This window comes from Quercus lobata, chromosome 4, assembly GCF_001633185.2.
Source record: "Quercus lobata isolate SW786 chromosome 4, ValleyOak3.0 Primary Assembly, whole genome shotgun sequence".
NCBI lineage: Eukaryota > Viridiplantae > Streptophyta > Magnoliopsida > Fagales > Fagaceae > Quercus > Quercus lobata.
Window position 1 is genome coordinate 47,677,505 of NC_044907.1, and position 62,419 is coordinate 47,739,923.

Here is a 62,419-nt window from a genome sequence, read left to right on the forward strand (position 1 = left end):
GTATTGGGTTCATAGGGCTGGTTTTGGGCTTAGCTAAATAATGACAATAAAATTGGATAAAATATGAGTTTTTGGGCTTTTTGTGATATTTTATATCATGACCCAATTTAGATAATGAGATATGAAATATTTGGGAAAACCCAATAACTTATTTGTGGTATAAATAGGTGGTACTAAAATAAAATTAGGTGTAAAAAAAAAAAAAGTACCCTAACACTTGTATTGTAAAAGGCCCACTGTTGGAGCCATTATCTATAGCCCTTGATCTGGGGGCATGGTAAAAAGTCAAACTTTGTAAAAGCATTACTTTTCCATGTAATTAATAGAGAAGGGTCCATCCCGCAATTTCAAGCATGATATGAAAGTTCTGGTTACTTGCCAAGCTTGTGCACTAATTCCACATCACTATAGAAACTCACCATGATAAAAACCCGCTCAAGGGTCCAAGCCAAAATTTTTGAAAATGATAGGAGCATGTCCTTAAGCATTTCATTTGCAGGGGAAGAATTCTCAAATGAAGGTATGATCTTTGCCTGCTTGCATAACATTGAGAAACCCTATGAGGGACGGTCCCAGAACCGCTCGTTCATTAGTGTCCACCTAAGCCCTAAGGGTCCCTGACCCTACAAGGGCATGCATGCATTTGTTGATTGCTTGCTAACTCCCAGGTGTAGGAGATTGTAGCAATATAATTCTCGGAGTACCGAGGTGGAACCACAAAGAGCAAGGTAAATTCAAAGACAATATAATTAAACAACAATTTGGGTGAAGAAGAAAAGTACTTTGGCTTGGTGATTGTTAACAAGAATAATAATAAAAACTAATTTAAATCAATAATGTAAATACCAGGGCATCGGGATGTTTCCCCATATCAATATGAAATTCATTGTGATCTAAGAAAATATATATTTCATAATTGATTGTTCTTATACAATTAAAAACTTATGATTTGGTTGAATTAAGACAATTCAAGAACACATGCTAACCTAGATTAATAATGCGGTTAGAATAGTTTTCAGAAAAACCCATTCACTTTAAAACGTGATTTCTATTTCAAACTATTATAAATTCATCTAAACAATAAGAAAAAACATGATTGAACTTATTGAAAGCATGGAAGAACTAATACATCAAAAGAAATCTAATTGAACAATCAAATATGTTATTGTCTAAAATCTTAGAAAGGATCACTTTGAATATTCATACCATAGAGAAAACATAACCCCTATCCCTAGCAAAGAGTTTAGGCTGCCATTAGAGAAAAGAAAAATACAATTTTTTTCTCTGCCAAATTCGTTTGACATAGCCTCCCTTCCAAACCCTAACGTATAAGTGTCCAAAGAAAATAAAACTTTTACTATTTTAATTTTCGTCCGAATTTATAGCAGTAACTTTTGAGTTAATTTCGGCCTTCAAAAATTATGAATTTCAAAAAATTTAAAACTAGAAAGTTATACATATTTAAGTCATGGTTCCAACCCATCTAGCCTTGTGTCAATTGGATTTTTGAGGAGAGAGATACTACCAAAATACTGATCAGTTCTCAAATCCAATTTTTCCTTTTTAGATTTTGCCTATTTGATTTCTTTCCTTATTTGAAGCTTCCAAACATGGTAGATGACCCAAGCACTCTAGCTGCACCTCCTTAGACATTTAAGCATGGTCCTTTAGCTCCTCTTTAATTCTAGTTTAGCCTCCATTCTCTCACAAACTCTTGTAAACTTATCTTTTTCACATGACTTCCTGAAAGTAGAAAATTACATGCAATGAATGACATCTTATTCAAGAAATTATGTAAAGATAAATAATAGGGACTAATGCAAATCATGGATTAATTATACAAATTGTTAGTTTTTAGACCCCTTAAAACAATTGATTTAACCTAGGTAATTAGCCAAGTTGTTACTTAGTCCAATTTAACAAGTCTAGGTTATCAAAATAACAAAGATCAAATCATGCAAAGCAGCAGAAAATAAATAACATAAGATATGATCACCTAGGAAACCAAACCGGTAAAAACCTGGGGAGGATTTGACCTAGCTATCCTCAAGGTAAACTTGAATCCACTATCCTGAAAGAATCGAAGTTCATACAATAAGACTTACAAGCCCCCACGCTCGACTTCTTATTGCTACCCACCAGTAGAACTTACTGACACGACCACGTGCAAGCTCCGAATCCACGGACTCCTTCTTTCTTGGATTCACCACCAGATACAAGCACACCCGCTTGTGTTTTCTTTAAGCTTCAATGGTAGCAACTGAGTTGATCATCAAGGTGTAGATAAATCTTCTCCTTGAAAACCCTAAGTTTGTGTAAAGGAAAGCTCCTTTAGATCTCACAAGAGATTTACACAAACCGCAATATGAGCAACACTAAAATGTGGCTAGGGTTTGCCTTTTATACTTAGGACAAATTAGAAACCCTAAAAACGTTTTAAAATAACTAGGGCTGAGTAGGAAAATTCTGCAGAAAAACATTCTGCTCGAGCTTCGATCGATCGAGCCTAAGCTTCGATCGATCGAGCCAGGCCGAAATGCATTAATCTTTTCTGCATTAAGCTCGATTCCAAATTTACATAAATGCACAACTTTGAGCAAGACTAAAACACTTCTAAACACATTGTTTTGATCATGGTTTGCCAACAATACAAATTAGAGTTCTAAATACATAAAATCCTAAGTCTTTAGAACCTAACACAAATTAAGCATAGTAATAAGGAGATAAAGCCCACATGTATATATATATATATAACAAGTATACATTTTAAGGTGTTATCATTGATATCATTTGCTTAATTGCACAAATAAAAATGGGTGACAAGCAACCGAGTCTTTCCATAGAGACAGGCAAGAGGCCCAGCTTTTCTTCAAAAATTTCCAAAGGGATCAAACTTTGTATCAAGCATGCCTTTGTATCAAAATTGATTTCTTCATCCAAGGATCATTGTGAATATTGTATCAGAAAAAGAGTTTTGTATTTGCTTTGATCATTGCAAAAAACTTTGCTATGCAAATTGTGTCAAATTTTCCCTAAAAAGGACAAGGTGTTGTGCCTTAGAATTTTCAATGTGAATAAGGGATTCGTCCCAAGATTTTTCAAAACCTATGCAAATGTTCAGTCGCTTGCCACAAAGAGGTTATGTTAAGATTTGCATCACTTTAGAAACCCATTCAATGACAAGAAGTCCAAATCATGGAACTTCTCCCCCTTAATTGTAAAATGAAACAAGGGCATGCTTAAAGCATTTGGACATAAAATTAACATGGGCTTTGGTTTTTTTGTTTCCACCATGAAAATATCTCAATTGTAATCCCAAACTCCTTGCTATCCCATTCTTTCTCGAGGTGTGAGACAAAATGTAGGAAGTTCATGATCCTTGCATCTCCATGCTTGTACAAAAGGATATACGGCAAGAATGAAGAGAGAGTCGAATACTGAATAGAAGCAATGGACCATTTCAGTTGAAAGCCAAAATTCTTCAGGGAATTGCAAAATGGGAACCAGTTTCCATCATCTAGTTACAAACCGAGGTCTCGGTTTATATATGGGCTCTTCAAGACGATTTGGTCAGACTTGCTACCACATGGCAGTTGAAACTATAAAGGAATGAGCATGAATTGTTATTAAATACCCGTACCACCATTGTCTTGACATTATGGTAGCTCCTTGACATTCCAGTTGAGAGAAAATGGAAGAAGAGGATGGGGAAACTTTCTGAAGGAAGTACTCAAAGATGAAAAGAGAAAGGGGCACTCGAGTGCGTTCTCTGAAACTAGAAAATGAGATGATCAAGACATTCCTAGAAATGTCTAAAGCTCCGATCTACAAGAAGATCAGCAGGACCTAGGTCCATGGCTTTTGTTAGTCTCATAATCCCAAGGGAATGAACCGAAGATGGTCTAAAGAACAAGGAGCTTCTAGAGATGTTCTCCTTTGTGTCACACTTAAGATGATAGACTGAAATGGCTAATGCTACTAAGAAGACCCTTGATTTGTCTTTCGTAATCCAAGTAGTTGATCCATACCATCAAGATTGATGTTACCAAAATCTTTGGAGTTAATTCTTCTGAAATGGCCATCAATGGCATAAACTCCTCAGGGTGCCCAACCCTCCCTCCACTTGTCAAGATGATTTCATGTTTAGTCGGGATTTGAATATTCTCGGCATTGAAGAAAGAACTTTTAGAATTAGCCCTTTGGGCGCGCACACCATCACTCACAAAGTCTCAACCAAGAGGTCACTTTGAACCTAAGGTAGTAGAAGATAGATGAGTTAGTACTGTTTCAAGAAAAACTGTGAAATTTCTCTAACACTACTTCCAAGTGTGGAAATTAAGACCCGATGGTGGGCTCCTGAGATCAAGCCGATATGTAGCCAATCTTTGCTTATAGTGCTTCTTAAGGTACCCCGATTTCATTCCCAAGATCTAGTTGATGTTATTAACCATTTGCATGAAATTTTCAAGAAAACCCTGAGAATAGGGAGGATGTTTAAGGTCAACCCAATCCAAAAAAAATTTTGGGATCAAGATCTCCTTTAAAGGGAATGTATTGCCAGTGCTAGGCTTAGAAAGACCAAGTAGTCATGATTCATCTTAGCATAGGAATCTTTAAGAGGCCCTTTAGATGGCTAAAGAATCGAAAAAATGCCATATAGGGGCAGAATTTTTCTCAATTCTTCTCCCGTGTAAAAAAAAAAGGGATGAAGCCAATGGCCACAAAAGCATCATGAGTTCCTGTGCAAATCTCACATAGGGTTGCCTCTATGAGACCGATGGGTCATCCATGTTCTTCAAAATCACCTCAGTTGAGGCCATGACAGAAACCTGTGGAACCATTTCTAAATACACGAGCCATGAATAGCTCATTCAAGAACTCATTCCAAGAAGTTGAAGATTGCAATAAACCTACTTTGGGTTACCTTGTGGATGCAACATCCCAATCAATCAGCATGAGACACCTATATTGAACATGAGAATGGAAAATTAAAAGGATGCATAAGGCCACTCTATTAGAGGAGGGCCTAGGTATTTCCAACTTTTTCAGATCCTTTCAAGGCCAAGATTCCCTACTAACCTCAGTTCTTTTAAATTCCCCATTCAGGAACTGGCTTTGGTTCATCATATATCAAGCAAGAGAAGTACAACCTGAGTTCTCTACTCCAGTAATGTTGACTGATTTCCTTCAAGGAAGCCACCAAGGGTCCCAGATTCCCTATCTCAAACATGAGCAGTAGCTAATTCTATTAAGGCATTAAAAGAGCCATTGGTGAGATCAGTGATCCATAAGACGTCCATATGGACTGGAAGAAGGCCAAGCCTTTCAGTGCGCTCAAGCCAAAGTTGCAATTTCTTTTCAAGACCATCAAAAGATCTTGTAGCTTGCTTGAAGCATTCCTTGGTAGCCTGACTTCCGCATTGATAATAGAAAAAGGCAAACCAAGCCTTCATTCAGGGAGAAATGCGAAATGTCTTCAATTTTATCGAATCTTGCCATGACCCAAGTCTTTTTCTAACTTTGTCCATTTCCTTTTCAGGAACATTCCCAATGATATTGGGACCACCTCAGCCATGGTGATTCACTTGACAATTCTCGGATGCATGAGAAATTAACTTCAACTACTTCAGTGATACAATGAATGTGCTTTAATCAAGCCAATGGGACGTCACTCGCATTGCATTCTTCAATGAATAGCACCAACAAAAAATATGAATATTTGTGATGATACAATCAGAAAGCCATTCACTTGCTCAATATCTGGGCAACAATGCCCCATCAAAATATTAGGGAATTGCATTAAAATCCCTTCTTGTCATTCTCATATTGCCTTTCTTAGGTCCCTAATGTGGCATGTTGCCTTGACAGGTCATCTCAACGATTCACATGAAAATGAAGCTTGCTACTTGTGCTTCACAAGAATCTTCACCCCATATTAGAAAATCTTCATCTCCAAGATGTATGCCAAGCATGGAGTCAATCATCTAAGGCATCTTTGCAAGGAGGATACCCTTATCCCCTGAGTGGATCTATCTAAGCACTTCTGGATATTGGGAATGTCATCCATCGGAAACATTGGAACCCAAGTTTGGCCTTGCCACCTTGTCCTAGACACTATCCCAACAAAACCTTCTCTCATCTTGGTTGGCTTAGGTTTGTTGCAATCTTGTCTATATTTTTCAAAAAATGATTTTCCAAAATAAAATCAAAGCGTAAAGGTTCGAATTAAGAGATCAAATCATGAAAATCTGTGTTTTGAAATGCATGCATCTTCTAAGAGTGGCAAGTCAATGCCAAAACTCCTTTTGAGGGGAAAGAGTTGTTTGAGTGAAGTGGCTATCCCTTACTAGGAATGAGGGACATGTGATCCCCAAACACTCACATCATGATATCCTATCTCAACAACCTTGCATTCACAAAATATTCACCTTTTACAAAGTGTCATATTCAATTCTCATATTGACAATCACCCTTTGGGGGTGTCTTACCCAAAATTGGTGTCGACCTCAAATCAGTGAATGACCATATGTTCAAATATTATTGACCAACTGGTTGGATTTGAAATGATGGAGGCATTTGTTCCAGCTATCCAAACAATTATATCACTTGATAGCCCCTTTTCAAAAATTACCCAAATTTATAATTTGGCACTTAAGCTCCTTAGGCTAAAAAGTAAGTGTAGACACTCAATTTTGCACTCATAATTTAATCAAGGAGAATGACTTGAATGACCAATCCATGTACCCCAAAAATCATAATTGCATTACATGCATCAATTTGTTCTTGCATTACATGCATCATTTTGTCTTTGCATTACATGTATTAATTCATTCATTGCATATCATAAAAATGATCTTGAGATTCTAACAGTTGCAATGGTGTTTCTGGTTATCAAATTGGACTATCGAATCGAAAGATATCGCATGCTCAAGTTTGCACGGTTAACATGCATTGTGTCTAGGTAGAATCGACCACACATGATCAATTTAAATTAATTATGATTGGTTAAACGATTAAAATTAATTAAATAATCTTGTGATTGGTTGATAATTTTTGTTTAAAATAGGGATGCATGCATAGGAATAAAAGGGATGATTGGATAACACTAAAACTGTGGATAATCTGAACTTTATCAAGATTTATTTTATGGTATTTATCTACAAGATAATTGTCCTTAAATATCCTGAATTATCCAAAAAAGAGATGAAAAATCATAGGCGGAGGATGAAAACGCGTCTAGGTACAAGGATCGGCCAACAAATCCTAGAAGAGGAGTCCAAACGGCACCAGAACACGAAAGTGCATTTGGAGCCTTAGGGCCAATTCAGCATTTTTGGAGTGCTGAACGGCACTCTAAAAGGGCTGAATTTCCCTTATGTGGGCTTTGGCCCAACGGCCTTCAGGTGAAGATTATGCATACCCTTTTCGATCTTTTCACAAAAGGATGCATCCAGATTCAAACCCTAATTGTCCATACCTATTTTTTAGAGTCTTCTGGCCTCTATAAATAGAGACTGAACCTCATAATTCAGCATCTTTTTTTCTACGCTCTAAGAGGCATACGTTTTTTACTCTTAAACCACCCATATTTTCTAATCCCCTCTTTGAGTGTTGCTGCTTAAATTAGGATTTTTAGGTTTCAAAGAGAATTGAACAAATTTCTTTGAACCCTAAAACATCCTCTCAAGAATAAAGAGTGCTCATGCAATAGTTGTTTCCTTCACCCTTTTTCTTGTGATGTGATGATGCATATTATATCTCTTTCTTTTTCAAATATCCATAACATGAATTGTAAATTGTTGTTTTGTTAAAACATGATTGTTTTTTATGTGATTGTTATAATCATTTTCTTGAATGTCAATAAATCTGCATGTGAACAATTATTTTTCTTAAAACAAAACAGATCTGCATTTTTATAAGATGTAGATCTGAATTTTTCTCAATACAAAAACAGATCTGCATCTTAATAAGATGTAGGTCTGAGTTTTTCTCAATATAAAAATAGATCTACATCTTCCTTAGATGTAGATCTGAGTTTTCTTAAACAAAAAGAGATCTGCATCTTTATGAGATGCAGATATAATTTTTTCTCAAATCAAAACTGATTTGCATCTTTCTTAAGATGCAAATCTGATTTTCTTAATACATGCAAATTGTTGAAATAAAGAAAGAGATTATGTATTACTGTGTTTGTGTTTATTTTAATTCATGATTGCATAAATTTAGATTATGAGTGGAACTCTCTTCTTTAAAAATCTTTTTTAAAATACTTAGCAAAACAGATCTGAATTTTTGTCATCGAAAAATCATTCTTTTAAATATAACAAAACAGATTTGAATTTTTATCATCAAAAAACAATTTTTTTTAATACTACAAAACAGATCTGATATTTTGACAAGTCAAAATCATTTTTTTAATCAATAAAAACAGATTTGATTTTTTTAAAAAAAACAAAAGAAGAGAATTCATTCATAAATAAATTTGTGTGATTTAATTTTTCATTCCCATGACATGCATAAGAAAGTACTTTGGTCACAAGAGTCTAGAAGACCAAACTTTGTCTAGGTGGAATGGGTGCCTAACACCTTTCCATTCCGTAACCTAACCTCCGGATTTAGGCTTTTGGTTAAGTAGATCTAGCCTTGTCTTTGTTTGTTTTGGGTAGAATGTAACTAAGACAACAAGCCATGTATTTTTGGTAGAATGTAACTAGGACCCAAAGCTATGTAACTTTTTAATTTTCTTTCAGATATGTAATTTTATTCAATCAATGAATGGAACTATTCAGTCATGTATTTTGTAATTAGTATTTTTTCTTATTTTTTTGTATAAAGAAAAATAAGTGGCGACTCCACACCACTTACCCAAAAAGAGAAGTGCCCTAAAAGGTACCCGAATCTCTTTTTTGAGAGACGCTTTTCGTCGAGGTCTCTCACAGTAAGCACTTAGGATAATAGAGAAAGACATTCATTTCACTACCATCCCGCTTGCAAAGAAATATCCCTTGCTAGCCCAGTTGAGCCTGTTGAATTCTTTTCTTGTTTAACCCAGTCAAGGAGTACCCCCCACACTAGGGTGGGTTAGATGGTTACAAGAATCTCAAGCTAGGTGACCTCCAATATTTGAGTCCATCAAATGAGTCCCTATTGGAAAAGAATAAAAGCAAAGAGCCCAAATCAATCAAATGACAAAGTCATATGCCAATCAAGTTAAATGAAGCCCTAAGCAAAGAGAGGGAAAAAGAAAAAAAATTCAGCCCGAAATAGTCAAGAGACATTGGCTAAAGAAAATCAAACGAAAGCCCCAAAAAGATGAAAATGGGCAAAGTTCAAAAGATGGACTCAAATTGAGAATATAGCCAAGCATGGCAACCAAAATGGTTCTCGATAAAGTGTAATCCTTGACTTTAGGAAACATTTCAAAGAATTTCATAGCCAAAAATATCCTCCTGTAAGCCTAGGAAAACCATATCCTTACATTACAGTCCTAAAAAAGTCCTTCCTGATTAATTGCGACTACTTAGTCTATGGAGCTTGTGCCAAATAATCACCCACATGTGAAATTTTTTAGCCTGATATCCTTCATTTCAAGCACCCATTTAATCCCAAGGCCAAGTTATAACCTAACGAAAGACCTCACTGATCACTAAGGATCGGTTGGTAGTGGGACATTGAACATTTGGTCAATCATTGATGACGAAAATCATCCGCATATGCCAAGGCGCCATGCCTTAAAAAGGGTAGAGTTCTCTCCCAACCCCTGCTTCAAACCCGAAGAGTACAAAAAGCCAAACTAATCATTCAAGTTCTCCCTTCATGAGATTAAAAAGAGGGGACACCCATGCATTAGATAAGCACAAACACTTCGCTAAAAGTCCTTGTTGCAAACATGTTCCTTATTTAGGGTAAATGGTAGCCATCGAGCACATACACTCATAAACCACATAAGAAACATGGCCTTGTTAAGCCTCTCTTGTGGTACATGCATTCAACCAAATTTTCATGATCATGAATGAATTTCCAAAATTTTTGAACCTGGTTTTCAGAACCAACTAAAATACAAGGGAAAAATGATGACCCTTAAAGATTTCAAATGACAAGAATTCCAAATCCTCCAAACTTTTCAAGTTCAGTATATCCTTGAGGGTTATTCACTTCTTCCTAAGGAATTTCCAAAAAAATGGGTTTTAAGATTGCAACAGCTTATGCAAGCCTCTCTCAATCACTACTAGGCATCTTCAAAAAAACAAAACCTGAACCCAAAAGATTCAATTGCTCAACCCTAGGTTTTAAATACCATTCTAGCATCATTGCATTAAACACTTTTCGAGCCTCTCGAACTCATCCCAGCAGAGGATGCCCAAGTCATTACTCCAAACATGATCTTCAATGCCCAAAGGTTGGCCCCAATCTTGATCTTGATATTGAGGCAGTTTTATTTCTGATATTTTCAAACCATGGACCGCATTCCCTTTTATCTAGTGCAATTAGAGATATCCACTAGGAGAAGAAGAAATCTCTTCTCATGAGAGCTAGAATAGGTACCAAGCATGCATAATTCTTCAAAACCACACAGAACTCAACATCCAGGCGGTTCTTGTGTAGCTATGACCAATAGTGTCAACATTTCAAAGAGGGGATCTTTCCCAAAGCATTGAATCTAGAATTCAACGAATCAAGGAACATAAAAAGCCGGCAATTGGGCAATCCTTCAGTCCTTTCAACCCTCCTGCATCAAAGCCCAAATCTCTGGCAACCTCACTAAGTCTACTGTATACATGTCGAAGCCGGACAAGCTCCCTCTCTCAGAGGATGCCGAACTCATTACTCAAAACATGACCTTCAATGCCCAAAGGTTGGCCCAGTCTTGGTCTAAATACTGGGATAGCTTTATTTATTATATTTTCTAACCATGGACCGTATTCCCTTTTATCTAGTGCAATTCGAGATGTCCACTAGGAGAAGAAGAAATATCTCCTCATAAGAGCCAGAATAGGTGCCAAGCATGCACAATTCATCAAGACCACAAAGAACTCAACATCGAGGCAGTTCTTGTGTAGCTATGACCAATAGTGTCAACATTTCAAAGAGGGGATCATTCCCAAAGCATTGATTCTAGAATTCAACGAATCAAGGAACCCAAAAAGCCGGCAATGGGGCATTCCTTAAGTCCTTTCAACCCTGTTGCATCAAAGCCCAAATCTCTGGCAACCTCACTAAGTTTGCTTTATGCATGTCGAAGCCGGACAAGCTCCCTCTCTCAATGGATGCCCAAGTCATTACTCCGAACATGACCTTTAATGCCCAAAGGTTAGCCTGAGTCTTGATCTTGATACTGTGGCAGTTTTATTTTTGATATTTCAAACCATGGACTGTATTCCCTTTTATCTAGTGCAATTCGAGATATCCACTAGGAGAAGATGAAATCTCTCCTCGTGAGAGCCAGAATAGGTGCCAAGCATGCATAATTCATCAAGATCACATAGAACTCAACATCCAGGCAGTTCTTGTGTAGCTATGACCAAGAGTGTCACCATTTCAAAGAGGGGATCTTTCCCAAAGAATTCAATCTAGAATTCAACAAATCAAGGAACCCAAAAAGCCGGCAATGGGGCAATCCTTCAGTCCTTTCAACCCTGCTGCATCAAAGCCTAAATCTCCTGCAACCTCACTAAGTCTGCTGTATGCATGTCGAAGCCGGACAAGCTCCCTCTCTAAAGTGGGACTTAAGGTAGAGCTCTGTCTCTTTGTGTCAAGTAAAGCCTGTAAGGTGCCAACCTCAACAGTAGAAACCCTCAATGCCTCCTCCTTCTAGGCTATTTCAGCCTGGAGACGATGAAACGCCAACTGTGGCTCACTAGGCTCGTCAGTCGGCCCATACTCCAAGCTCAAAGAGGAATGGATGGAGGATCTATCCTCCACTACCCTCAATGCTAAATCATCAGCTTTGCTGCACACCTCGACACGACTAATCTCCATTATGGCTCTGTCCTTATCCCTCATTTGGCCCTAACAGTGGTGCACGGTCGGTTTAGCCGCAAATTGGTCCATCAAGAGATTTTTCACACAACCGAGACTGCACAAAACCTACCCTGGGTAGTTTATTTTTACATATCGCATCCGTCATCTTAGAATATCTTGAACCTCATTTTCAAACCCTGATTCGCCTAGTTCAAGGATCGATTTAGCCCCTGTTACAAAGATGTATAGCAAGATAGTGCCAAGGCTGTTCTCGATCGTTGATAACAATCCATCCAGCATGGTATGAAAGTAGTGGAAGTCATTTCCCGCATGTAATTCCTCGAAGGAACCTTTCTCGAAGCACTGGTTGGTTTAGTCAATAGTTGGGTTAATCTGTGCATTCCGCCATACAGCAAGTCCAAAATTCCATTGGGGAAATTGATGATCATCATTAGGGTTGTCAAGAAACCCTCGTCCAGTACGAGCTTAAACCCGTGTCAAGCTAGTTCGCCGATCCATAACCACACAAAATCCTACGCTGGGGCAGTTTATTTTGAGTGATTTAGTCCACTTTCTATTAGTTAATATGCTCAAGAATGGGTCCACCCCGCTAGAAACCTTTCCTCTCATGTCAAGAATCGCATAAAACCTATACTAGGGCATTTTCATTTCATGCAGTCTCTCCTTTTTCCATATCCCTCAGCGAGTTAATCAATATAAGATTTTATTAGTAAACCTATGAAAATTAGGTGCAATGCAAATGAAACAATTCCAGGATAACAACAGTGGTGCCATAGGCTCATCAACGCTAAGTGCTACTAAAGTCGTACATCTAAGGCCTACCAAGAGGCGATGCTCATACATACATCTAAGGCCTACCAAGAGGCAATGTTCATACATACATCAAGAGCCTACCGAGAGACAATATCAAGAATCATACATTAGGAACGTACTAAGAGGCGATATCTAGAATCATACATCCGGGTCTACCAAGAGTGTCAACATTTCAAAGAGAGGATCTTTCCTAAAGCATTGAATCAAGAATTCAACAAATCAAGGAACCTGAAAAGCCCACAATGGGGCAATCCTTCCGTTCTTTTGATCATTGGTTGGTGTCTCAATGATCCAGCACAACCAACAAACACTTTCTCCTTCGAGTAGTCTTCGGACTCATTTCTCTCGTTGAAACACATTCACCTTCGAGTAGTCTTTAGATGTGTTTCTTTCATTGAAACACCTTTCACCTTAGGGAGTCTTCGGACTCGTTTCTCTCATTGAAACACATTCACCTTCGAGTAGTCTTCAAATGTGTTTCCTTCGTTGAAACACCTTTCACCTTCGGGTAGTCTTCGGACTCGTTTCTCTCGTTGAAACACCTTTCACCTTCGGGTAGTCTTCGGACTTGTTTCTCTCTTTGAAACACATTTAGCTCTAATTAGCCCCCAAAGGGTCTCTTTCAAAACTTCTCCACGCTTCCACGACGTAGGAATCCTTTATGGTACTCGATGTAGCCAACTAGCTCAGTACAACCTTCCACACTTCCACGATGTAGGAACTTCTCCACGCTTCCATGGCGTAGGAATCCTTTTATGATACTTGATGCAGCCAACCAGCTTGGTACAACCTTCCACACTTACGGCATAGGAATCCTTATATGATACTTGATGCAGCAAACCAGCTCGGTAGAACCTTCCACACTTCCACGGTGTAGGAACTTCTCCGCGCTTCCACGGCGTAGGAATCTTTTATGGTACTCGATGTAGCTAACCAACTCGGTACAACCTTCCACGCTTGCACGGTGTAGGAACTTCTCTACGCTTCCACGGTATAGGAATCTTTTATGGTACTCAATGTAGCCAACCAGCTTGGTACAACCCTTCGTGCTTCCATGGCGTAGGAACCCTTCCACACTTCCACAGTGTAGGAACTGCTCCACACTTCGATGGCATAGGAATCTTTTATGGTACTCGATGCACCCAACCAACTCGGTACAACCTTCCACACTCACGGCGTAGGAATCCTTTTATGGTACTTAATGTAGCCAACTAGCTCGGTACAACCTTCCACACTTCCACAGTGTAGGAACTTCTCCATGCTTCCACGGCGTAGGAATCTTTTATGGTACTCAATGCAACCAACTAGCTCATTACAACCCTCCGTGCTTCCACGACGTAGGAATCTTTTATGGTACTCTATGCAGCCAACCAGCTCGGTACAACCCTTCGCACTTCCACGACGTAGGAACCCTTTCCACACTTCCACGGTGTAGGAACTGCTCCACGCTTCCATGGCATAGGAATCTTTTATGGTACTCAATGCAACCAACCAACTCGATACAACCCTTCGCGCTTCCACGGTGTAGGAACCTTTATGGTACTTGATGTAGCCAACCAGCTCTATACAACACTCAATGCTTCCATGACGTAGGAACCTTTTATGGTACTCGATGTAGCCAACCAACTCGGTACAACCCTCTGTGCTTCCACGGCCTAGGAACCCTTTCCACACTTTCACGGTGTAGGAACATCTCTGTGCTTCTACAACGTAGGAACCTTTTATGGTACTCAATACAGCCAACTAGCTCAGTACAACCCTACATGCTTCCATGGTGTAGGAACCTTTTATGGTACTTAATGAGGCCAACCAGCTCGGTACAACCCTCTGTGCTTCCACGGCATAAGAACCCTTTCCACACTTCCACGGTGTAGGAACTACTCCATGCTTCCACAGCGTAGGAATCTATTACGGTACTCGATGCACCCCAACATGCTCAGTACAATCTTCCACACTTCCATAAGGAAAGATCTGCTTCACACTTCCCTAGCATAAGAATCTTTTATGGTACTCAATGCACTCTAACCTACTCAATAAAATCTTCCACACTTCCAAGGTGAAGGAGCTGCTCCACGCTTCCACGGCGTAGGAATCTTTTATGGTACTTGATGCACCTCAACCTGCTCAGTACAATCTTCCACACTTCCACGATGTAGGAACCCCTCTATAAAAATATCTTGATTTTCAAAACACCTCTCTCTTAGGATTCAATTCAACCACGTTCATTTAATCCTATTTCTTTTTATCTCAAAAGGTCAAGGTTTTCAGGATTCAATTTGACCTCATTCATTTAATCCTATTTCTTTTTATCTCAAAATGTCAAGGTTTTCAAAACACCTCTCTCTCAGGATTCAATTCGACCTTGTTCATTTAATCCTATCCATCTTTTAGAGATTCAATTCGAGCATGTTCATTTAATCTCACATGGATTCAATTCTGCCATGACCGTTTAATCCTATCTATCTTTTCGAGATTCAATTCGATTGTGCTCATTTAATCTCACACGGATTCAATTCGGCCATGACCATTTAATCCAACCTTTCCCAAAAACTACTCTCATTTAAAATTGCATTGTTCCCACGTTTTCAAATCTTCCAAAATTTCCCTATTATCATGCATAGTTTCTCATGTTTACCTAGCATTTCTCCTAGTTTTTCATTGTTTTTTAGTGTGTTTTCTTAGCATCGAGCATTTGCATGTTTGTCTATGTTGCCTAAAAAAAACTAAAAAAAAAAAAACAACAAAAATGCCATATCATCTGCGACTATGTCCATGAGGTGTTGTAGGTTATGCCAAAGTCAAAGGAAAGGCAAATAGGAAGCCAATGGGTAAGCTCAAAGCTAACCTGCCATTTGGAAATCCATCTGTATATGCCCAAAGATCCCAAGGCAGGTAAAAGAGGTAACTGAGCATAAATCCATCTGATGATTCTTTCAAAGCTTGCCTGAATTTTTATGAGAAATGGAATGAGATGTTGGCAAAATACAGCATCTTTATTCTTTATCCAATAGCTCTTATTGCAATTGAGGTATTCGATAAAGAAGGGGCAGCTGTAGATATCGTATTTTGTCCGACCTTAAATTTGGTTGGGAACCCAAGTTTTAAATCAAGGATCTCGGGAGCTTGTTTTAACATAACATTAAACATATTAGAACTCTCTTCATTTTCATATCCAAAGACAAAAAAAATAAAGCTTGAGTTGATCGAATTGTTGTGAAAGTGAGAAATTTGCCAATTGCGGGTTTGCCATTAAAATGTGCTTTATATCTTAAATTGACAATTGTTTCCCCTTTGAGATGCTTTAAAGATCATATCTGATGTATTACTAGAGTTTGCAGGATTACTCTGGTGAGCTGCATTTGGAATAGAAATTAATCTTGGAACATGCTTAGAATTACCATTTGATGTAGGATTTTAGCTGTATTTAACAAGAAATGCTTGTCACTAGTTTTAATTGGGTCCGACGGTTTCACATTTATATTATTTTGGTCCCATGATGTTTATCTCTTGATAAATTTATCTAACTATCCTAACATTTTATTGAGTGTGTTTAAGGTCCGTTGAATATTGAAGAGTGTCAAAGAATGAATGGTGGATTGATGAGAAATGGCTTGATTCTAGAGTATTCCCCAAGTAGCCAATTTTGGACATATCTGTTGCCAGCTCATGCTTGGCTAGTACGCAATTATGGCTCATACCTCTAGCTTCACTCCCTGCATCACTCAGTGCTCACTGATTGCAAAAATCCCTTGGAGACCCACGGGTAGAGAGAGAAAATCTCTCTAGCCCTCCTTCATTCTCTCTTTTTTCCTCCAAAAATCTCAGAGAAAGACTGAAAAAAAGAGAGAAAAGGCAAGTAGCAAACACAAGACTTCCATGGCATCTATAGAGAACCCATTCACACAACCATGAGATTTCTCTTTCTGTATTCCTTTACTCAATTATTTGTTTTGTTTTGATTTGAATCTTAACTCGTCTCTGTGTTTTCTCTTTAGCCAACATCAAAAAGGATAAGCAGATTTAAGGTTATCACAAACACAAAATCAAGCTAGAATCAACAACAAAAAGAACAGCAACCAGCAAGCGTCAAAGCAATGAGAAAAGAAGATGCAAGCCCACAAAAGGCAATATTCAGTAGATTAAAGGCCTAGCCTCCCCTAGTGGTTATGTCCTTCTATCTCCCTCTCTAAGCCTCTTCTCTAGAGCATGTATTAGGGTTCCTCCTTTCCTTGTACCCTTTACTTTTCCTGCTCTTTGCTTGGGCCGCATTCCCTAGGTATGACAATGTCTATTTTACATTTCCTATACCTTGCTAGGTCATACCGTTGGAACGTTGGCAATGTTATTTACTTTCCCGCTTTGTGTGATAGCATTGTGCATGATGTATGAATATCTGTATCAGCTTATGGGTCATTTTGCACTTTGTATGATGGACTCTCATGGCTACGTGAGTGACCCTCTCTAGTCATGAGAGCTCTTGACCTTGTAGTATGGGTATGCGCTCAAGGCGATTGCCGTAGGTGCATATTCATGCTATATTGTGTGCACGATCATCGCGGTGTGATTGTCTTCATCCATGTCGCCAAGTGACGTTGGTTTTCCCATGTATGCGACACGCATCAACGTGCTTGATGCTTTGAAGGGCTTCGGCTTGTCACAGTACGATCATGTCGATACGCGCCATATACATAGATGCAAAACCCTGCCGATGCTCCATAGCACACTAAATGTGAAACTTTGTCGAATTTTCGCTGTGAAAATAGGGCATCCCTATTGCCGTACTCTCACGTTGAAAGCTTGGTGAGAATAGCGTTTTGCGTGCTGTGATGCATCGAAGGTGAAGCATTGCCAGATTTTTGCCATGAAAATAAGGCAAAATGCTGCTAGATTTTCACCGTGGAAATTTGGCAATGACTTCAAACACACTTAGAAAGCATCAATCAACACCACACCTGTAGACACTTGATTTTGCACCCATAATTTAATCTAGGAAGATGACTAGAGTGACCATTCATATACCCAAAATTTAGAATTGCATAACATGCATTAATTCATTCATTGCATACCATAAAAATCATCTTGAGATTCTAACAATCGTGATGATATGTCCGATTTCCAAATTGGACCATCGAATTGAAAGATATCACATAATCAAGTTTTCACGATCTGCATGCATTTTGTTTTGGTGGAGCCGATCACGCATAATTAATTTGAATTAATTCTGATTGGTTAAACAATTAAAATTAATTAAATAATTTTGTGATTGGCTGTTGGTAAGTGTAAAAAATAGGCCTACCTTGATGGGAATAAAATGGATAATCAGATAACAAAGAAGCTGTGGATAATCAAGTCTTTTTTGGAATAATATCTACAAGATAATTATAACTTTAAAGACTTGAATATCAAGAAAAAGGGATTAATTTTTAGAATACAGATTAAAAATGCGTCTAGGTACGATTCCCGACTCAAAAATCCTCAAAAAGGGAGTCCAAATTGGACCAAAACTCAAACACGGACCTGGCACCTAAGAGGGATATTCGGCACTCTTAAAGTGCCAATCAACACATGGAAAGTGCCAATGGGCATATGGCAAGTGCCAATTGGCCCAAATTTGCAACCTAGCCCGGTGACTTCCTAATTAAGATAAAGCCTATCTTTTCGACTTCTTAGAGATAAGGACGCATTCCAATTCGTATCTGATCTCATTCAGCATCCCAACCTCAATAAATAGAGGAAACAAATCTGAATTAAGGGCTCTTCTTTTCGGACTTTTCAATTCTCGTTATGTTAAAAACGTTCTGAAGGCTTTTGCTTTAGGAACTTCTTTTTTTTGTAAGTAAGGTATTTTAGACCTCAAAGAGGTGAACAAACTTCTTTGATTTCTAAAATATTCATTCATTAAAAAAGCACGCTCATGCAAGAGGTATTCTGTTTTTTCTTTTTTCTTTTTTGTTTGTTTTTTTTTTTTTAATAAATAATTAGCATGTTTTTGTGTTTGATGCATGAATATGATTAGCATGTTTTATTATAACTTGTTCTTAATATATGATTGCCATGATTAGATGCTTTAGATGATTGTTTATTTCAATTCTTTCTCTTTGACTTCAAAATCTGTAATGACTATCAAAACAAAACTGATCTATATTATCAAATCTGATTTTGTTCAAAACAAAACTGATCTATATTTTCAGATCTGATTTTTTTCAAAACTAAACTTATCTGTATTTTCAGATATGATTTTTTTAAAACACAAAACTGATCTGTATTTTCATTAAATACAGATCTAATTTTTTTTAAACCGAAAACTGATCTGTATTTTCATTAAATACAAATCTAAAATTCTTCTTTTGACACAAAATTGCAGATTTTGAAATTTAAAAGAAATGATTGAAAGTTAGGTTGAATGTTTTTTTTTTTTTTTTTAATATGTGATGCATGCATAATGAATTTTTCTCATGAATGTGAATCCTCCTTCAAAAGTCATTTTTATTTTATTTCCAACAACAGATCTGAATTTTTTACAAAATAAATCTAATTTTTTTTTATATTTTTTTTTTTACATTATAAAAACAGATCTAATTTTTTTTTTTTTTTTTTTTTTTTTTAACTCCACAAGCAACAGATCTGATTTTCACAAATCAAACCTCATCTTTTTTAACTTTCCAAAACAGAACTGAGTTTTACAAATCAAATCTCCTTTTTTTTTTTTATTATTATTATTATAAAATCTCTTTTCTTACCCTTTACAAACAATAGGTCTGATTTTTCTTTGAAAAGAGGATATTATTCGTGAGGCAAATTGATTTAAATTATTTTTTGTCAAGTGTCTATCATGTGTGTTCAACATATCATTCAACATCATGCAAAAAAGGGTATATTGGTCATTAGAGTCTAATGGATGCCTAACACCTTCCCATTTCGTAACCTAGCCACTGAGCTTAGGATTTTTGGATAGGTAGATTAGTGTTTTGTCTTTTAATTTTGGTAGATTGTATTTACGACCAAAAGCTTTGTATTCTTTTGCATAGATTGTAACTAGGACTCAAAGCCTTGTAAGGTTAATTTACCAAAGTTGTACTTTTCTTTATTCAATCAATGGCAATGAAGTATTTTGATCATGTACTTTGTATTTATTTTTTCTTATTTTTTTTGTATAAAAAATAAGTGGTGACTCCACACCACTTAACCAAAAAGAGAGGTGCCCTTAAAAGTACCCAAATCTCTTTTTTGAGAGCACCCAATTTCACGGTCTCTCACAACACCCATTCTGAAACCAAACCTCAAAGTCCAACACATTTAAAGCCCTGAAAGCTAATGCCAATAGCTTGTTTTCAATTGCCAATGTCTAAAAATTATGATTTTACCAAAACAAATGACTTTCCACGGACAGGTGTTGTGGGGTGTCTAACACCTTCCCCACACATAATCAGACTTCCAAACTCAAGAATCAAGATTTTTTGCCCATCCATATTAGATTAGGAAAAATGCCCTTTTTCTTAACCTATGATCGGTAATAAAATCAAATAGAGTCAAGTGAACAATCACACCGGATGAGAATGCAAAATGTCATATTTTTCTCCCTTAATGTTTAGTCTTCTACACTCATTTGGTGCCTTAATGTACTCATTATTATTATATTTTGATTTAGGATACAAATGGAGGCGTTAAGTGCAAAACGAAGCTAATTGGGCAATTCTGGACAGTTTCGACATCGCTTCGTAATCTGGGAATAACTATCTTATCCGAGCTCCGATTGAGTAGATTCAAGATGATATGGAACGCCAAGAAATAGCTCTACAACTTTCTTGTTTTGAATTTTGAGATATACTGGCTTCATCAAGGTCGAAATCGGGCTTGAAGTTGCTGCACCTGCACTGCTGATGTTTTGGAACATTCCTTAGCCTGCAATTCTAATACGCAGATCTGATGCGGTTTATTTTCGGAAGTTTCTAGATCTAGTGCACGAAAATTCCAGCTGAAAACACCACTTTCCTAGTTATATTAGGACTTTATTTTATTTTTAATATTTTCCTTAATTAGTCAGATTTGGATATTATTATTTAGAATATTTTTAGGAGATTTTGTAGGCTACTGAAAGGGGGAATTAACGTGTAAAAGGGGGAGGAAAAATCAGACTTCAGGGATGCCTCTCTCTCCCCTCTTCTCTAATTTTCTCCTTCGAGTTTTCATCATGGCTCGGCTTGGCTAAACTTTTATACTTGGTCGAAGGAAATGGAATCCTCAGAATCAATAAAAACTGTGACATCTTTTTATTGTTCAATTTATGCTTTGAGTATCAGATGTTCTTCTGTGCCTATTTTCATGATTGTCTCATTTAATTACTAGGAGGCCTACTAGTTTATTATTCGATGCAATCTACTGCTAGGTTAGATATCAAACCCGTAATTGTTTGATCCCCCTAATTTGTGAAGTAACCAAGATTTAATGATTTGTTGCGTCAGAAATTATTAGATCTTAGAAAGAACGCTCGACTAAATTAAATGCAACCACTTGTGCTTGTGTTGTTTAGCTTCATCAATCTCTCTAATTCTTAAGGCTGCGACTAGATTAAACCTTTAGTGCTTGTCTTGGGTTGTTTTGTAGTTAGAGTTAATTAGATCGCTTGTTTTATAATTAACTGCAACTAAGGAGAAGTAGGAAAATAGTTCCAACGGTGACTATTCAAAGTGTGAATTGATATATACGTGCATCAATGATCAGTTGTAAAATTCCGATGGTGGATGATGACTTAGACCAAGGTTTGTTCTTTTGATTGATTTCGATATTTTAATTTGAATTGTTCCTTAGTTGCTTTTCTTAAAATTGTTTTCATTATACTCAACCCCCCCCCCCCAACATCCTTGTTCACATAGCATAAAACTAGGCTAGATACTTTCCGTGGGAACGATCCTTACTCACACCACTACATGTATTTTTAGGAGTATAGGTTTTATTTTTTGGTTGCCTGTAGTAGCACACCAACATCTTAGAAAAACCCAATGATTGGTGGCGACTTCACTTACCCTTGGTAATTTCCATAAAATTGACTCATATTCCAGTCACACACTTGAGGTACGACACACCTCCACACATAGCGTGCGAACGTCACTGCGATGGGTGGTCGAGCAGCTGCAAGGCGTCGACACGTATTTTACTTTTACTATCCACATCCACATGTTTTCTCATTTTTAAGTGCCCATTTGGATATTCTTCTCAAAAATAAAAACAGTCACATCAAGATGTTTGAATTCAAATTAATTTAGCCTCATACACATAGACTCAATATTAATTTAGCCACATACATATAGACCTTGAGAAAAAGTGGATTTCAGTATTGGTCAGTTCCATGACATTGGTTCTAATCACACATGTCATTAGGGTGCATTTTATTTCATCTAAAAGTTTTTACAAATTGCCTTAAAGCTACTTTAAAGAAGTGTATTTTAGAGATTTTTGCTAGAGCAAAAGTGGATCTTGCTCAAGCGATAAAGGTACTTCACTCAATAAATAAGTGAATGCTGGTCATGCGAAATAATAAAGGAACTTGAGACTTCACTTATCCTTTGTTCAAGGTTCGTTTGGGTTAGATTGCGGAAATTGTTATCTAACCATGTTTTCTATTTCCGTTTGGGCTAGAATTTCCACAAGGTCTTTTACCTTACTCTGTGTACATAACCTATAGATAAATGGAAGGTACATTGAGCTTCAAGAGAAAACCACGTATGACATACCTTCTCTCCTTGTGCCTAACAGAGAAAACCCTTCTTGTAAAATAAAATCCTTTATGGTGTGGCTCACTACAACAAAGTCTTTCAAGAGATGCTTTGGAGTGGTAGAGTTTTTGGTTTGTGCAAATGAAGAGTTCATGGAGAAGATACACTTAGCTAGATTTTAGATGTTCTAGGGTTACTACACTAAAAAGGCAAGTGGGGAATGTACAGAGTTTGTGATGGAGAGTCTAGCCATACAAAGGTTTTGTGAGTAGATTATTTTAACTACTTTTCCTATAATGAATTTTCTACAAGATTTTATTCTCAAAGTGGTTTTTCCATAGAAAAAGTTCTCTGGTTTTCCATTTTGTTATCAAATCTTGTGCCTTATATTGCTATCATATTTGCTACTTTTAGATTTGGTATTGATATATGTGGTTAACTGTTTATCTGTGTGGTTTAATTTATAGTGTAAGATTTATCACTAATTTCAATAATTTCATTGAATAAATCACATAGGGTCGATGTTCTTTCACAAATGAACCAAAGCAAACAAATAAGTGAATTTTTAGTCACTAAATTAGTAAATGAACTACCAAGAGTCTTGTATCTCAATTGATTAGCATTTTTAGGGTTCAAATTTTTTTCTCCCCATTATAAATATCAAATTATCAAAAAAGGACCTATAAACAAAAGAGAATTGAGAATTGTAGCATATCAAATTGGACCATATGCAACATATGATATCAAAGACTCCCTTTATATAAATAAATAAAATAGTACTTGTAACCTCTTTATTTAATTTCCAACCTAGGTAAAGTCCTAATATTGAGGCTTGAGGGGATAATCTACTAAAATATTAGGTATTATTCTACCCATCCCCAAAGTAACTAAAAGAATAAATATTGAAGAATAGCAACATAGTTGTATGATTTACATGAAAGAGTTATAATCTATCTAAGACGAAAGAACCATAAAGTGTGCAATTGGAGCTAAACATTCAGCAGTTACAATCCAAGAAAAAAAAAATTAGGTTTGCCTGGTGTAAGACAATTATTAACAGAACACTTGTACATCATATAGCATATTCAATGAATATGTTAAAACCAACGCTCCATTTTCCTATTGAAGATGCGAGGTCGGTAGGTTAAAATGGTCATGTCAACAAGAAGGGGAAATTGCATCAATACAAAAAGGGTGACAGGAACACTAGCCAAGCAAATGATAGGAATGAAAATCCATGATTGTTCACGTAGCATAAGAAAAAGAGAAGCAGAAAAGGCTATCATCATGGCTGCAATAGAGAAGAAAAGGGTAGAAAGGCCTATTATCATTTTTTTAGGCAAGGACTTAAGGAAATCTTCTTCTGCATAACGAGATGTGAGGATTCCCAAAAAGATCAAGACTGAAGTTGAGGAAGAAAAGAGTGAGAGAGCATCGGATACTATAAAGACCATAAATAATTTTTCATTTAAGAAAATTGGGAAGCCTTTATTTTGGTCGTTACCACCTGGAACAGTAAATGCTGCAGCAAACATTATGGTTACAATGAGAGCGCCTACCACAGTACAAGAAGATGCTGTGTCCTTCATCCATTTCTCTCTGTTGCTCATCATGTCTGCATGGTTCTTTGTAAACAATTGTCGGGGAGTCAAACCCTCTTTGTTTAAAAATCCATGAGACTTGGAAGGGACAATGCTCTCAACCTCCTACATTTGTTAAACAAAGTCTTAAAACCCAAAATAGCCAAACATTAAAAAAGACAAAAATTTTACCTCATTGTATAGGAAATGTAAATATTAACATTAATATTTAATAGTTCCATAAATATCATTAACTATAATTCATATCATATATATCTATATTTTATATTTACTATAAAACCAAAACCTTTGATTTTTTTTGACCTCATAATATGTTGCATGGAAGCTTTGTAGTCTCATAACTTTCCACATCAACATCAATATTTTAATTAATTTTTTAAGGTTTAGTTTTAGTAGTCGATTACTTGATACATTTGCTCTGTTTCTTTCTTCGTGTTTGAAAATTGAACACTCTATGGTCTAACAGCCCTTCTTTCTCTTCTCATTGTCAAAGCCCTTGCCTTCTTCTCACTCTCTCTTTCTTCCTTTCTTCTATCAATGACGACAAAGATGATGATTCATCCTTTAAAACAAATTACAGTAGAGTTCAACTTATTATTGTAAAACTCAAATTTGAACTTTGAAGTTCGATTGCTTTGGGCATCAATTTTTAATTTAGCTTAAATTTAAGGATAAAAATGTAATTTACACCGTTTAAATTTTAGTGAAATTCATTTTATGTCTCTAACTTTATCTTCGTTCAATTGAATCTTTTAAATTTCAAATTTATTCAATTAAAATCTTTCCTCCAATTCCAATAAAAATTGCCTTTAAATTTGCAATTAACTAATGAAAAAAAAAATTGATAAAAAATTTCTCACATAAAAAATCTATAAAATATTTTTATTTATTTTATAGAGTTTTTTCATGTGTGAAAAATATTTTTTTAATGGAAAATTTTTAACGAAACAGGATGGAAGGCTTGAATTAAATAAATTCGAAACATAAAAGACTCAATTAAATGAAAGTAAACTTAGAGGACTGAAATAAATTTCATTCAAACTTAGAGGGCACAATTTGCAACTGCCTCTAGAAGTACCACGTTATTCTATTCTTTTCAATGTAGAGAAACCCTAATTCTTTGCTCTTAAACCTTTACATGCTAAGTATTAACTTCTTCTCTTTAACGGCCAGCGAGTTCTCGGTAGGGGGTAGTGTTTACACTTCTCTCCACTGTAGTAGTGAGTTTCCCTTCTTTGCGAAGGATACTGAGGTCCCTAGGAGGGTATTGGTTTTTCTCTTGTCCTATTCTGGAGCGAGGTGTGTTCTGTTGGTTAGTACTTTGGAATGGAGGACTTAACAAATAGGTGGAGGAGTCTCTCGCTAACGGAGGTGGAGGAGGTGAAGGTGGATCTCACGAGGGACAAAAAGACAATGGGCATTGTTTTGGCTGCGAAATTCTTCACCCGGAGGAATGTAAATGTTGAGGCTGTGGTTAAGACCTTCCAACCAATATGGCGAACTAAGGGGAATTTTAAGGTGTGCGAGGGCAAAGATAACGTTCTACTGATTGCGTTTGAGATGGAAGTGGATGTGAAGAAGGTCTTTCAGGGGCAATCTTAGGCGTTTGATAGGCATTTGGTGGCGGTGCAGTGGTACGATGGGTCGATACCAGTCCAGGACCTAGTTTTCAAGACAACCCCTTCTGGATCCAGATCCATAATCTCCCTTTTCAGTTATTAATGGTGGAAGCGACGCTTAGTATTGGTGAGACTATTGGATCAATGAGTCGGCCAAAGGATTCCGGAGAGATGAAAGGTGGAAATTTCATGAGGGTTAGAGTAGAGGTTGATATCACAAAACTGTTGTGTAAGGGGAGGAAAACATCATGGGATCTGTTAGGTTCTAAAGTTTAGGACTTTATATATTTAGAACTCTAATTTGTATTGTTGGCAAACCATGATCAAAACAATGTGTTTAGAAGTGTTTAAAGCTAGCTCAAAGTTGTATGTCAATGTAAAGTTGGAATCGAGTGTAAAGCAGAAAGCACAGTGGCTTTCGGCCTGGCTCGATCGATCGAAGCTTAGGCTCGACCGATCGAAGCTCGAGAAGATTGCTTTTCTGCAGAATTTTCCAACTCAGCCCTAGTTGTTTTAAAACGTTTTTAGGGTTTCCTATTTTCCTAAGTATAAAAGGCAAACCCTAGTCATGTTTTAGTGTTGCTTATATTGCAGTTTGTGTAAATCTCTTGTGAGATCTAGAGGAGTTTTCCTTTACACAAACTTAGGGTTTTCAAGGAGGAGATATTCTCTACACCTTGATGATCAAAACAGTTGTTGCCTTTAAAGCTTAAAGAATACACAAGCAGGGGTGCTTGTAGCTGGTGGGAATCCAAGAAAGAAGGAGTCCGTGGATTCAGAGCTTGCACGTGGTCGTGTCAGTAAGTTCTACTGGTTGGTAGCATTAGGAAGTCGAGCGGGGGTGCTTGTAAGTCCTTTTGTATGAACTTCGATTCTTTCTGATAGTGGATTCAAGTTTACCTTGAGGATAGCTAGGTCAAATCCTCCCCGGGTTTTTACCGGTTTGGTTTCCTGGGTGATCATATCGTATGTTATTTATTTTCCACTGCTTTGCATGATTTGATCTTTATTATTGTGATAACCTAGACTTGTTTAATTGGACTAAGCAACAACTTGGCTAATTACCTAGGTTTAATCAATTGTTTAAGGGGTCTAAAAACTATCAGGATCATTTAGGTGAAGGTTGGGCATCATTTATGTATGAGCGGCTGCCAAATATATGCTACTGGTGTGGGCTTGTCTTACACAACGATAAGGACTGCATTCTGTGGCTAAACAATAGGGGTTCGTTACGGATTAAGGAACAACAGTTTGGACCTTGGATTAGAGCTCCTCAATTCAACCATGTGAGAAAATCAATTGTTGAGGTACAGGGCTACGATCAACCACGAAGGACGAAGCCACAATCGGTGCTCTCCAAAGAAGTGCAAACAGGTCAGACGATGATGGACATTCGGGAAAGAGTTGATATCACGAACCCAAGTGTAGAAAAGTCGACGTCTAAAACAAGGACAGTAGTGCCGAGGGAGGTAAATGGCGGAGGCGTTGAGTGTAAGGTTGGTGGACGTGTGCATGAAAAGGATGTATGGGAATCACTGAAGCATATCCCAGATTTCGAGGAAACTTTAAATGATATTGATGACATTATCCGTAACGGGCCTAGGATCCTGAATTCAAAGGTTGCTGCTACTGAAATAACGGCAAATCAGGCCCATTATCACTGGAGTTGAATTCAATATGGGCTGGGATGGCACGGGCTTGAAAGGGGTGAAACATAAAAGTAGGCCCAATAAGTGTGGAAGTAAGGGGAAACAACAAATAAGGCCCATTATTGTACCCAAGGGGACAAGAAGTGAAGTATCAAATAAGGGGGCTACGGGCTTAAGTGATGGGACGTGGAAAAGAAAGGTGACACAAAGCCCGTGCACTAATGTAGTCCCACCATTGGGTGTTGAGATTGGTTTGAAGAGAAAGCCTGAGGATTTTAACAGAGACGTAGTTGACGTGAAAACACATGAAAAAAAGAAGAAGGTGGTTGAGGAAAATAATGATGCAGGAACAACGGAGGTTGCTGGGCAACCCTGCCGAGACCAATGAGTCTCCTAAGTTGGAACTGCCAGGGGCTTAGGAACCTCCGGACAGTTAAAACCTTAGAAAATGCGGTAAATAAAGAAGAGCCCAACATTGTTTTCTTGATGGAGACAAAGTTGAATAAAGAGTGGATGGAGAAAGTAAAATAGCGGTGTAAGTTGAAGCATGGTTTAATCGTTCCTAGTGATGGAAGTAAAGGCGGTCTAGCTGTGTTGTGGAAGGAAGGTATCATAGTGGAGGTTAAAACGTATTTTCAGGAACACATCAACACATGGATAGAAGGTGGATGGGATGGAGGCTGCTGGCATCTTACGAGGTTTTATGGCAACCCCAATACAGCGAAAATACCAGAGTCATGGGCCAAGTTACTGCCTTGGCTCGCTATAAGTGACTTCAATGAAATTACCGGTCTCACAGAGAAGGAAGGAGGGCAAGCAAGTCCGAGGAGGTAGTTGGAGAATTTTACAAATGCCATAAATCATTGTGGTTTTAGGGAGGTGGCATTCACAAGGCCAAAATACACTTGGTGGTATCAGCGGTCAGATGGCACACAAATCTGGGAAAGGCTTGACAGGGTGTTGGCCAATAGAGAATGGATGGATTTGTTCCCTGCAGCTAAACTTCACTATCTTTCTTCATCGGCATCAGACCACTCACCCCTTTCACTTCATCTTGTGCCAAAAAAGAGGAAGAAGAAAATGAAGAAGACATTTAGATTTGAATCAATGTGGCTGAAGGATAGTAGATGCGAGGATATTGTCAAAGCTGCATGGGAAGAGGGGTTGCATGCAGATACGGAGGGTGTTCTGAAGAGTTGTTTAGAGCATTGCTAACATGACTTAGATGCATGGAATAAGGAAGAATTTGGCCACGTGGGAAGGAAAATTGCTGAGCTCCAAAATAAACTAGAATGGTTGGAATTACAGCCACCTAGTTTAGACATGACTATGGCGATGCAATCCACTAGAACTGATCTAAATTGTTGGTTGGAGAAAGAGAACGAGATATGGCGCCAGAGTTCAAGATTGAACTGGTTTCAAGGGGGTGATAGGAACACTAGCTTTTTTCATGCAAAAGCTTCGGCAAGATACCAAAAGAATTATATTGAAGGGTTAGTTGATGATCAGGGGAGGTGACAGGAGGATGAGTCCAAGATAGAGGATGTGGCTATGGCCTATTTTGACAAGCTCTTTATTTCAAGCAAGCCAGATGACTTCACCGAAATCCTACATGCAATCCAGCCGAAAGTGACAGCTGCCATGAATGATGATCTGACCCGAGCTTATACGGCACAGGAAATTAGAGTGGCTCTAAAGTAGATGTATCCCCTGAAAGCCCTAGGCCCCGACGATATGCTCCCTATATTTTTCCAACATTTCTGGAGTACTTGTGGTGAAGTTGTAACAAGCACAGTCTTGGATTTCCTCAATCATGGTATGTCCCCTCCAAATTTCAATGAAACTCATATTGTGCTTATCCTAAAAATAAAAGAACCAAAAAAGGTTTTTGACTATAGGCCGATTAGCCTTTGTAATGTAGCTTATAAGATAGCCTTTAAAGCAATAGCTAATAGACTGAAAAAATTTCTCCCATCCATTATCAGTGACACCCAAAGTGCTTTTGTGCATAGAAGGTTAATCATGAATAATGTACTTGTAACTTTTGAGACCATGCATCACATTAGTCAGAAAAAAGGAGGTAGAGTGGGTGAGATGGCCATAAAACTTGAAATGAGTAAGGCTTATGATAGGGTGGAGTGGGTTTGTATGGAGAAAATAATGGAAAAATTGGGTTTTGATGTTAAATGGAGGAAGTTGATCATGCAATGTATCACCATTGTATCCTATGCAATCAGGATCAATGGCTACCCTAGGGGTCGCATTATTCCTTCTAGGGGTATCTGCCAAGGAGACCCCCTATCACCTTACTTGTTTCTATTGTGTGCAAAAGGGTTATCAGCATTGATTAAAGCTTCAGTATGCAATGGCATCATGGAGGGGATTGCTATATGCCATGGGGGACCTAAGCTATCCCATCTATTTTTTGTAGATGATAGCCTCATTTTCTGCAAAGCATTGCTAGCGGAATGTGTCTCATTACAAAGAGTCTTGGAGGTCTATGAATGAGCTTCTGGACAGTAGCTGAATAGAGCAAAAACCTCCTTATTCTTTAGCAGTAATACCCCCAAGGAGATCCAAGAGGAGATTAAAAGAAGATTTGGTGCTTAAGTAATCAAGCAACATGAGAAGTATCTAGGTTTGTTGTCACTTGTGGGTAGGAACAAACGAAGCACTTTTAATGATATAAAGGAGAAGCTTGGTAGGAAATTGTCCGGATGGAAAGAGAAGATGTTATCCAAAGCTAGAAAAGAAGTTTTAATCAAAGCAGTGGCTTAAGCTATACCAACCTACACTATGAGTTGCTTTAAATTGCTAGACACCCTTTGTGATGAGTTGACAGCTATGATAAGGAAGTTTTGGTGGAGCCAAAGGAAGGATGAAAAAAAAAATCCCTTGGCTGAGTTGGGAAAAATGTGTGAACCAAAGTTAAATGGAGGTATGGGTTTCAAGAACCTAAAACTTTTTAATTTGGCTTTGTTGGCAAAACAAGGTTGGAGACTCCAAGTAGGCCATGATTCTCTAGTTTATAGAGTTTTGAAGGCGAAATACTTCCCAAGGTGTGATTTTATTCATGCTTCAATTGGCAACAATCCATCATACATGTGGTGTAGCATTATGGCAGCTTAATCACTAGTCAAAGAGGGTTTGAGGTGGAGGGTTGGAAATGGGGCAAGTATTCGCATTTGAAAGGATAGGTGGTTACCTAGCCCATCAACACATAGAATAATCACCCCAAAAACTCTTCCTACATTCAGATACTCGGGTGCAAGAGTTGATTAATGGTGCTAATGCTGAGTGGCGTACCGAGGTAATTGACACGTTGTTCCTACCACACAAGGCTGATGTTATTAAAAGCATACCTATTAGTTATCGGTTGCCACCTGATAAGCTCATTTGGTCAGAAACAAGGAATGGGTTATTCACTGTGCGAAGTGCATATAAGTTGGCTGTGACTTGGTCCTCACCACCAAATAGATGCACTTCCTCAGCTGCCAACAACTTGAGACGTTTTTGGAGAAGGATATGGAGCATCCCAGTGCCACATAAAATTCGCCACTTTGTGTGGAGAGCATGCTGCAATGCCCTGCCGATGAAGGACAATCTATTGCGTCGTAAGATAACCCAAGAAGAGCTATGCAAAGATTGTAAGGGGGCGTCGGAGACAGTGGGTCATGTCCTTTGGGGGTGTCCAAAAGCGAAGGAGGCCTGGGAGTGTTCCAAGTTGGTGTTATCAAGTACCGTTGAACTTGTCTTTCCAGGACGTTATGTGGAAGTTCCTGATGAATGAAGACGTGAGAGAGGATCACATAGCGCAGGTAGTCACTATTGCATGGGCACTATGGCGCAACCGTAATGAGGTAAGGTGTGGTGGTGTAAGGAAGTTAGGGCAACAAATATTCAGATGGGTGTCAGACTACCTTAGGGAGTACAAGGCGGCGGTGGTGCAAGATAACCCAGTACCTTCCATGCCTCAACAAGGTGTGGTGTGGGCTCCTTCTTGGGGTGGACACTTCAAAATTAACGTTGATGGGGCAGTTTTTACGAAGTAAAGAGCGGTGGGAGTTGGGGTGGTAATCAGAGATAGTGAAGGTAGGCTCGAAGCAACTCTAAGCAAGAAAATCCCAGTACCATTAGACGCAGCTGAGGCCGAAGCAAAGGCCTTTGAAGTGGGTCTGCTTTTTGCTAAGGAGGTCGGCGTACGTGATGTTATTCTGGAAGGTGATTCTATGATAGTTTATAATGCTCTCTGTAACTATTCTCCGGCCCCATCTTCAATTGCTGCTGTGGTCCAAGGTATTCAAGACATCAGTGGAGACTTTTAGAGTGTAGGATATTCTCATGTTAGGAGACAAGGAAACTTACCAACCCATATATTAGCAAAGTATGCGTCTAGCATAACTGATTATATTGCGTGGATTGAAGAGGACCTTTGTTGTATCATGCAAGCTCTTGTCCATGATGTAAACTCTATTTCACAGTTGCAATAAAAGTTTATCTATCTTTCCCATCAAAAAAAAAAAAAGGGCGCAATTTGCATTTTAGGCCAAATTAATCCATACATTTAAAATTTGGGGTCTAAATCATTATCTAGGCTAGATTAGGTAAATCTCACTAAGGATTAGCAACAAACTCTTACTCAATCTTTTTGGTTTTTGTTGTTTTAGTATCTTGTTGGTACAACTTTTTTTTTTTAATTAGTTGGTACTACTATTTGAAAGTAGGGCTACAACGGCACAAGTTGAGCTTTGTCGAGTACTGAATGTTCAACCTTAGCTTGAAAACTAAAAGCTCAAATAGTATAAAACACTATAGCTTGTTTAGACCCTCAATTTTAAACTCACAGCTAAATTGCCTTTACTTTAACTTATCTAAGTGCAGAATAAGAGTAAATGACACGCAATAACCGGAACTACTCTCTAAGCTATAACCACAAGCAAGCAATGATAAATATAAAGCTTAAAAAGTGAGGGAAGGGAGATGTAAACACAAGAGAATACCGAGACATGTTATCGAAGAGGAAATCGAAGAATTCAGTGAAAAACCTCTCCGTGACCTTCTAAGTTGAAATCGATCCACTAGTGAATAAGTTGGAGTACAAGGATACCAAAAAGACCCTCCAAGCCTAATCAACCCAACGTACTTAAGCCCTCTAAGCTCCAGCTACCAATGGACTTCTCGGAATCCTGTCTTCACTATTTATCCAAATCTCGCAATACCACCCGATTGCATCCACCAAGCCTCACCGGCTTCTTTTGACAAATCTCCAATGCTTCCCAAGCTCCAAAACACTCTCTACACTCTGAATATGTGTGGGTTGTGTTTGGGTACAAATCTCCTCTCAAGGTATAACAATGGGAGAGGGAAAAGAGAAGAGACTACAAGGATTTCTCTATTGAGGATGAGTAGCTCTCTCTAACAAGGTGGGTGTATTGTAGAAACCTCTCTAAGGTTTTCTTTTGAATAGCCTCCTTACAATTTTGTGGGTAATGAGGGTATATATAGTATGGGTAAAGGGTATAAGAGTCACACTTAAAATCTTAACTGTCAGTGCATTTCGTGGGTCATCTTGTGAGTTGGCCAAGTCGCGAGATAAGTTGCGAAACACATTGACTCTTCAGCTTCTAGCATGTGCTCCTCATGTGACTTTTGCTGGTTGCACCACTCGTGAGCCAAGTTGCGAGATCAACTTCTTGAGCAATCTTGACCAACTTAATACTAATCTCATTACAAATAAATCCCACAAAACAGAAGGAAATAAATTAATGCAATTACAACACTTTTTGTCATGGAATAAAGCCAACATAAATGTTATGTGAAAATCCATAACTTAACAAAAACAAATATAAAATGTTCAAGATTAGCTTAGGGATTAGCAACAGACTCTTCCTAATTTTTTTAGAAGAAAATTCTCACTTTTTTTTGTTTTTGTTTTTGTTTTTGTTTTAGTATCTAGTTGACACTACTCTTTTTTTCTTTTCTTTTTTTAATTAGTTGGTACTACTATTTGAAAGTAGGGTTGCAAATACGCAAACTGAGCTTTGTCAAATAATGAATGTTCAAGTTCAACAGCTTTAGCTTGACAACAAATATAAAATATTGAAACTTGGCTTGAGCTTGAACCAAGCCTACAAACAATGTTTGAGCTTGAGTAGTCAAAAAATCCAAAAGCTTAATTTTAGCTTGTCTTGGCTTGATTCATTAATCAAATCAAACTTGAGCTCAATATTGCTCTTTTAACTTGGATGATGGTCTCAACTCACAATCAATTAAAAACTTAATAAGATACGAGTTAATTAATAATCTCACAAGTAAATATATATACATTTTGGTTAAATTTTGGGGGGCTTTTTTTTTACTTGGAGGCCTTAGGCAATTGTCTAAATTGCCTATAGCTTTAGCGGGCCTTGTTTTCATGAGATGATAATTGCAGTGGGAAAGGGGAGGGGGGGGGAGTGTGGTGGGGTCGGTTGTTCACTTGAGAGTTGAGACTAACAAATGTTTTACACTCATTTATCAGTCTCAACTAACTCTCAAGTAGCAATCCCCCCCCCCCCCCTCCCCCCAAACTTATTGTCTTATGATGGAGTTATCCTTAAAATTTTCAAAATCACCAAATAGCCTTTTAATTTTAAAACTAATCAAAATACCTCTATAACCATTAAATGATCCAATATCCCCTTAAAAACTCCAAAATGATAGAATTCCTCTAAAATTTTCAAAATTATTAGAATACCATTTCAAAACCTTCAAAATACCCCCAAAAACTTTTAAGATAACCAAAATACCCTTAAAACCACTAAAATAATGGGGGGGGGGGTGGAATACTGTTTGAAATTCTCTAAAATAAGACCTACTAAACCTATAAAATGACAAAAATACCCATAAGATATTTAAAATAACCAAAAATAAATAAATGAAAACATCCACAATAACCAAAGTAACCTACAAAATTACCGAAATAATCCTAAAGCCTCCAAATGACCAAAAAATTCCTTCAAAAACCTCAAAAATCACTTAAATGCCCCTACAACCACCCCCAAAACAACTTTCAAGTGTCCTTTTATAGGTTTGAAGTGTTTGTAATTTTGCATGTGAATGTGTAAGTTTATTTGATAACTTTTACTAATTGTTTTAGCATTCCTTTGTTGTTGCACTTTTGTTTTGATTTTTGTTATTAGTGTAATTCCCAATAATTTTATTTGATCGTTTTTTTTTTTTTTTTTTTAAGTTGATTTTAGTTTTCTGTATTAATATTTTAAAAGTGGTGAATTAAAACTTATTATCTAATATTACATAAAAGTATAGATTTTTTTTTTTTTTTTTTTTTGTAATTTTTAGTATGGGTGAAAGTACTAAAACCAAAGACCAAAAAATATTCAAAGGACCACAGTAACATTTTCTTGTTTTTTTTTTTTTTAAAGAAAAAAACACATTCAAGGCATGGTCGGATCTAGGATTTCAAACTAAATGGCTGGGGCCGAAGTATAAGCCAAAAAAAAAAAGTTACTCCAAATAGGCATCTATATAGTATTAACGAATTATAAATACACAAAATAATTTTATTTTTTAATACTAGGCTAGCTAGGATTTTTTTTTTTTTTTTTTAATTAGAGCATTCATAGTAATTGTGCTAAAAAAATTAACTTTTAGTATTTAAAAATGTTATTTTATCTATTTTACCACCTCACTTTACAATACATCCAATATCAAATGTTCTATTTTTTTTTCTACTTCATTTAGAATAATATAAACAACTCATCAAAATAATAAAAGAAGAGAGAAAATTTGAGTTTTTTAATTGAAGAGAGATAATTTTAAGAGAAATGCTATATACACAAATTTTTTACAATAAATCATAGGTGGTATGTTGTTACTGGTTATTGTTGTTAGGGCAAAAAAGTAATTTCAATGGTAGATTCAAATTTGAACCAAAAACAACTAATCATCTATGATTTGTTGTGAAAATGTTGTAAAAATATTGTGGACGTAGCACTTTTATAATCTTAAACAACTATTGTCTTTGTTAAAAAAATTAGAAACCAAGAAATTTAAAGTGAGAGAGATAACCTTAAACCACTGTAGTTCTCTTTGCATCTTCAAAGCTGCACCTGGGATCTGATTAAGTGATGTAGAAGCTGCTGACATCCCTGCCATATGTAATAAGTTATTTTTGTTGGTGAAATCTGGAAAACCCGCCAAACCGTTTTGAATATTAAGACCATGAATAAGGCTAAAGATTTTGGCTCGACGATATTCGACAGCAACCGAAAAAATGTTTCTTGATCTTTCATCATGGCTCCACACAAGTTGTGGATTCGCTTTCACCATTTCAAAAACAATCTCAAAAATCCCTTCCTTTGTTGCACGGAGGATGGCATCTTCAACGCGACCAGCCCTTATTTGTTGAATATTTGAAATTGATAACTGGTCCCTCATGCGTCTCAGGAGTTCATTGGATAGGAAGTGGGCCAACTTCATTTCATATAGATGCTTGATACCTTGGTTAATAATCAAAACATTGACAATTTAACTATATTATAAAACAAAAATATCACAATTTCTGTTGCTCGTAACTATCTAAGCTACCTTAAAGATTAGAGTACTCCATTTAAGGCGGGCTTGAGATTAATATCTACAAGTCTCATTTACTTGTCCCCTTCATTTACTTAGCAAAGAGAAAAGAATTTCTGATCCCATGGACTTAGTTTGATAGTGTTAAGAAGTGAGTAAGCATGTGTGCTTATGATAAGTAACCAAATTACCTAATAAGTTCAGAGTATTATTTTTGAAGTGAGCTTTAAGACTAACGTTTGTAAGCTCTATCCACTTGTATTCTTCATTTTCATTTGGTGAGAATAAGCAAGTGAAAACATTAAAACTTTAAAAATTGGAGGGAATGTAATAAAGAACCAATTGGAGTCAATGTGATGTTAATATTTTCAAAATGGACATGGGAGGACATGTAAATTTAAAAGAACCAATTGGAGAGAATGTAATGTGAAATTTTCGAATATAAAATTAGATTCAGGTAGAAATATGAAAGTTGAAACTCTAAATTTTGAGTTTTGATTATGAAGGGGAATGTAACTTTGAAAAAAAAAATTAAATAGTTATTTTAGAAACTATGTCTGTTCCCATTTTGAACCAATTTTTTTAAACATAAAATAACCAAACTAAAAACAATTAAAAATTAGTTATACTGTTCTTAGTTGGTATCATTTTTTTCTCAAAAAAAAAAAAAAAAGTTGATTTCAATCAATGAATTGTCAAACACTTAGAAGAAAGCATGTGAAGTCAAACAATTAAAAATTAGTTATATTAAAACCAAATATGAGAGAAAATCTAATTAAATTCTAAATTGGATTTCAATTGAAGTCTAATTTTGAGTCATGTGTCAAAAAATTTTCTTAATTTGGTGCATATATTTTTCACTCATTACAAAAAAGAAGAATTTGTTAGTTTTATATTAAAGGTGACACCAATTTCAATACAAATTATTTATTTTTAAAATATAATAATTCTATAGCAAATTGAATTTTTAGTTTTAAAATTTTCATTTATTTCAAGAAAATCAGAAAACACCCTTAAAAAAACAATTTTTTTTTAATATAAGAATTTTATAGGAATTATAATTGAGTAAGATAATTTCAAAATTGATTTTTCCTATAAATATAATTAAAAAACTTAAATTGTAATTATAGTTAACATAAGTGATAATTTATATGAGGACGAAATTAACTTTAAGAGTATAATTTGAAAAGAAAATTTGTTAGCCTCTAAAAGTGAACTCTTATTTTTTTTCCAAGGCGCCCACCAAGAATAGAATTTTTTTATTAAATTATAATATAACGATCAAAAACATAGTTTATGATATTGACTCTAAAACATAATATAAAGACCAAAGTCATAAAGTAAACATATAAAAAAAAAATCTACAACAAAGGTCAAACTATACTAGACCAAAAATCAAACAACAAACAAAATAAAATGTAGATTTTCAAATAAATAAATAATGTAAATTGCAAACTACATTTGTAAAGTTTGAGAGTGTTTGAATTTTATACCATGAAATTTCAAAACTTGGATTTTACCTCCCTGAAGTTCTGTTCTGTTTGCATCAATAGCCCTTCATCTATATTTTCCATTAAGTGTCACATAAGCTTACTACGCATGTTTAGTTCATCCAATAAAATGATGTCTGTAAGGGACTTGGGCTAGGTGATCGGTATTGACCCACCAAACTTAGCCCCAAAACCTGTAAGCCAAAAATAACCCGGGGGGATTTGGGTAGGCCCGAGTCCTATTGGGATGGGCCCAGCCCAATAATAAGTGTATAAGGATTTGGAGAGCGATACTCGATGAACTCGTTAAGTGTTCAGATGCATCTCGGTCCAATACTAACCATCCAGACAATACGAGATTAACGAGGAAGTAGAGAAGTTTAGATAGTCACCAAACATTAGGAGTGCTTTTAGGAAGTCCTTGTCGAATAATATTTGGTGACTGGGATAAGTTTGAAGAGAATCCTCAGAAGATGTGATAATCCCTTGGGATTCTGGGTGTAAGTGGGATTGCATGAAACTTGGTAAAACATTAATGATTTGAACCCCACTCAAAAGAGAGTATATAAGGAAAGGAAGAGGTGGAAAAAAAGGGGGGACTGAGAGAAAACACCATAAGGGAGGATGAAAGAACTAAGGGAAAGATACGAGAGAGAAGAAGAGGCAAGCTCTACGACAAAGAGAGTATTTGGGCTAGCAACCACTCTAGTGCTCTTAGTTGGGCTATTTAGGCTTCGCTAGAGGCTAACCCATAGGACTGTGAGGAATCCCACCAACAAATAGATTTGGAGCCCAAATTCACCCTCTTACTTATCTAGGTTAGTAGGGTTGGGGCACCACAATGCCGCATTATTTTTATTGTTCCATGTCATTTTTAATTTTTTTTTTTTAGGCTACAAAAATGACGTGTCATCATTTTATTGGATAAATTGAACACACGTGGCAATTTTATGTGACACTTAATGGAAAATATAGATGGAGAAGCTACTAATGCAAACAAAATAGAACTTCAGGTGGTAAAATTCAAATTTTGAAATTTTAGGGTGTAAAATCCAACACTCCCAAACTTTAGGGGTGTAGTTTGTAGTTTAACCTAAATAGAATGAAATAGTAATACTAATAAACTACAACTATATAACTAGAGTTAAAGCTACATAATATCAAACCTGAGATGTTGGTGGTACAATGGACAAGTAATTTTATACTAAGTGCCCCTATATTTTAAATGAGCCCCAATTTGTGCTTAATGTCATTCCATCTCATTAGAAAAATTTTGAATGTGTAATACTTGCAACAATTTAAAACTATTTTAAGTCCATCTAAAACTACTTCTAGCTCATTGTATTTAGATCTCATTTGAAATTACTCCCAATATATTTAAAACCTATATTTTCTTTCAAAAACTTATTATTAGTTCAAATATAAAATTGAATGACAAAATATACTATGTTCTAAAAATTAGTTGTTCATATTTTATTTGAAAAATGCACGCATGAAATAAATTTACTACATCACAATAACATAAGTTAAGATGTAACATAATTTTTTTCCTCTAATATAAAATAAACAAGCACTAAAATTTTTTACTTTTTACCAAATGATAATCTAAAATGATTTTTTTAAGAGTTAGCAAAATATAATATTGACAATATTTATTTACGGAAGAATTATATTATACATTTAACTGCATATTTTAAAATTTATTCATGTATAAGCATAAGGTTACAAGCTAGTTAAATTAATGTGCAAAACTTAGATATAATTTTTTAGGTTTAGTACATTAGAATTTCCAATTAAATTTAAACACATAGTTATATTAACTAATAAAACACAAATAGTGTTATTATTTAAAATATATATATAATTCAAAACAATTATATGTTTAAATTTAATTATATAATCTAATTTATTGTACCTAAGGAATTATAATAAATTGAGTTGTAAAGTACAATACCCGAAAGAGTTCGGAGATTTGAAACTAGCTGGCTCAATGAAGATAGCCCTGCAATGTAAAACCTTGCTCAATTGTGTATTTGAAAATTATTACTCTATATGAGAACAGATGATTATATATATATATATATATATATGTAAAACCCTAAATTTTAATCCTAATTTCAAATTAAATACTAAAATTTAAATTTCATTATTTTCCATCCTATAATTTCACATTGTTGTGAAATGCTTTCATAACTGTTTTCTATGATGAAAGCCTCGAAAGGAAACATGGAGTAGTAATCCTAATTGAAAAAAAAAAAAAAAATTCACAAAATTTGATTGTCAATGTTATAAGTCATCACATTGGTCTCTCCCTAAAATAGTATTAAGAGATGGTGCAAGCATGAATACAAGCAGATGATACAAGCACAGATGCAGAAGCATGAAGACAAGCCACTGAAGCTATTATCTGCTTAAGCGACAAGTAGTTTTATTTGTATAGGCTAAACAATATGTAGATAAGCTTAAAATTATAATGTGGAAGTCAGTTAGTTGGCCACGTCTACAAACTCTTACCTGTTAGTTCCTAATTTCCCAGTTCTCTAATTATGCATTTAAAGAACAAATTTCTATGATTGTATCCTTCTAACCAAGGATGCACGGACGCGGCTCCCAGGCCGGCGCACCCGCGTCCGACGCGGCGGGACGCGGCGACGCGGGAGGGACGCCGCAGACCGCGCGTCCGTCCCGCGTCGTGCCGCGTCGCGCCACGTGGCGGATCCCGACTCGGGCCGACGCGGCCAAAATCGGCGCCGACGCGGCCCAAATCGGGCCGATACGGCCGAAACAGGCCGGAATCGGCCGAAACAGGCCGAAATCAACCTTGAAAATCGCCGGAGAGGCCGAAATTCTGGCCTCAGATGCGTTTCTTGCCTTATTCTTTCTTTGTTTTGTGAATCAAGTATATTAATGTGTTTTTTAAGAATATTTTAATAGTAAAAATATATAGAAAATATAAATAAAAATATTTTTAATAATTTTTTAATCGCCGAGTCCCGCCACACCCGCACCCTACTTTTTCAAAAATTGCCGAGTCCCGCACTCGCACCCGCACCCGAGTCCCGAAACGCACCCGTGCTTCATAGCTTCTAACATATCACAGTTTACAACATTTTCTCTTTCTCTATTTTACTTTCTCCCAAACATTATGATTCTCAATATGGTATCAGGGCATTTTTCACGTTTCTGCACTCTTTTGTGAAAATTTTCTTTCTTTTCTTTGTTCATTGCTTTTTATCTTTTCCTTGTAAAAGCTTGAATTCTTGTTCTTGAGAGATTTCGATGGCAATAAGTGAGAATTCTCAGCCTCCTCCAACAGAATCTTCTTCTTCATCTCCGATTGCTTATCAACCTTCTAGTCCATATTTTCTTCAGTGGAGAAAATCCTTGACTCATTTGGTCTCGTAATTGCTTTCAACAGAGAATTATCCAACATAGTTCAATGACCAAGGCACTCTCAGCCAAGAGCAATTTGGGTTTTGTTGATGGATCCATTCTAGAACCATCAAATCCTGATTCTCCTCTTTTCCAGGCTTCGTGGAGGTGTAATGACATTGTGATTTAGTTCATGAAGTTTGTAAAGATCCAAAATGTGCTATATATTCAGAGAAATGGTCAAAGACTTCTTGAATTGAAGAAAGCCTTAGCTTGTCACACTCAAGGTTCACTGTTGGAGAGCTGAAGTTTTTGTGAGAAGAATTAGTCAATTACTGAATCCTCCCTGCTTGTCTTTGTGGAGCTATGCTGGGTACAAGATATCTTTCAAGAAGAATATGTTCTTCAATTTCTCATGGGCATGCATGAGAGGGCAGATTCTTTTAATTAAGTCTATACCTACAATTAACAAAGTTTTCTTTCCAGTTCAACGAGAAAAAAAGCAAAGATTTGTAGTTTTAAGCATACTTTTGTAGTTGAATCTGCTGTGCTAGCTACTTGAACTGAAAGCTCTTATGGTCACGGTTTTAATTCCAAGAATAAGGATTGTGCATTTTTTTCTTATTGTGAATTAAAAGGTCACATTGTTGACAAGTGCTACAGGGTTCATGGATTTCCTCTGGATATAGAAATAAAGGAAGGGGAGGAGGTCAAATGCATCATGCTGTTGCGGCTACTATGGTTCCTAACAAAAAATTGCATCTGAAACTCCTCAGTTCATTCTTTCACAAGAACAATAACAGTGTCAAGAGCTAATGAAACATGTGGCTATGTTGACTTCTCGAGTGCTGAAATGGGAACTGCAAGCAAAGACATTGAAGCATCACCAACATTGGTTCAAAACTCAGAACCACAAGTTGCTAATGTGATGAAACAATCTCAGCCTTCAGGTTCATATTCACAGCCTTCAACCTTGGCAGCTTTTGATCATATGGCAGGAAATTTGTTTGATCATCTCTTGAACATTTAGTATTTTCAGCCAATTTCACTGCCCCTTCTTTAATTTCTTCCCAAGATTGGATTTTAGATATAGGGGCTATAGACCACATGATTCAATCTATTTCCTAGTTTACTACTATCACTTCTGTAGTAAATCTTACTTTTAATCTTCCAAATGGTGACAAGGTAATTGTTACACATGTAGGAATGGTATAGTTAACATCTACTCGTACCTTGCATAATGTATATTGTGTGCCTACTTTCTCTTTTAATCTTTTGTGAGTCAGTTAACAAGAAATCTTTCTTGTTGCTTAATCTTCTTGGATACCCTTTGCTTTATCCAGGGCATACTTCCATTGCAGATGATTGGATTGGGTAGAGCAAAGGAGAATCTATATCTCTTGGACACTACTCTTACTACATACCCTTCATTCACATTTCCATCCATTATTTCAAAATTTTCTTGTATGAAAAATCTTTCAGCAGTTTTACCTGCAAGTTTGAATTTCTTTTCTTCTGTAAAAAAAATAAAAGCCAAGATTACATCTATGGCATGCCAGATTGGGGCATCCCTCTATATCTAGGCAATTGCTGTTATCTCATTGTATTCCTCAAATTGTTGTTAATAAAGATGAGAAATTTACTTGTACATATGTGCTTTGGCAAAGCAGAAACGGTTACCTTTTCCTAATGCTAACCATATTTTCCATGGTTAACACTCAGTTTAATGCTAAAATCAAATGCTTTAGATCAGATAATGCTCCTGATCTTAAGTTACTAAAATTTTTCAAATCTAAGGGCACGTACCTTCAGTTTTCATGTATAGCAACACCTCAACAAAACTCAGTAGTTGAAAGGAAACATCAACATATTTTACAAGTGGTTAGAGCATTAAAATTTCAATCTCAAATACCTATCCATTTTTTGGGGTGAGTGTGTGTTAACTGCTGCGTATCTAATTAACAGATTGCCTTGTCCTTTATTGTATAATAAAAGCCCCTATGAGCACTTGTTTCATCATCCTCCTTCCTATGAATATGATCACCTTAGAAATTTTGGGTCCTTGTGTTTTGTTTCTACACTCTCACAACACAGGTCTAAGTTAGATCCTAGAGCCCAGCCTTGTGTATTTATTAGACATCCTGCTGGTATTAAAGGTTACAAGGTTTTAGATCTAGCTACTAGGTCTATCTTTGATTCTCAAGAAGTTCAGTTTCATGAGGATGTTTTTCCTTTTAGAGACTCTTCATCCATACTTGATACTTATGTCTCTTTATTTCCTGATCCTACCTTAGAACCTTTTCCAGTTGATTCTGCAGAATTTTTAAAATTTCAACCTGATCCTATTGACTTAGATCCTGTCTTACCTAGTCATCAGTCTCTTGATACTCCAATACCTAGGAAATCTTCCAGACCTCATAAACCTTCATCATATCTTCAGGATTATCACTGTCATTTGGCTTCAAGATTGCCTTTGTCTCTTCCTACTCCTGCCTATCCCATTTGTAAGTCCTTGTCCTACTCCAAACTGACCCATACTCAAAAAGAATTCAGTATTGCTTTACTTACCAAACCCACATACTATCACCAAGCTCCTCAGTTTCCTGAATGGCAAGAAGCTATGCAAGCTGAATTATCTGCCTTGGCTACTAATGATACTTGGACAGTCACTTCTTTGACTCCTGGCAAGCAAGCAATTGGTTGTAAATGGGTTTACAAAATTAAACTCAAGGCTGATGAAAGTATATAAAGATATAGGGCTAGGCTGGTTGCTAAATGGTGTACATATCAAGAGGGGCTTGATTACTTTCAGACATTCTCCCTTGTGGCCAAATTTGTCACTGTCAGGACACTCTTGGCAGTGGCTGCAATTCGGGATTGGCACATCATTCAGTTGATGTAAATAATGCATTCCTTCATGGTGATCTTCATGAAGAGGTCTATATGCATTTGCCTTTGGGTTATGTCACTGCTATTCCCAGCAAGGGGAGGTTAAAGTTTGCAGATTAAACAAGTCTTTCTATGGATTGAAGCAAGATAGCAGACAATGGTTTGCTAAGCTGACCAATTCTATTCTTGAACAAGGTTTTGAACAGTCTAAATCAGATTACTCATTGTTTACAGGAGTAACAGAAGGCATAGTTCTTATTGTGCTTGTATAATGTAGATGACATATTAGTTGCGAGTAATAAGCTTGAAGCTGCAAACAGTTTCAAGTCATACCTGCATGACCAATTCAATCAAACTCAAGGATTTGGGACCTCTAAAGTTCTTGGACTTGAAATAGCTAGATCAGCTAAAGGTATACACTTGTCTCATAGGAAATATACCTTGGAGTTTATGGAAGAAGCTGAAGTTTTGGCCTCTAAACCAGCTAAATTTCATATGGATCAGAACTGCAGATTATCCAAAACAGTGGTGAGCTATTACAAGATGTTACTAAATACAGGAGGTTAGTTGGGAAGCTTCTATTTTTTATTCTTATAACCAGACATCACCTACAGTGTGCATCAGTTGAGTCAATTCATGGACAAACCAAGATTACCACAGAGAGATAGACTGTCATCTTGTGAGAGAAAAGATACAAGCTGATCTGATCAAAACTTTCCATGTTCCCACTAAACATCAACTGCCAGATTTGTTTACCAAACCTCTTAGTTTACAATTGTTCACAACTTTACTTAGCAAGATGGGCATCCTTAACATCTTTGCTCCATCTTGAGTGGGAGTGTTAAGAGATTGTGCAAGCATGAATACAAGCAGATGATACAAGCACAGATGCAGAAACATGAAGATAAAGTTACTGAAGCTATTATCTGCTTAAATGACAATTAGTTTTATTTGTATGGGCTAAACAACATGTAGATAAGCAAGCTTATAATGTGGGAGTTCGTTAGTTAGTTGGACACGTGTACAAACTTTTAGCTGTTAGTTCCTAATTTCCCGCTTCTCTAATTCCTATTTTCCCATTTATTTAAAGAACATATTTGTATCAATCTAACATGTCATAGTTTACTACATTTTCTGGTTCTCTCTATTTTCCTTTCTCCCAAAACACTTTGATTCTCAATAAATAGGATAAGAGATCAATTTAGGGAATGAACTGCAAAAAAATTCTCACGTTGGCTTCCCTACTCATAACCTAAATAAAAATTTTGTTAGCATTTATATTAGCTTATGCAAAAATTATTGTCTATTTTAGAATAAAAACCTATTTTTACTATTTTGGCTAACTATTTTTCAAAGCACCCATATCTAATTTTCTATTCTAAACTCTTAATAGTTTTTTGCTCTTTACACACAACAATCACCATCCACTATCTTTTTTCACCCTTAGGAAGACAATACAAAAAAAAAAAACAGTAATTTTGCATAAGCTACTGTTACTTGTATATTTGCATGAGTACTATAGCAAAATCCTATCTTTCATAACCAATTCATGATATGATGTTAGTGATTTTTGGGTTTCATTGACTATATTTTAGACTTTATGCTATTTTACATGAGCTGGTATGATCAATGCAATGCTTCTCTATATTCAGGAAAGTATTGTTTAGTCCCAAACACTTATATTATTATTTTTTGTGTGTTAGTAACTGAGAAAAAAATGGGTGTTCTAAAAAGTGGGAGAAATTTAAAATAAATAAATATATATATATATATATATATATGTATATATTAAAATAAGTAATATTTTAATAAAATACAGTATAATAAAAGGATTCCCTTTCTTTCTTTTTTCTTTTTTTTTTTTGAGAAAAATAATATAAGGATTCTAATGTGGATGTTTTGAAAAATAGTTAACTAAAATAGAAAAAATAAATCCTTATCTTCAAATTTGGAGAAAAATTTAGAGATACAAGATGAATGCTCTTACAACCCAATTCTTGAGAAAAAGAACTTTGGATGGTGACATACCTGATCCAATAATTTCTTTATCATTGCTTAGGTTTCCTGCTGATTTTTGAATGTTCAGACGAATTTCATTGATAGGACCAGCCGATTGAATATGGATACCTTTAAGGGGAAAAAACACACACAAAATTATATAATTCAAACTTCACTACATCCTAAGATAAATTGATATTTTGAAACAAAATATTATTACAATTTGGCTTTATCCTAGGAGTGGTGTTTATTACATGCAAATTGTTGTGAAGTCACAATTTCAATTGCCTTTTGAGGTATGTGTAAACTATGTAATATAGTTTGTATAGAACAAATTTAACCCTTAGTTCACTGCAAATACTAGTTTGTCTCATTATTGTCGAGATAATGGTCTAATTCTTCACCACCCCCCACCCCCCCCCCCCAAAAAAAAAATTCCTTCCTTCCCTCCTCCCAATTTACATTCAGCATAGACATGCACATATGAGCAAATATAGAGGACCTATTTTTTGTCTTAACATTTTTGTAAATAATCTAACTTTTAGCTCTTTTTTTTAAATAAAAAGTTTTTATTGTCCGTTTTGAAATAACTTATCTAGTTTTTCACTAAAAGTACTATATATAAAAACTAAAAGTTAAATAAGATGAGTTCATGATTTTTTGTTGAAAGTATTGTAAAAAAAAAAAAAAAAAGTAGAGTGGGACACTCGGACCCACAGTAGGCAAAAAAGGACTTGGTATTTTGAGTTTTAGTTTGGATTGCGCTGAAATGAAATTTCAGTGCATTTGTGTCTTTGTCAATGGGTCCCGTACACTGTTCACAGGACCTACAAGTTGTCTAATTCAGCAAAATTTTCATTAAAACTGGGTCTCATGGCACTATTCATATATTTAAAAATTATTTTGCTACAGTGTTTTCAGTTTTCAACAATAAGCGGTATCTAAACAGACCCTAAAGAAAAATCCTAAAATAGGACCACAATTAGTTAATTTAAACTTACTTTTTGACCAAAACTTTGTAGCAGAATACATGTAATATGGAACGCTAATGCGAAACGAATAAGCTTGGGTTTTTGTGGAACTCGCTTGGGACCACAAACAGTAAATAAGTTTTAGCTAAAAGCTAGTAAAAAGTGGGTGCCAAACTCAACCTTAGCCTTTTGTAACATATTTAACATAAAAGTTTAAAATATATATATATATATATACACTAAAAATAAGCAAATTCCGAACAAACATATTAATATAACTTTCTAAGTGATTTATTTTTTATTATTTTGAGAATCAACTTTTTAAGTAAAATTCCCCCCCCCCCCCCCCCAAGAAAAAAAAAAAAAAAAACTTTTTAAGTAACATAATCACGTGGTTAAGATATAAACAAGTTAATTCATAATAAGTCTCATTTATATTCTGTATGTACTAACTCACGTTTTTTGTCGCTTTCTTTTTCATGTATAAAAATAATAAACTATTATTATGTTATATGTGAGTAGAAGTCATCTTTCATTCTTCATTTTTATTTTTTTTACATTGATTTAAGTTGGGAATTACACATTATACTTGTGAAATATGATTTTGGTTTAATGTAAGTGTTACTAGTCATAAAATATATTTTCACAGTGTGGACACATACAAGCACATTAAAATTATAGAAACTCTATAATCAATGTTATAAGACGTTTTAAAATTCTTTTCTTATTAAAATTCTATCATAAAAAATTCCTATATATCTCAAAAAATCATTATTTATTTTAAATTATTTTGATCATTTATCATAATTTTTATTATTAATAATAAAAATTGGGCACTATGCTTGTGCCATGCAACTTGACTTAAGTATTATTTGTATTAGGACATGCTTTCTCAATCAACCATACTATAAATATTAAAATTATTAAGATAGTTTTTTTTTTAATTAAATTCTACTTAAATTTCAAGAAATTTAATATACAATTCCAATAAAAATTCAATGACCAGAACTATCAAGAATTTTAAATAAGTTTTACTATTTATTTTAAATTATAAACCCTATAAGTAGAGTTTAATTGATAAAAGCTAAATTTACACAATTATTATTTAAATAATTTGGATAAATTATATTTTAAACCCTATAATTCTATTTTTTAATTTTTTAATTTCAAATATTTTATTAAAATATTTTCTTTTGTTTTCATATAAGTTTGGATTAGCCCGTACTTTGCATAATCATACAAATACTATAATATTGAAAATGACATCATTTCAGTTGTATTCCTTTAACTGCAACAACTTTCTAAGAATTCTAACAAATTTAAAATATGACTCAAATGCCAAGAGACTTTTAGCTTAATTTGTTAGTATTTTAGTGTTTCTAAGACATCTAGGGTTCAAATTCCCTCTCCCCATTGTAACTATTGAATTATTAACCCAAAAAAAAAAAATCACATTACATATTAATTTAAATAAATTAATATCATTCCCAAAACATTAAATTAGGATTTCCTATTTCAAAATAGATCCATGCCACTATCGATTATTAAGATAGTCTCTTATAGAAATAATTTCTTACAAAAGTACTCTTAATTTTCTAAGTATAGGATGTTTTAAGGGTTGTATTTTAGCAAAAAAGCTATTTTAGCAATCATAGAACCAAAAATCATGCTTTATCGAAGTTGCTAAATCTGAATATTTTTAGCAATTCAATATAGTAAACTGCTATTTATAGAAGTTGCTACAGCAACTAGTTAAAAATAAAACCCAAATTTAATGAGTAAGGTTTTTATGCAACCTTAATTGCAGGAATTTTTATACAACCCAATACACAATAATTAAACAATCATAGAACCAAAAATCATGCTTTATTGAAGTTGCTAAATTTGAATATTTTTAGCAATTCAATATAGTAAACTGCTATTTATAGAAGTTGCTACAGCAACTAGTTAAAAATAAAACCCAAATTTTATGAGTAAGGTTTTTATGCAACCTTAATTGCAGGAATTTTTATACAACCCAATACACAACAATTAAAAAAGTCATTCACATGTATTATTTTAGTAAATCATATGACTCATTATAAATGTCATGGACTATAAATCATGTAGATGGTGTTTTTTTTAACTGCCATATAGTTGATTGCATAAAAATTTCTAGAACCAGTTTGCATAAAAACCTTTTTCATTTTTTACTAACACTATCTCTCTTCCTTCAAAAAAAAAAAAAAAAAACTCACATTCTCTCTCTCTCTCTCTCTGACAAACGATGAAGATTAAGAGGTGGGTTTGCAGTGTTGTGGGTTCATGGATCGGATAAGTATAGCGATGGCAGGTTAGCGGTGTGGTAGGTTCGAGGGTTGGAGTGAGTTTTCTCTTCACTCTGTCGCTATCTCGTTTTCTCTCTTGATCAAATCCAAGCTCTATTGATATGGCGCTTTTTGGTTTTGGTTGACCTAGTGGATTTCATTTGTGGCAATGATGGTGGCAAGCTGCTGCTTGGTGGGATGGCGAGTTGGTGGATTTTGTGTTGAGGTGTGTTTGTGTGTGTGTTTTTTTTAAATAAATAAATAAGAGTTGTGGTTATTTGAGGGGCTTGCTTTGGATTTTTTTTGGATGGTGAGTTTGTATCTAGGGGTTGTGACGGTTGCCATGATTGTGGTGGGTGGTTGTGGCTGATTGCTATGAATTTTTGTATGTGTGTGATTTTTATTTTAACGAGTGCTTATATTTTTTTAATAGGTGATGTGGTAAGAGATGAGATGTAGGTTTTATTGTTTAAGTGTGGTATTAAAATACAAAAATTAAGTGTTTGAAGCGCTAAAAGCTAAAAATTTTAACTCTATATATTAATGTATGTGAATGCTCTAAGCCTCTAAGCACAATAAAATTATAGAAACTCTATAATCAAAGTTGTAAGATGTTTAAAAATGTTTTTCTTATTAAAATTCTATTATAAAAAATTTCTATATATCTAAAAAAAAATCATTATTTATTTTAAATTATTTTGATCATTTATAATTTATCATAATTTTTTGTATTAATAATAAAAATCAGGCCTTGTGCTTGTGCTATGCGACTTGACTTAAGTATTATCCGTTGTAGGATGTGATAAAATTGGATTACCAGAACTGTCAAGAATCTTAAAGAAGTTCCACTATTTATTATAAATTATCATCTACAATAATTCTTGGATTTGATAAAAGCTAAACTTACACAATTTATAAAAAAAAAAATGGATAAATTATATCTTAATCACTAGAATTATATTATCTATTTAATTTTAAAAAAATATTTTATTAAAATATCTTCTTTAGTTTTCATATAAGTTTGGATTATTAACCAATACTTCGCATAAGCATAGAGATACTATGATAATGAAAATTGACATCATTTCACTTGTATTCCTTTAACTACAACAAGTTTCTAAGAATTCTAACAAATTTAAAATATGACTCACATTTAGGGTTCAAATTCCCCCTTCCCATTGTAACTATCAAATTATCCAAAATAAAAAATAAAAAAACTCATGTTACATATTATTTTTTAAATAAATTAATATCGTTCCTAAAAATTAAATTTGGAATTTTTTTTTTCTAATTCTTGCATGCTTTTTCAATAAGCATGTCAAAATTCATATTTTGAAATGCTTATTTTCACTTCCAATGCTATCGAAGGGATCAACAATTTATTAACGTAAAATCTAATTTTTTAAATTTTGAATAATGTTAACACTATGTTTAAGAAATTGACTGTTTAACAACATATCTAATAGGGCTCCGCACCTCTTTATGTTTTTAATAAAAGCATTTAAAATTCAAATATCTCATTCCTTATTGTAACTAGCGCAATATAAAAAGGCAGGAAAAGATATGAAGAATGAAAAGATATCCCATTGTAAAACAGGGGGGAAAAAGATACTCCGAAATATTCCGAGTTTCAAAAACCCCTTACCCCTAAATAAACAAAAAACTGTTATTGCGTGATCGTAACTCAAAAATCCTTAACAAAATTAAATTCATTTGTCAAATGGGCCTCTTGTAATGCCTTACACCATCCCTTCTCTTCTCTTTTGGACTATAGATTGGATCTATATACGGAGGAGATGGGCTTGGCCCTCAAGGCCCCCTTTTTCATAGTTTTCTTTTTCCACTTAGGCTGTGTTTGTTTTGGGTGAAAATCACTTCTAAAAATGTTTTTCCGTAAAATAGGCTGTTTGGTTGGTCTGGAAAATTGGTCAAACGGAAATTATTTTCCGTTGACCGTAAAATAAGCCCTCTAATTCTGGAAAAGCATTTCCGTTTTTATTTTACCTTCAAATCACTTCTGGAACTGAGATGCGCAAATGAAGAAAGAGAGAGAGAAAGAACGACTCAGCGGAACGGCAGAGAGAGAGAGAAAGAAGAGAGAGTAGGGAGAGTGAACCGGGTCTGATCGTCGTAGCACCGCACCAATCGCGATCTCGCCTTCACGCCGATCGCGATCGCAGTACAACGCCGCGCCGCTGATCTCTCTCTTTCTCAATCTCCCTCTCCCTTTTGAATCGGGTCTGATCGTCGCAGCACCGCGCCGATCGCGATCTCGCCTTTGCACCGATCATGATCTCGCCTTCGCGTCGATCGCGATTGCAGCACCGCGCCGCGCGATCTCGCACCCAGATCGCACCCTTCAACTTCGCCGGCAAACCTAGAGCCCAGATCACGCATTCGACTTCACTGAGATCGCACCTCAGGATCGCACCGAGACGGCACCGATCGCACCGAGATCGTAGAGAAATGGTTGGGTTTTGATGAATTTGACTGGATTTGATAAATTTTTTTTTGGTTGGGTTTTGTTTCTGTGTTTATCTATTGAGAAATGGGATTATATATTTGTTTGGGAGCTGAGAAAATGTGAGGAAGAAGAAGAAAATGTGTTTTCTATATTATTTTTAGCAACACAACCAAACACTGTAAAATATTTTCCAAAGCATTTTTCCATAATGCAACCAAACACTTGAAAATATTTTCCTTTCCCGTAAATAACATTTCCGGAAAATACTTATTTTCCGGAAAATATTTTACATAAACCAAACACAGCCTTAATTCATCAATTTATATAATTGAAAAGCAAGAGTAAAAGGGTGGTACTAACCAGAGTAGATCCATCGTTTCCAAAATACGAGCTGATTTCCACCTAGGAAATAATCAGGCATACAAGCCAGTGCGTATAAAGGACAGTAACCAATTCTGTCTTGAGCAATAGCCAAACGTGGACAAAGCTTGACTAAATCCAAAGCAATATCTATTGTGTTATACCATATGGACAAAGAAATTAATCAATCATATATAGCGAAAATTTTGAATAGAAAATAACACTCAATGGATAGTTAAGACGAAGAGTTAATTCTTACCCAAAGCTTTGTTATATATAGCCTCGGAAACAATTGCAGCCCCCATGGTGCCATTTTCTGGCACTAGAATTTCTAGTGGAGTGAGCAAATAGAGATAACGAGCCAAATCTAATTGCCCATTGTAAAGGGCCAGAATAAGAGGAATATTTCCCTCGTCGTTTCCCATGCTGGTCAAGTTCTTGTTCTTTCCAAGCATACATTCTACCATTCGGTAGCTTCCACGAAAAGATGCTTGAGCTAGAGCTGTGAAACCTTCAAAATCTTTTATTTCCAAATTTTCTTCAGACATTATGTTCACTAACTCCTCCACTATGTGCTCATGTCCAGCTTCAGCAGCAACATGAAGAGCCGTCTTGTTCGTATCTGTGATTTTTGCACTTATTGCATGCGGATGAGTATTAAGGAACTCCTTTGCAGCATTCCAATCACCACTTTGCAAAGCTTTGTTTAACTCCGTGTAAATCTCGACATCATCATTAATGTTTCCCTTCTTGTCATTTTCTCCTGCCAAACTTTCTTTTATTTTTATTTTTTTTCCCAGAGAATGAAATGAAATGAAACAATTCTGACATCTACATGCCAATTATCATTTGATATTTTCTGTTGAATCTGAATTTCAGTATTAATTAAATACCTAGAGGACATTGGATTTAGTACAGACAAGAACCATACCATGTCAAAGCAAAGTGCAGTATGAGCCTAAAACATCCCTATAAGAAAGTATGGTGAAACTTGGGGGAAAACAAATCTATACGTGATTAAACATGATTCTTATTAACAAAATAATTTTGAAGATGAGTTAGTGTTTAGGAATTAAATCTACATAAATGTGAAAGGTTTAATAAATGTAATGCTACTAATGGAATAAGTATTAGACAAAGAGAGCTAGGGACAATGTCAAAGCCAAATGATTTTTTGGGATCCAACTTTTATATATACTGGTCCATCCGAAGTACTCAAGTCTAAACCTAACAGAAAAAGAGAAAACTTTACCAATGATCTCTCATTTCGCACCTTGTGGATTCTCTGTATGGCAGTTTTGGCCGTCTGATGGGGGGCGTTAGTGCGGTGGTATCTTTCTTTGAGTAGAATTTGTCATTCTATTTTATTATTAAAAATAACCTTACCCATAACAGTTCCAGCAATATGATGGTTGAGGAAAGCCAGTTTTCTAGTAATTGGGGATGGACAGTGGCAGCAGCGGCCCTTAGATGTCTCTCTTTCTCTCTCTATGCCTTACAAACTCTTAACCTCTTTGTATCTCTCTCAATCCTTTTGGGTTTTCGTATTTAGTTAAATAGTTTTATTGAATTGTATTAAGTTAATTAAAAGGTGTTTTAGTACTGCTAAAATAGTATTGAAAGCTCAAATTTGTGTGAAACACAAGAGCTTGTTTAGACCCCCAATTAAAAATTACAGCTAGATTTCTTTTACTCTTACTTAATCAAAGTGCAGAAACAAGAGTAAATGTGCGCAATGATCCGATACTACTTTAGTGCATAAACATGAACAACAAATAGTAAAAGTATAGCAAAAGAGTAAGAAAAAAGATATACAACCACAAGATAACACCAAGACGTGTTATTGAAGAGGAAACCGAATAACTCGGCAAAAAACCTCTCCACCACCCTTCAAGCGGTAATCAATCCATTAGATAATAAAGTTGGAGTACACAAATAACAAAATATCCTCCAAGCCTAGTCTACCCAATGTACTTGAGCCCATCAAGCTTTTGCTTCCAACTGACTTAATGAAGTCTTGTCTTTTCTAACTCTCCGGATCACGCAATACGCCCGATTGCATCCGCCAAGCCTCATCAGCTTCTTTTGGCAAATCTCCAAAACTTCCCAAGCTCCAAAACACTTTCTACACTCTAAAAAGGTGTGGGTTGTGTTTGGATACAAATCTCCTCTCAAAGTATGACAATTAGAGAGGGAAGGAGAAGAGACTAGAATGATTTCTCAATAAGGATGAGTAGCTCTCTCTTTAAAGATGGGTGTGTGTGTTGTAGAAAACCTATCTAGGGTTTTTCTCTCTGAATGGTCTCCTTGCAATTTCTGTAGGTAATGAGGGTATATACAGTATAGGTGAAGGGTAAGAAAGTCACTCTTAAAAATTCTCCAAACAGAATGTTTGGCAAGTACCTCGCAGGAAGGCCTTACCCGCTAGACACTCACAAAACTGATAGCCTGGCACGACTCTTCAGCTTTCAGTCATGTGCTTCTCACGTGGCTACTTTGCGGGTTAGCTTCTCGCAAGCTTATTGCGAAATCCACTTGATCTTCAATTAATCTTGAGTCTTCACCAACTTAATATTAAACTCAATACAATAAAATCCCACAAAATACAAGGAACAAAAAAAAAAAAAAAGCGATTACAACACTTTTTGTCATGGAATAAAGTTAACATAAAACATAGTTGTAAATCACAACTTTACAAGTATAATGTTTCATTTTTTTATTGTAAACGTGGCAGAAAGTTAAATAGGCTTTTTTTCCTATATGGCAAAATAACCTTAATTGTAAGAAAAAGCTTCTGCTTTTATATATAGTATTAGATATAATCTTCAAGATGATCAAAGATTAGTAGATATGTAATCAATCAATTGTTTAAATTTAAATTTTGGTAGTTTAAAATAATACATAAAAAGATGAATTTATGGATCAAATAGTAAATAACATCCAATTGATATGAAAATTGGCGTGCATATTAAAAACATATAGAACATGTAGTCCAAAAGTGGGATTTTCAAAATATGAATTTAATAACAAGTTATTAAATGATATAACATTACTTAGAGTTACACCAAATATAACTTGAACCCAACTCTATCTAAAGAACCACTAAACTTCCATTACGTAAATAGTAAACCACCAATTAAGGTTTTAACAGATAACTTTTAAGAAAAGACTGATATTCTCTTGAAGGATTGTAGTTGGTAAGGGACTACATAAACAGTGTAATAGGCAAGGTGCTGATAACATTTAAATTTTGCTGGACTTACAATTTATGGTGGAAAAATAAGATGGTGAGGGAATTGTCTTCCATTGAACATCTGACCAAATATATGAAGATGTATCATTGTTAAGAAATCAAGGAATAACTTTTAGAGAGAAGCTATTATAACGAAAACTAAGCCACTTTATCTTGGTCATAGCGATGTGTGTGGACCGAAACCATCATTGGTTTGTACAAACAACTATTTTCTTCTCTTCATTGATGATTTTAGTCAAAAGGTGATTTTTTTTTCTAAAATAGAATTAAGAGAATTTTGAAATTATTTAAAAAGTTTAAATTGTTGTTGATAGGTATAGTAGTTATGAAAGGAAAAAATTGGCATTTGCCCTTTTTAAAAAAACAATCTAGCATTTTGCCCCCATTCCCAAACTAATTAGGGAAATGTCCCTCTTTTGAAACTCGACTTTCTCAAAATCGAGTTAAGCCCTATAGTGACATTTTAAGGAGCCTATGGTGAAGTTTTAATGAGTCTATAGTGGCGTTTTGTAACTTGAGCTCCATGAACTCGTGTTATAGATGCATTGAACTCGAGTTCATGAAGATCGAGTTACAAATGCCACTATAGGTCCTTAAAACGTCACTATAGACTCCTTAAAACGGCACTATAGGCTTCCAGAATTTTTTTTTTTAACTCGATTTTGAGAAAGTCAAGTTTCAAAAAAGAGACATTTCCCTAATTAGTTTGGAAAATGGGGCAAAATGCTAGATTGTTTTTTTAAAAAGGGCAAAGGCCCATTTTGTCCAGTTATGAAATTAAGACCTTGCGATTTGATAGAAGGGCAAATTAAGATAAAAATGAATTTAGAGAATTTTATGAAATAAATAGTATGGGTCATTTTTAAACGTCCTTGGATCATCAAATCAAAATGGCATAGTTGAAAGAATGATTTGATAAATTCTTAACATGATCGAGGGCTATTAGAGCATAAAAAAGACACAGTTTGGACTTACGTGTGTTTAAGGGCATAACATATGTAAATGTACCATGTCCAAAGCAATTTACCCTGGATGATAAGAGTGAGAAGTTATGATCCAATTTTTAAAGGCTATAAGGTCTACAATCCAAGCATTGAAAAAACCTATAGTCAAAAGAGATTTTAAATTCAATGGCAAAAGTGCATGGTGTAAGGATCATTATTTGTATGTGTTGGAAACCAGTTCCCATTTGGAGTCTAAGTGTGTGTGTTTGGTTCCGCGTTGCATTGCTGTGTCTGCGTTTTCACACTTTTTTTTTTTTTTTTTTTTTTTTTTTTTTTTTTTTTTTTTTTTTACATTTCACGCGTTTTGCAGAAAAGGGAGACAAACGACACTGCAACGGCACTGTAGCAGTACTGTAGTAGTATTGTTTATGGGACCCACAGCCACTTTATTCATTAAAAATTATTAAAAATGAGTTCCACGGTACTATTTACACATTTAAAAATTATTTTGCTACAATGTTTTCAGTTTTCAGTTTCAGCAACAATAAGTTCAATCCAAACATACCCTAAATTTTTAGTGTCGAAAAGTGTATTGAGGATTCCTGTTTAAGACACAAGAAAAATGATTAAAAAAAATTGTTTAAAAAGTTTCTAAATTTGGCATCTTGACTGCACCTCGATAGCAGGTCAACCAATCGAGAATTACTAGATAATATCAATACTTGGCTCAACACTTCTCGAATGATCGAGACACAAGAAAACAAAACATAATTCTCTATTTCAACCTATGATGACTTGGCCCGTCTTGGGGATCCATGCAACAAGGTTCCCAAAGGTATAAAAGCCATATTTTACAGTTATTATCATAGAGGGAGAACACATGCATACTGAGAAGTTGCTGGGACTTTGTGCACCTAAGGTTTGGTACTAAGCTGCTACCATTCATATTGGAGAATGTTGCTGTGAAGAACTTTGCACAAATTAATTGCATCAATCAAGGATTGCTGTAAGGTTCAAACCCAAATTGGTAGATTCATACGCATGGAAGAAGTCTAGTAAAAAGAGTACTCTAACTAGGTTGGAGTCAGGCTTGAATAAGTTAATAGGTTCTATTATAATAGGTACTTCAAGATTGGGCAATATTCCTTATACTTGTAAACTCAATCTTTGTTACTGGATTCTTTAGGGAGCAATGATCTAAGTTTCACCTGTTTGTGTTTTTTCTGTGAAGGTTTTCCTCATCGTAACCATATTGCCTATGTCAAATTTATTTCCACCATACTAATTTACTCTAGACTAGTGATGTGGTTGTGCCTTTAATTGGACATTGCATGTAACTTGACCAATTATTCAATTTGGGTAATTGGTTAATTTAACCGAGGTCAATTTGAACCCAACACATGGAATAGGGGCACCCAAGAAGACAAAGAATATCTTTTTTCTTTTTTCTTTTTTTAATTATACTTTATTGCTTTAAACTATAACCTCATTTACACTTACTATCCTGAGCTTTCAGAACGCATTATTACCACCCTAAACTATAACTTGTGTTTCACTTTGCACACAACCATCAATTGGGTAGTTAACTTAAATGAAAAAACATGTCACATTGAACTCACATGACCTTTGCAAAGTGAAAAACAAGTTATTGCCTCCTTTTTTTTTTCTTTAGTCAAAGAATAAGAACATGTTAATTAAGTTTGGAAGAACTTTCCTATCCTCCTTCATCACCAACATCTTTATTCATAAAAGTATTGTCATTATCATCACTAGGTAGAAAGAAGTTCTAGTGAAAGACCACGGTAAATGGGAAGTCTACAGAATATCAATGAATCAACAGAGAATATCAATGACCTAATAACGTTCTATTTTTCCCCCTGTTTGAGGATTGAAAATCCATAGAATATAAAGAAACGTTATCAACAAAAAGAACAAGGCAATAGAGAAGAATGATAAATGAGGGTTAACAAATGTATGATAAATATGTTTTTTTAAATGCTTATCTGACGAAAGAAGTTTTTGTTGCCACGAGCTATACTCTCAAAGGGAATTAAGACAAAGTTTTAAGGTTGAGAAGGCTCAATCTAGCTTTAGAACAACATAATTGATAGATGCTTTCAGAACATCAGGTTCGCTAAATACCCGCTTGAACATACTTTTTATTGTAAGTCACATGAATTGAGATATCTTGATGAAAGCATTTGTAATAACTTATTTATTTTTTTCTTTTTTTCTTTTTTTGCAAGTTTGTCGTAGTCTTGGTAGTCTTTTAGCCTATTTTACACACAAAACATATACGCGCACAGAAAAAGAAAGATAGAGAGAGGTACCTGACTTACTTGAGTCAAGAAGCTCGTCTTTTCTCAGAGGAACTGGAGCAATACTGTCAAAAGTAAAGAGACCTTTTTTTTTAAATCATGAGAGAGAGAGAGAGAGAGAGACTTGACTTTTAAGGGTATTGAATATTTGAATGATCTAAATTACCTGCTACTTGGGTCAGGACTTTTAGGTTTGTACTTTTCTGCCAAGGTATCCCAAGCAATTCTGGCTGAGCTAATCTCCCTAATATCAGAAAATCTGTTTGGCTGGCATGACATCTGGATCACATGTAAGGCCATGGCATTAGTCTTGCTCCAAGCCTTAAAAGCAGCTTCAATTTCCGGTGCAGGAGGGTCGCTCCTTGATTCGACAATCTCCCAAAGATCTTGAGCCATCAAATACGTCTTCAACTGAACACTCCAATCCAAATAATTGTTTTCGTTAAGAGCTTCAAGAACAGCGGCACTCAAGGCAGGCTTGGTCTCCATGTTTGATGTGTCAATATAACCAAATTGTGACCGAAAGACAATAAAATGAAGATTTGGTTATATCATATATGTTACAAGTTCTTGATGGGTTTTCTTGTATATGCTACTCACTGACTATTAAATTGAAATAGTTCTAAACATTTTTAAAGTTTAGATCTACACTTTCAATTATTTTCTTCATACTCTGTTAAAGAATATAATATAGCAGCAAAGACAATATTGGTGTGTCATATCCATTTGAAAGTAATTCCAAACTTTTATTTGACCAATAAAAAAAAATTCCAAACTTTTATTTATTTATTTTTACTTTAAGGAAGAAGGAACTATTGGCTTAGCTGTACCGCAGTTAAAGAATTTAAGAACCTAACAAAGAAACTACGTGACCACTTGTGATACCCGGTTCCAGAAAAATATAAATAAATATAAAAAAGAGATTTATTTTTAGGGGTAACTTAGTAATTCTGATATTGGGGTGAGCAATATTTGCCCTGCTACCTGTACTTGTCTAGTTAAGCAAAATTTCACCACTAAAAGCATATTACTTTATTCCATGATTCTTATTGAAGGCAATGTAACTAGATGCTTGTTGGCCATTATGGGTATTACTGACTTGTTATGTAAGGTTCAATATTTATAGATAAAAGACGAATCCAATACCAATTATTTGAAGATTTCTAAAGACTTAGTCTTTTCACGTGTAAAGCATCTTTGCTTTGTTGTCTCTGTGGTGTTGGATGGCATTGAGATTTGAGGTCCAAGGATCTAAGTGACAAATTTGTTTGGAGTAAATTCTTTATTTAGTTTGCTACATTGGATTGGTCTTGGGAAACTCAAACTGCAAGGATTTTGAATTGGCATTGGATTGAAGTCAGCAACCTTTCTCCTAATTGGTTTTATTTTACTTATATTACTTTATTTTAGCTATTAATTATTGTCTTACAATTGTTACGATTTTATTTTAATTATTTTAGCTACATTGATTTAAAGTAAAGAATAAAGAATTGTCATAAATATATTTGATTACTAAATATGTAATTATATATATATATATATATATATATATTTGAATGAGATATATTCTTGTTTAAATTATGATTTGATATATATGATTTTCGAAAATCTGACTATGTTTTAACTCTGATACCCAACCAATGGGAGTTATTCATTGGTACTCTAATACCTAGCCAATGAGGGTTATTCATTGGTATTGAAACTAGTTTTATATGGGGCATAATGAGTCTATCGTGTTTCTGGATCCAGCTAATGGTAGATATACATTAGCACGAAACTAGTTTTATCTGAATCTGATGCCCAGTCAGGGGGATATAGCGTGACCATAATTATAAAGATTGTTAATAATAAGAATTATGTTTAAGTATTTGAACTGTTTTGAGTCCTTGAAATTGCTTATGTGTTTTTGGAACCTATTGTAAATCACAGCTTTTGATATATAGAAAACTAATTATTTTCTAATCCATCTATGATATATTTGTAAGATTAAAATATTCGATCTATGTACAACTTATTATTTTACAAATCTTTTGCTTGATAGAACTTATTAGGATTTTGGTTACTTATTGAGTTGTCAACTCACCCCCCTTTTTCCCCTCCACTTTCAAATCATAAATAATAACAAGTTTTAGGAGTTTTGCTGTTGTGTTGTAAGCATGATAGAAGCTTAGTGGTTTTGGGATTAGATGGTCTTGTAATAGTCTTAAATTTTTTGGCCAATTGGCATTACGTACATGAGGATTGGATTTTGTCCCTTACAATTATTGGAGATCTATTCATAAAGAAATTGTTGAGGTATTTTGGATTTATTTGGTGTAATTTTGAGGATAAATTTTAGTTGCTAAGAAGACCTTGCACACTTGTAGGGTGATTACATTATAAGTGTGCGGCCGTCGTCACATGCCTATCTTTATAGTTGGATTCGAGGCGTGGCACCACTACCATAGTTTGATTTGCGATTTTTCATAATATCAATGAAAGAAACACTCCAATCAAGATATATGACGTGGTTAATTAAGAACAATTGCACTCAAGGCAGGTTTTGTTTCCATGTTTAATCTGTCAATATAACCAAATTGCGTCAGAAAGAAAATAAAAATGAAGATTTGATTATATCATATATGCTACGAATTCCTTGATGGGCTTCCTTATACGTGTTACCCACCGTCAATGAAGTAATTGAAATAGTTTTGAATTTTTCTAAAATTTAATGACTGAAGAACTATTAGATGTACCCTTTCAATTCTTTTCTTCATACTCAGTTAAAGTTAACAATCTAGCAATAAAGAAAATATCATCATACCCATTTGAAAGATGTTCTGAACTTTTCCACACAAAGCATTCACATCGAAAGAACTAAAAATTTTAGCTTTTAACACCTCAAAAATATATTTTATCTATTTTACCATCTTAACTTTATAAAACACCCAACATCAATAGTTTTATTTTAGCAACAATACATTAAAATAATATAAACAACATGATAAAATAATATGTCCAACACAGTAATGTGGAGTAGAGAGAAGATAAAGTAACAAGCTACTTACTGTATCATGTATGGAAACTTTTTAAAATATAACACTATTGATGTTGGGTGGTTTTACCCCTTTTAATGTGAATTCTTTAAAGGAGGTAGGAATATTTATCAAAAAAAGAAAAAAAAAAAAAAAAAAAAAAAAAGAAAAGAAAGAACCTAAGGAGACTTTTTCCCCCTGAATACCTTCCAAAGAAACTACAATCCTGTTTGGTTCCAAAATGTGGTGTATTTTTTTTTTTTTTTTCATTTTCTCTTTTCCGTATTCAAGTTTTAAAATTAAATTAGATAAATGAACCCATTTTCATATTTGAGACTATTTGGTAAGTTGTTTTGAAAACACAATTTGAGTATAATATACATCATACATAGGTTTGACATTAATTTTTTTTTAAGTTACTTTTATCACTTACACACTCACATCACTTAGGTGGGACCCTTTGCATTTTCACAATATTTACCAAATTGCCACTGTATTCCCTTTCTATGAAAATGAAAATGATGAAAAAGTGTTTTCATTTTTTTATTATTCAAATTCAACTTTTAGAGTACTAAAAATGAAAATTGAGTATGAATTCTTAAACCAAGCAAGAGTTTTTTTTTTTTGGTGGTTGGTTCCATTAAAAATTAAAAATGAAAACAAAAAATACTACTTTTTTCAACTAACCCAACAAGCTCTACATGTGCCATTCCCAAAGACTCTAACAACTACTGTAGTTTGATTAGAGATTTGCATAATGTCAATTAAAATAAATTGTTTTAATTAATAAAAAAAATGAGATTCAAAACTTTAAACTTTAGTAATCAACAAAGTTTTTCTCCAAATTAATTTGGAGAGAAACTCTTCAAACTTCTCATATGTAGACATGGCAAAACGTGCGGGTCGGGTCGAGTTCGAGTCGGGTCAATCAAGTTGCAGGTCGGGTTGGGTTGACCAATATTTTTCATGATTATATATATATATATATATATATATATAAAGAAAACGACTTGTATTTGCCATTTGCAAAGTCATGCAACAAATTACTTGATATAAAATGCATTACTTTGAATTCACCACTTATATCAA

At 35.2% G+C, this 62,419-nt stretch overlaps 2 protein-coding genes across 2 annotated transcripts; both read right to left on the minus strand.

Annotated features, from left to right (window-relative positions):
• Positions 1 to 23,605: 23,605 nt before the first annotated feature.
• LOC115985355 (ankyrin repeat-containing protein ITN1-like) lies at positions 23,606 to 35,816 on the minus strand. The gene is made up of 2 exons (XM_031108301.1): positions 35,448 to 35,816; positions 23,606 to 24,214 (listed from the first exon to the last, which is right to left on the minus strand). The coding sequence occupies exons 1-2, from the start codon at positions 35,814 to 35,816 to the stop codon at positions 23,606 to 23,608; spliced, it is 978 nt and encodes a 325-aa protein (XP_030964161.1).
• A 15,980-nt stretch (positions 35,817 to 51,796) lies between these two features.
• On the minus strand, positions 51,797 to 58,805 carry LOC115985357. The gene is made up of 4 exons (XM_031108302.1): positions 58,483 to 58,805; positions 58,329 to 58,381; positions 52,061 to 52,564; positions 51,797 to 51,951 (listed from the first exon to the last, which is right to left on the minus strand). Exons 1-4 carry the CDS (start codon positions 58,803 to 58,805, stop codon positions 51,797 to 51,799), a joined length of 1,035 nt encoding a protein of 344 aa, XP_030964162.1.
• Positions 58,806 to 62,419: the final 3,614 nt, after the last annotated feature.

Coding starts and splice junctions, on each gene's coding strand:
- LOC115985355 (XM_031108301.1), bottom strand. CDS start 35,816: ATGAGGGACCAGTTATCAATTTCAAATATTCAACAAATAAGGGCTGGT. Junction 24,215..35,447: donor GAGAACTACAGTGGTTTAAG/GTTATCTCTCTC, acceptor TAACAAATGTAG/GAGGTTGAGAGCATTGTCCC.
- LOC115985357 (XM_031108302.1), bottom strand. CDS start 58,805: ATGGAGACCAAGCCTGCCTTGAGTGCCGCTGTTCTTGAAGCTCTTAAC. Junction 52,565..58,328: donor TCTTGACTCAAGTAAGTCAG/GTACCTCTCTCT, acceptor AAAGTTTGGCAG/GAGAAAATGACAAGAAGGGA. Junction 51,952..52,060: donor TATATATAACAAAGCTTTGG/GTAAGAATTAAC, acceptor ATAACACAATAG/ATATTGCTTTGGATTTAGTC.